At 39.8% G+C, this 72,089-nt stretch overlaps 1 protein-coding gene across 1 annotated transcript; it reads right to left on the bottom strand.

Annotated features, from left to right (window-relative positions):
• Positions 1 to 41,001: 41,001 nt before the first annotated feature.
• Positions 41,002 to 65,609, bottom strand: LOC307160460 (uncharacterized protein C14orf93 homolog). The gene is made up of 13 exons (XM_079874593.1): positions 64,772 to 65,609; positions 57,675 to 57,886; positions 56,653 to 57,348; positions 56,382 to 56,568; positions 44,448 to 44,600; positions 43,952 to 43,992; positions 43,790 to 43,821; positions 43,642 to 43,689; positions 43,278 to 43,395; positions 43,051 to 43,112; positions 42,851 to 42,942; positions 42,647 to 42,762; positions 41,002 to 42,542 (listed from the first exon to the last, which is right to left on the bottom strand). Exons 9-13 carry the CDS (start codon positions 43,341 to 43,343, stop codon positions 42,300 to 42,302), a joined length of 579 nt encoding a protein of 192 aa, XP_079730719.1. The 5' UTR covers positions 43,344 to 43,395; positions 43,642 to 43,689; positions 43,790 to 43,821; positions 43,952 to 43,992; positions 44,448 to 44,600; positions 56,382 to 56,568; positions 56,653 to 57,348; positions 57,675 to 57,886; positions 64,772 to 65,609; the 3' UTR covers positions 41,002 to 42,299.
• Positions 65,610 to 72,089: the final 6,480 nt, after the last annotated feature.

Here is a 72,089-nt window from a genome sequence, read left to right as displayed (position 1 = left end):
CGTGATTACAGAGCCATAAAACTCGTTAGCGCCAACTAGTGGCCGATTTCTTTCAAAATTCTTACAGACCTCTAGGGCTATGAGTCGAACATGCCCACCGAGTTTCGTTCCGATCGGCCTCCGTTAACCTTGTCTAATAGGTGCTCAACTTCATTGGCCAATGGCGGCCATGTTTTTTGAGATACACCAATGTCCTCATAGACATACATGGCACCTTGGACCAAGACACTGCATACCAATTTTCAAGTCAATCGGACTAACGGTCAGGTGGTTATAGCCTGTTTTATGTTTTTTTCATGTTATAGCGCCACCATGTGGCCAATCGCCGCGATTTTTTTACCGTGACCTCAGATTGACCTCTTACACATGTGTACCAAGTTTGGTTAAAATACCTCTTTTACTTCTGGAGTTATAGCCATTTTAGTAAAATAGGCTCCTCCCACAACGTTAATTTTGCACCCCCTAGCGACCGTGAATCGAAATTTCAACTTTTTTTCGATAATTATTGAACTTCAGACTCCAGAGAACAATTCTGCACTGGTTTGGTTCCGATCGGGCGAAAAACCAGGGACTAGTTCGCAAAAGTAGATTTTCGACAAAATTCAAAATGGCGGAAAATCTATCATGGCGGAAATAAAATCGGAGATATACGTTTTGTTCGTCAGGCGTCCAGCTTTCCAATGATATAAGACACTTGAGTCTACGACATACGGTCTAGGAGTTATGAGCAGTTTCGCGCTTTTGGTTGCTATAGCGCCACCTATGGGCCAATCGGGGTCATAATTTGATAACCTCTCCTCGATTTTTGTACTACCATATGGCAAAGTTTCAAAGCTCTAGCCCTTACGGTTTGGGCTGCACGATGCGTTTTACGGCGGAATAATAATAATAATAATAATAATTAAAGCTGCAAGCAGCATTTATCGGGGTTCAAGCATTTAAGGCCTTTAAGGCATTTAACCCTCTGGGGTCTGAGCTGTTTTCTGGGCCCTGGAGGTGTTCTGACATGCTCTGACATTTGTGCTTATTTCTGTTACTTGTGACATTTTCATGGCTAAAGTCTAATTACACTGTATTCAGCACAAACTCTGCTACAATAATATATCAGCAGCATGTATGTAAAAGTTTGTAGTTTTGAGATAATGACATTTATGCGTGGTTTGTGAAAATACAAAAATAAATTCTCACTGAAATAAGGTCATGAAACCCCTACTGATTATTTCTTCACAAGACTTTTGAAAATTGTATGACGTAGCCTAGAATATTTGCTCTAAAACTATGTGAGAATCACCCTGACTGCTCATTCAGAGAAGACAATATATTGATTTAAAAAATTTACGACGTGTTTTGTGTTAGAAAGCAATATGCGAAGGGGCGGATCATCTCATTAATATGAAAGCTTTCCACACCTGAGAAAGACAAAGAACCTCCCTAATGGCCCTATTAGGAGCTTATCAGGGCCCATCATTCTGACCACCCTTGCACAAAGAATGAGGAGATTTAAAAAAGAATGGCTTTTAAAATTGTTTGGATTTATTTACAACACAACATAATCCAAAGATACACAACAAAAAAGCACTTATTGAAGAAAGAGACCTTTGTGCCATTCCTAAAAACATTGTACATACCTTTCATTTTCTAAGGTGTTTGATTTTCACTTTACCATGTTCATGTACAGAGACATGTACTGTGAATGTTGAAGTCAGCAGGACTCAGTGGCATCTGGGCCCTGAAAAAAAAAAAAAAAAGTGCACATACTGATATCAAGAGAAAGGCCTGCACGATTTTGGGAATACATTTTAGATTTTTCTTGTTAAAATTGCTTTTTAAAATTCACAGAATACACACACACACTCACACAAATGTTTCCAACAATATATAATGAACACCAGGTTTGTTGTGCCTTGTAGGTATAGGCTATGCGCAGTGCTGCATAAAATAATAACAATATAGCAGCCTATATATATTTTCAAAAAGATTTCAGTAACAACTAAGCTAGAGAAAAATATATTGATTATCATGTTACTTCAAATGTTTCCATTCGTTATGATGATATGAAATGAGATAATAGTAAAAACATGAAGCCGTTTGGAGCGTTTTGCTTTTCCAAAATATGATACATTCAAACGCGATCGCGATCAAAAATATGATACATTAAAACGCGATCGCGATCAAAAATATGATACATTAAAACGCGATCGCGATCAAATATAAAACATTATGGTTAGGCCTACCATATACATATCTACGTTTGAGCAGATATCCACAAACACAGTAACAGTAAACACGGGTCTAAATATTATAATGTTCACCATATATCTAGCAACAGTTCAACTGCAATGTGAAATGTATGCAACAATAGCAAACTAATATGTAAGAATTTCTTACCTTATCTTTCTTGTCTTCAAATATCGTTCTTCTTCTTCTGATGTAAATCCAATGTAAGCTCAGGCACGTCTTTCAAACTCGACGAAAAGTGAAGTGAAGTGTTTTGTTGTTGAGGTAATGAGGGCGATCGCGTTCCATGTGGAGATTTGCATGTGAATATCTTTTGCGCGAGTGGGTGTGGCCGAATTAAAAATAATTAGGAAGCGTTTGAGAAGCTGGACATCTTGTTGGTTTTATACAAATTACTTAAACAGAGAATATTTGTTTTCGTTTTGAATCCGATCATTTAAAAGTACACACTTAAATGTTTATAAAGGTGTATGGCTCATAAATGTGTGACAAGTATTCGCTGAGTTTTGTTTCAGTTTATAGACGTGCTCAAGAAAAAAAAGTTCACCGCGACGGAGAGGCAGAACGCACACACTGTTTATTTTCTTTATTTTACAAAAGCACAATGTTTTGATTTGATTGGAAGTGGACACATACAAAAGTAGAAATACCACAGATTCTTTTTTTATATTTCTTTTTTCTGTATGACCATAAATGACGGAGAAATTTAAGTTTATAGTGCTACAATGTGGAGAAAATCCAGCAAAACGCGCCGGCGCGTTTGTCGACCTCAGAGGGTTAAGCATTCAAGACATTAAGATTTATTTAGAAAGCTTTTAACCACTGAAATAATAGATTGAAAAGTCCATTTACAGCCAATACAGGCAATTTACCATTGCTTTTTAACAGTTATAGCGCCAACTATCATCCGATCTACATACAATTTTGCATGCTTATTTAGAATGTTATGGCACATATGCTCACCAATTTTCGTGATGTTCTGAGTTTTTGTTTAGGATTTATAGGCTTTTGTTTGCATTTTGCCACGCCCATTTTCTTTATGACCCAATTATACCCATGCGAAAAATGCAAAAGTTCAACTTTTTTTGATAATTATTGATCTAAAGAGTCCAGAGAATTGTCCTAGACTCGTTTGGTTCCGATCGGGCAAAAAACCAGGGACTAGTTCGCAAAAGTAGGTTTTTAACATATTCGTGAATAATTAATAAACTGTTTGATTGACAGCAATGGTTCTAGAGGCAAAGTTGTTCAGCATGAGCAGGTCTATCAAATGATATGCATTTTGTGATGATAAGTGTAACACCACGTGATTACAGAGCCATAAAACTCGTTAGCGCCAACTAGTGGCCGATTTCTTTCAAAATTGTTACAGACCTCTAGGGCCATGAGTCGAACATGCCCACCGAGTTTTGTTCCGATCGGCCTCCGTTAACCTTGTCTAATAGGTGCTCAAACTTCATTGGCCGATGGCGGCCATGTTTTTTGAGATACACCAATGTCCTCATAGATATACATGACAGCTTGGACCAAGACACTGCATACCAATTTTCAAGTCAATCGGACTAACGGTCAGGTGGTTACAGCCTGATTTATGTTTTTTTCATGTTATAGCGCCACCATGTGGCCAATCGCCGCAATCTTTTTACTATGACCTCAGATTGACCTCTTACACAGGTGTACCGAGTTTGGTGAATATACCTCATTTACTTCTGGAGTTATAGCTATTTTAGTAAAATAGGCTCCGCCTTCTTCAAACATTTTGGCGCCCCTTAGCGACCGTCAATCGAAATTTCAACTTTTTTTCGATAATTATTGATATTCTGACTCCAGAGAACATTTCTGCACTGGTTTGGTTCCGATCGGACACAAAACCAGGGACTAGTTCGCAAAAGTAGGTTTTGGACATAATTCAAAATGGCGGAAAATTTGCATACCGGAAATGAAATCCTTGAGGCCTTTTTTGTTCGGCTTGACCCAAGGATTCCAATGATATAAGACACTTGAGTCTGTGACAAACGGTTAATGAGATTTAAGCAAAAATATGATTTTTTTTTGTTTTTTGCACTGTAGCGCCACCTATGGGCCAATCGGGGTCATATTTTGATAACCTCTCCTCGATTTTTGTACTACCATCTGGCAAAGTTTCAAGTCTCTAGCACTTACGGTTTGGGCTGCACGATGCGTTTTACGGCAGAAGAAAAATAATAATAATAAAAATCAGTACAATTACAATAGGGTTTCAGCACTTCGTGCTTGAACCCCTAATAATTAAAGCTGCAAGCAGCATTTATCGGGGTTCAAGCATTTAAGGCCTTTAAGCACATAAGCATTTAAGACATTACGTTTTATTTAACAAGCTTTTAACCACTGAAATTATAGATGGAAAAATCCATTTACAGCCAATATAGGCAATTTACCATAGGAAATATGTAGTTTTCAAACCTTTTTGCCAGTTATAGCGCCACCTATGGTCCGATCTACATGAAATTTTGCATGCTTGTTTAGAATGTTATGGCACATATGCTCACCCATTTTCGTGAAGTTCTGAGTTTTCGTTTAGGATTTATAGGCTTCTGAGTGCATTTTGCCACGCCCATTTTCTTTATGACCCAATTATACCCATGCGAAAAATGCAAAAGTTCAACTTTTTTTCGATAATTATTGATCTAGAGAGTCCAGAGAATTGTCCTAGACTGGTCTGGTTCTGATCGGGCGAAAAACCAGGGACTAGTTCGCAAAAGTAGGTTTTTAACATATTCATGAATATTTAATGAACAGTTTGATTGACAGTGATGGTTCTTGAGGCAAAGTTGTTCAGCATGAGCAGATCTATCAGATGATATGCATTTTGTGATGATAAGTGTAACACCACGTGATTACAGAGCCTTAAAACTCGTTAGCGCCAACTAGTGGCCGATTTCTTTCAAAATTCTTACAGACCTCTAGGGGCTTGAGCCGAACATGCCCATCGAGTTTCGCTCCGATCGGACTTCGTTAACGGTGCTCAAACCTCATTGGCCAATGGCGGCCATGTTTTTCGAGATACGCCAATATCCTTTTAGACATACATGGCCCCTTGGGCCAAGACACTGCATACCAAATTTCAAGTCATTCGGAAAAACGGTCAGTTGTCTATATGTTTTTATTTGTTTTATAGCGCCACCATGTGGCCAATCGACGCAATTTTTTTACTGTGACCTCAGATTGACCTCTTACACATGTGTACCAAGTTTGGTGAAGTTTACTTAATTACTTCTTGAGTTATAGCCATTTTAGTAAAATAGGCTCCTCCCACAACGTTAATTTTGCACCCCCTAGCGACCATTAATCGAAATTTCAACTTTTTTTCGATAATTATTGATCTTCAGACTCCAGAGAACAATTCCGCACTGGTTTGGTTCCGATCGGGCGAAAAACCAGGGACTAGTTCGCAAAAGTAGGTTTTTGACAAAATTCAAAATGGCGAAAAATCTATCATGGCGGAAATGAAATCGGAGATATACGTTTTTTTCTTCAGGAGCTCTGGATTTCAATGATATAAGACACTTGAAGCTATGCCTTACGGTCTGGGAGTTCTGAGCAGTTTTGCGCTTTTGATTGCTATAGCGCCACCTATGGGCCGATTGGGCTGAGTCCGTGTATCTGAGTAGCGAGCAATAGTACTACCATCTGGCAAAGTTTCAAGTCTCTAGGTCTTACGGTTTGGGCTGCACGATGCGTTTTATGGCGGAAAAATAATAATAATAATTAAAGCTGCAAGCAGCATTTATCGGGGTTCAAGCAGTTAAGGCCTTTAAGGCATTTAAGCACAAAAGCATCAAAAGTTATTAAGATTTATTTAGCAAGCATGTAACCACGGACATAATAGATGGAAAAGACCATTTACAGCCAATACAGGCAGTTTACCATGGGATATATATGGTTTTAAAGCTTTTGAACAGTTATAGCGCCACCTATGGTCCGATCTCCATAAAAATGTTTACTGTGACCTCAAATTGAACCCATACACATGTGTACTGAGTTTGGTGAAGATATCTCATTTACTTCTTGAGTTATAGCCATTTTAGTAAAATAGGCTCCTCCCACAACAATTTACCACATTCTAGTATTATTTACTATGATTCTAGCATGATTTGCCATATTCTAGCATGATTTACCATGATATACTACATTCTAGTATGATTTACCATTGTTTACTGTGATTCTAGCATGGTTTACCATAGTTTATCATGATTTATCATAGTTTACCATGATTTATCATAGTTTACCATGGTTTACCCTGTTCTAGCATAGTTTACCATGATTTACCATGTTCTAGCATGATTTACCATGATATACCACATTCTAGTATTATTTATTATGATTTACCATGTTTTTAGCGTGATTTACCATGATTTACCACATTGCTAGCAATTATGTGAAGTATCAGTACAAATGAAGTGATAAACTCTGACAAAATATGATTGTGCTACAATAGTAATTGTTATGTAAGTTATTTTTTAGTGTCTTATTGTTATATAAGTGATTTTTAGTGTCTAATGAATGCAAAAGCATATGTGAGTAGACTTCATTAATAAGTAGAATGACCAGCAGAGGGCAGTAGAAGACCACTTATTGGCTCACTTTCACTTTAAACTTCATGATTTTCACCATTTGTCTGCACTAAAGCAAACCAGTTTTTCCATTTTAACTCCATAATGCATGTTTACACACACACACACACACACACACACACAAAGACAAATGTTGTTGTTTTTTCAATGCTATTGGAATGTGTCATTATGAAAATATATTTGAATGGTCTATAAACATTTCACAAAGTCTTTGTAAGCTATTAATCAGATTATTCAGAATTTATTCAGAAACCTAAGACTACACACACACATTATGTTGTAGATACAGATATTTGATATATATGATGTGATCAAACTGTCAATACTAATACTTTAACAGATGGGTTTTGACTAAATGTAATTGTAAATGTTCAAATAGGGATTTTATAAAGTCTCAATATAAATTATAGAACAATATGACAAAATGACTATTTTAAACAGCAGGGGGCAGTAAAATACCACTTATTGGCTTAATATGCCATTATATTCATATCATTTTCACCTTTTTAACTGTTATAGAGGCAAATTTTGTCCGATCTGTCTGAAAATTTTCATGCATGTTCAGAGTGATATTTCACATGTTCTGACTTGTTTTTAAGAAGGTTTGAACATTCATTAAAGAGATATAGGCTTTCGGGGACACTTGGTAAAGGCCACATTTTGAAGTGAACCTATTATAGCTATCCAAATGAAGTAGTTCAACTTTTTCTGACAATTATTGTTCTAGTGAGTCCAGAGAATTGTATTGCACTAGTTTTTAACATTATGATATAAAAAAAAATTATATGATCAGAGATGGAAAAGTCCATTTACAGCCAATACAGGCAGTTTACCATAGGAAATATATGGTTTTAAAGCCTTTTAACAGTTATAGCGCCAACTATTGTCCGATCTCCATAAAATTTGGCATGCTTCTTAATGATGTTATGTCACATATGCTCACCAATTTTTGTGATGTTGTGTTTTTTCATTTAGGATTTATAGGCTTTTTAGTGTATTTTGCCACGCCCCTTTTCTTTATGACCCAATTATAGCCATATGAAAAATTCAAAAGTTAAACTTTTTTTTGATAATTATTGATCTAGAGAGTCTAGAGAATTGTCCTAGACTGGTCTGGTTCCGATCGGGCGAAAAACCTAGGACTAGTTCGCAAAAGTAGGTTTTTAACATGTTCGCGAATATTTAATGAACGGTTTGATTGACAGCAATGGTTCTTGAGGCAAAGTTTTTCAGCATGAGCAGATCTATCAAATGATATGCATTTTGTTACGATAAGTGTAACACCACGTGATTACAGAGCCATAAAACTCGTTAGTGCCAACTAGTGGCTGATTTCTTTCAAAATTCTTACAGACCTCTAGGGCCATGAGTCGAACATGCCCACTGAGTTTCGTTCCGATCGGCCTCCGTTAACCTTGTCTAATAGGTGCTCAAACTTCATTGGCCGATGGCGGCCATGTTTTTTGAGATACACCAATGTCCTCATAGACATACATGACACCTTGGACCAAGACACTGCATACCAATTTTCAAGTCAATCGGACTAATGGTCAGGTGGTTATAGCCAGTTTTATGTTTTTTTCATGTTATAGCGTCACCATGTGGCCAATCGCCACGATTTTTTTACTGTGACCTCAGATTGACCTCTTAAATAATTGTACCGAGTTTGGTGAAGATACCTCATTTACTTCTGGAGTTATGGCCGTTTTAGTAAAATAGGCTCCTCCCACAACATACAATTTGGCGCCCCTTAGCGACCGTGAATCGAAATTTCAACTTTTTTTCGATAATTATTGATATTCAAACTCCAGAGAACATTTCTGCACTGGTTTGGTTCCGATCGGGCAAAAAACCTAGGACTAGTTCGCAAAAGTAGGTTTTTGACAAAATTCAAAATGGCGGAAAAATTTGCATACCGGAAATGAAATCGGAGATATACGTTTTGTTTGCCATGAGGTCTTGATTACATTGATATAAGACACTTGAGTCTACGACATACAGTCTAGGAGTTATGAGCAGTTTCGCGCTTTTGGTCGCTGTAGCGCCACCTATGGGCCAATTTGGCTAAGTCCGTGTATCTGAGTAGCGAGCAATACTACTACCATTTGACCAAGTATCACGTCTCTAGGCCTTACGGTTTTGGCTGCACGATGCGTTTTAGGGAAGAATAATAATAATAATAAAAATCAGGGCAATTACAATAGGGTTTCAGCACTTCGTGCTTGAACCCCTAAAAATCAGGACGATTACAATAGGGTTTCAGCACTTCGTGCTTGAACCCCTAATCAGCACTTCGTGCTTGAACCCCTAATAAAAATCAGTACAATTACAATAGGGTTTCAGCACTTCGTGCTTGAACCCCTAATAATAACTAGATTAAAAAGTTCGTCGAGACAAACTTTAAGTTGGCTTGAGAAAGTTTGGACCATAAAGTTTGAAAAAGTTTAAAGTAGTTTAAAGTTTAATTTAGTTTAAAGTGTAAATTAGTTTAAAGTTTAAAATAGTTTGAAGTTTAATTTAGTTTAAAGTTTAAATTAGTTGAAAGTTTAAAATAGTTTGAAGTTTAATTTAGTTTAAAGTTTAAAATAGTTGAAAGTTTAAAGTAGTTTGAAGTTTAATTTAGTTTAAAGTTTAAATTAGTTGAAAGTTTAAAATAGTTTGAAGTTTAATTTAGTTTAGTTTAGGGTGTTCTGGGTGGTTGCTATGGTGTTGCTAGGCGGTTGCTAGGGTATTCTGGGTGGTTGCTAGGGTGTTGCTAAGCGGTTGCTAGGGTATTTTGGGTGGTTGCTAGGGTTTTGCTAGGCGGTTGCTAAGGTATTTTGGGTGGTTGCTAGGGTGTTCTGGGTGGTTGCTAGGCGGTTGCTAGGGTGTTTTAGTGGTTGCTATGGTGTTGCTAGGCGGTTGCTAGGGTGTTCTGGGTGGTTGCTAGGGTGTTGCTAGGCGGTTGCTAGGGTATTCTGGGTGGTTGCTAGGCGGTTGCTAGGGTGTTCTGGGTGGTTGCTATGCTGTTGCTAGACGGTTGCTAGGGTATTCTGGGTGGTTGCTAGGCAGTTGCTAGGGTGTTCTGAGTGGTTGCTATGCTGTTGCTAAGGTGTTCTGGGTGGTTGCTAGGCGGTTGCTAGGGTGTTCTGGGTGGTTGCTATGGTGTTTCTAGGTGGTTGCTAGGGTATTCTGGGTGGTTGCTAGGCGGTTGCTAGGGTGTTCTGGGTGGTTGCTATGGTGTTGCTAGGCGGTTGCTAGGGTGTTCTGGGTGGTTGCTATGATGTTGCTAGGCGGTTGCTAAGGTATTCTGGGCGGTTGCTAGGCAGTTGCTAGGGTGTTCTGGGCGGTTGCTATGGTGTTGCTAGGTGGTTGGTAGTTGTCACAGATGGTTACTATGGAGTTTTTATAGAGTCCTTAGCATGATCTTGGTATGATTTAGCACTTAACTAATTGATATTAGCATGTAGCTATTCACTGCTAGCATGTGTAGCATGTTGGAAGTGCTGTTTGCTAGCATGAGTCAAAAGAGCCAAACCTCATCTCTATACGATGTTCTGATACTGAGATATAGGTCTTGCAAAACGGTTGCTAGGGTACTCAAGTTTGGTTGCTATGGAGTTGCTTGGGAGCTTGAAGCTTTAAACTTAAGAAGTTTAAAGTGGTTTGAAGTTTAAAGTAGTTTACGAGTTTTGAGTTTACAAGTTTAAATGAGTTTAGAGTTTAAGTTTAAATGAGTTTAGTGTGTGTGTGTGTGTGTGTGTGTGTGTGTGTGTGTGTGTGTGTGTGTGTTCACACACACACACACACACACACTCAGAGCTTATGAGTTTAGAGTTTATAAGTGTATAAATTGATGAGTTTATAAGTGTTAGAGTTTTTGAGTTTAGAGTTTATTAGTTTTAATGAGTTTAGAGTTTATAAGTTTAAATGAGTTTAAGAGTTCAGAGTTTATTAATTTATGAGTTAAAGAGTTAATAAGTCTATGAATTCATGAGTTTATAAGTTAATTAGTTTATAAGTGTATGAGTTTAGAGTTTATTAGTTTAAATTAGTCTCATTGGCTCATATAGTATATAGAACGGCAGTTTGGTTTAGTCTTCAAGGTGTTTAGATTTGAATTTTCGTCGGTTGGTGAGTTTGAATGTAAATTTGAATTTTTTAGAACTCCCCAATGTAAGTCAATGGGAGTTTTTCCGAGTTTTGATCGGCATTTTTAGGAAAACCGTAAGTTCGATCAGTCTGAAAAGATATAGCAACTAACTTCAGATCAGTTTGAGTGTCTGAGCCGAGTTTGGAGTATGTAGTGTTAAAGCTCTAGGACGAGTTTGAGTCAACAGTTTTTAACAGAAGAATAATAATAATAACTAGATGCAAAAGTTCGTCGAGACAAACTTTAAGTTGGCTTGAGAAAGTTTGGACCAGAACGTTTTTTGCTAGGCGGTTGCTAGGGTGTTCTGGGTGGTTGCTATGGTGTTGCTAGGCGGTTGCTAAGGTATTTTGGGTGGTTGCTAGGCGGTTGCTAGGGTGTTCTGGGTGGTTGCTAGGGTGTTGCTAGGCGGTTGCTAGGGTGTTCTGGGTGGTTGCTAGGTGGTTGCTAGGGTGTTTTGGGTGGTTGCTAGGCGGTTGCTAGGGTATTCTGGGTGGTTGCTATGGTGTTGCTATGCGGTTGCTAAGGTATTCTGGGTGGTTGCTAGGTGGTTGCTAGGGTGTTCTGGGTGGTTGCTATGCTGTTGCTAGGTGGTTGCTAGGGTATTCTGGGTGGTTGCTAGGGTGTTCTGGGTGGTTGCTATGGTGTTGCTATGCGGTTGCTAAGGTATTCTGGGTGGTTGCTAGGCGGTTGCTAGGGTGTTCTGGGTGGTTGCTATGCTGTTGCTAGGTGGTTGCTAGGGTATTCTGGTTGGTTGCTAGGGTGTTTTGGGTGGTTGCTAGGTGGTTGCTAGGGTGTTCTGGGTGGTTGCTATGGTGTTGCTAGGCGGTTGCTAGGGTGTTCTGGGTGGTTGCTAGGCGGTTGCTAGGGTGTTCTGGGTGGTTGCTATGGTGTTGCTAGGCGGTTGCTAGGGTGTTCTGGGTGGTTGCTAGGTGGTTGCTAAGGTATTCAGGGCGGTTGATATGGTGTTACTAGGTGGTTGGTAGTTGTCACAGATGGTTACTCTGGAGTTTTTATAGAGTTCTTAGAATGATTTAACACTTAACTAATCGCTATTAGCATGTAGCTATTCACTGCTAGCATGTGTAGCATGTTGGAAGTGCTGTTTGCTAGCATGAGTCAAAAGAGCCAAACCTCATCTCTATACGATGTTCTGATGCAGAGATATAGGTCTTGCAAAACGGTTGCTAGGGTACTCAAGTTTGGTTGCTATGGAGTTGCTTGGGAGCTGGAAGTTTTAAACTTAATAAGTTTAAAGTGGTTTGAAGTTTAAAGTAGTTTACGAGTTTTTGAGTTTTGAGTTTATAAGTTTAAATGAGTTTAGAGTGTGTGTGTGTGTGTGTGTGTGTGTACACACACACACACACTCAGAGTTTATGAGTTTAGAGTTTATAAGTGTATAAATGGATGAGTTTATAAGTGTACAAGTTTTTGAGTTTAGTTTATAAGTTTAAATGAGTTTAGAGTTTATAAATTTAAATGAGTTTAAGAGTTCAGAGTTTATTAATTTATGAGTTTTAGAGTTCATAAGTCTATGAATTCATGAGTTTATAAGTTAATTACTTTAAAAGTGTATGAGTTTAGAGTGCATTAGTTTAAATGAGTCTCAATGGCTCATATAGTATATAGAACGGCAGTTTGGTTTAGTCTTCAAGGTGTTTTGATTTGAATTTTCGTCGGTTGGTCAGTTTGAATCTAAATTTGAATTTTTTAGAACTCCCTAATGTAAGTCAATGGGAGTTTTTCCGAGTTTTGATCAGCATTTTTAGGAAAACCGTAAGTCCGATCAGTCTGAAAAGATATAGCAACTAACTTCAGATCAGTTTGAGTGTCTGAGCCGAGTTTGGAGTATGTAGAGTTAAAGCTCTAGGACGAGTTTGAGTCAACAGTTTTTAACAGAAGATTAATAATAATAACTAGATGCAAAAGTTCGTCGAGACAAACTTTAAGTTGGCTTGAGAAAGTTTGGACCAGAACGCTTTTTGCTAGGCGGTTGCTAGGGTCTTTTGGGTGGTTGCTATGCTGTTTCTAGGCGGTTGCTAGGGTATTCTGGGTGGTTGCTAGGCGGTTGCTAGGGTGTTTTGGGTGGTTGCTAGGCGGTTGCTAGGGTGTTCTGGGTGGTTGCTATGGTGTTGCTAGGTGGTTGCTAGGGTGTTTTGGGTGGTTGCTAGGCGGTTGCTAGGGTGTTCTGGGTGGTTGCTATGGTGTTGCTAGGCGGTTGCTAGGGTGTTTTGGGCGGTTGCTAGGCGGTTGCTAGGGTGTTCTGGGTGGTTGCTATGGTGTTGCTAGGCGGTTGCTAGGGTGTTCTGGGTGGTTGCTATGGTGTTGCTAGGCGGTTGCTAGGGTGTTCTGGGTGGTTGCTAGGCGGTTGCTAGGGTGTTCTGGGTGGTTGCTATGGTGTTGATAGGCGGTTGCTAAGGTATTTTGGGTGGTTGCTAGGATGTTGCTAGGCGGTTGCTAGGGTGTTCTGGGTGGTTGCTATGGTGTTGCTAGGCGGTTGCCTGGGTATTCTGGGTGGTTGCTAGGCGGTTGCTAGGGTGTTCTGGGTGGTTGCTATGGTGTTGCTAGGGTATTCTGGGTGGTTGCTAGGCGGTTGCTAGGCGGTTGCTAGGGTGTTCTGGGTGGTTGCTATGGTATTTTGGGTGGTTGCTAGGGTGTTCTGGATGGTTGCTAGGGTGTTCTGGGTGGTTGCTAGGCGGTTGCTAGGGTGTTTTAGTGGTTGCTATGGTGTTGCTAGGCGGTTGCTAGGGTGTTCTGGGTGGTTGCTAGGGTGTTGCTAGGCGGTTGCTAGGGTATTCTGGGTGGTTGCTAGGCGGTTGCTATGGTGTTCTGGGTGGTTGCTATGCTGTTGCTAGATGGTTGCTAGGGTATTCTGGGTGGTTGCTATGGTGTTGCTAGGGTGTTTTGGGTGGTTGCTAGGCGGTTGTTAGGGTGTTCTGGGTGGTTGCTATGGTGTTGCTAGGCGGTTGCTAAGGTATTCTGGGTGGTTGCTAGGCAGTTGCTAGGGTGTTCTGAGTGGTTGCTATGCTGTTGCTAAGGTGTTCTGGGTGGTTGCTAGGCGGTTGCTAGGGTGTTCTGGGTGGTTGCTATGGTGTTTCTAGGCGGTTGCTAGGGTATTCTGGGTGGTTGCTAGGCGGTTGCTAGGGTGTTCTGGGTGGTTGCTATGGTGTTGCTAGGCGGTTGCTAGGGTGTTCTGGGTGGTTGCTATGATGTTGCTAGGCGGTTGCTAAGGTATTCTGGGCGGTTGCTAGGCAGTTGCTAGGGTGTTCTGGGCGGTTGCTATGGTGTTGCTAGGTGGTTGGTAGTTGTCACAGATGGTTACTATGGAGTTTTTATAGAGTCCTTAGCATGATCTTGGTATGATTTAGCACTTAACTAATTGATATTAGCATGTAGCTATTCACTGCTAGCATGTGTAGCATGTTGGAAGTGCTGTTTGCTAGCATGAGTCAAAAGAGCCAAACCTCATCTCTATACGATGTTCTGATACTGAGATATAGGTCTTGCAAAACGGTTGCTAGGGTACTCAAGTTTGGTTGCTATGGAGTTGCTTGGGAGCTTGAAGCTTTAAACTTAAGAAGTTTAAAGTGGTTTGAAGTTTAAAGTAGTTTACAAGTTTTGAGTTTACAAGTTTAAATGAGTTTAGAGTTTAAGTTTAAATGAGTTTAGTGTGTGTGTGTGTGTGTGTGTGTTCACACACACACACACACACACACACACTCAGAGCTTATGAGTTTAGAGTTTATAAGTGTATAAATTGATGAGTTTATAAGTGTTAGAGTTTTTGAATTTAGAGTTTATAAGTTTTAAATGAGTTTAGAGTTTATAAGTTTTAATGAGTTTAGAGTTTATAAGTTTAAATGAGTTTAAGAGTTCAGAGTTTATTAATTTATGAGTTAAAGAGTTAATAAGTCTATGAATTCATGAGTTTATAAGTTAATTAGTTTATAAGTGTATGAGTTTAGAGTTTATTAGTTTAAATTAGTCTCATTGGCTAATATAGTATATAGAACGGCAGTTTGGTTTAGTCTTCAAGGTGTTTAGATTTGAATTTTCGTCGGTTGGTGAGTTTGAATGTAAATTTGAATTTTTTAGAACTCCCCAATGTAAGTCAATGGGAGTTTTTCCGAGTTTTGATCGGCATTTTCAGGAAAACCGTAAGTCCGATCAGTCTGAAAAGATATAGCAACTAACTTCAGATCAGTTTGAGTGTCTGAGCCGAGTTTGGAGTATGTAGTGTTAAAGCTCTAGGACGAGTTTGAGTCAACAGTTTTTAACAGAAGAATAATAATAATAATAATAAGTTTAAATAGGATTTCAGTAAGTTGGCTCTCTCAAGCCAACTTAATAATAAGTTTAAATAGGATTTCAGTAAGTTGGCTCTCTCAAGCCAACTTAATAATAAGTTTAAATAGGATTTCAATATGTTGGCTCTCTCAAGCCAACTTAATAATAATAAGTTTAAATAGGATTTCAGTAAGTTGGCTCTCTCAAGCCAACTTAATAAAAAACAGTACAATTACAATAGGGTTTCAGCACTTCGTGCTTGAACCCCTAATTAAAGCTGCAAGCAGCATTTATCGGAGTTCAAGCAGTTAAGGCCTTTAAGGCATTTAAGCACAAAAGCATCAAAAGTTATTAAGATTTATTTAATAAGCATGTAACCACTGACATAATAGATGGAAAAGACCATTTACAGCCAATACAGGCAATTTACCATGTTATATATATGGTTTTAAAGCTTTTTAACAGTTATAGCGCCACCTATGGTCCGATCTCCATAGAATTGTTTACTGTGACCTCAAATTGAACCCATACACATGTGTACTGAGTTTGGTGAAGATATCTCATTTACTTCTTGAGTTATAGCCATTTTAGTAAAATAGGCTCCTCCCACAACAATTTAGCATATTCTAGCATTATTTACTATGATTCTAGCATGATTTGCCATATTCTAGCATAATTTACCATGATATACTACATTCTAGTATGATTTACCATTGTTTACTGTGATTCTAGCATGGATTACCATAGTTTATCATGATTTATCATAGTTTACCATGATTTATCATAGTTTACCATGATTTACCCTGTTCTAGCATAGTTTACCATGATTTACCATGTTCTAGAATGATGTACCAGGATTGTAGTATGATTTACCTTGATACACCACATTCTAGTATTATTTATTATGATTTACCATGTTTTTAGTGTGATTTACCATGATTTACCACATTGCTAGCAATTATGTGAAGTATCAGTAAAAATGAAGTGATAAACTCTGACAAAATATGATTGTGCTACAATAGTAATTGTTATATAAGTGATTTTTTAGTGTTTTATTGTTATATAAGTGATTTTTAGTGTCTAATTAATGCAAAAGCATGTGAGTAGACTTCATTAATAAGTAGAATGGCCAGCAGAGGGCAGTAGAAGACCACATATTGGCTCACTTTCACTTTAAACTTCTTGATTTTCACCATTTTTCTGCACTAAAGCAAACCAGTTTTTCCATTTTAACTCCATAATGCATGTTTACACACACACACACACACACACACACACAAAGACAAATGTTGTTGTTGTTTTTTCAATGCTATTGGGATATGTCATTATGAAAATATATTTGAATGGTCTATAAACATTTCACAAAGTCTTTGCAAGCTATTAATCAGATGATTCAGAATTTATTCAGAAACCTAAGACTACACACACACATTATGTTGTAGATGCAGACATTTGAAATGTATGATGTGATCAAACTGTCAATACTAATACTTTAACAGATGGATTTTGACTAAATGTAATTGTAAATGTTAAAATAGTGATTTTATAAAGTCTAAATATAAATTATAGAACAATATGACAAAATGACTATTTTGAACAGCAGGGGGCAGTAAAATACCACTTATTGGCTTAACATGCCATTATAATCATATCATTTTCACCTTTTTAACTGTTATAGAGGCAAATTTTGTCTGATCTGTCTGAAAATTTTCATGCATGTTCAGAGTGATATTTCACATGTTCTGACTTGTTTTTAAGAAGGTCTGAGTCATTCATTAAAGAGATATAGGCTTTCGGGGACACTTGGTAAAGGCTACATTTTGAAGTGACCCTATTATAGCTATCCAAATGAAGTAGTTCAACTTTTTCTGACAATTATTGATCTAGTGAGTCCAGAGAATTGTATTGCACTAGTTTTGAACATTATGATATGAAAATTATATGATCAGAGATGGAAAAGACCATTTACAGCCAATACAGGCAACATACCATAGGAAATATATGGTTTTAAAGCTTTTTAACAGTTATAGCGCCACCTATCGTCCGATCTCCATAAAATTTTGCATGCTTGTTAATGATGTTATGACACATAGGCTGACCAATTTTTGTGAAGTTCTGAGTTTTCATTTAGGATTTATAGGCTTTTGAGTGTATTTTGCCACACCCATTTTATAAATGACCCTATTACAGCCATACAAATGCAAAAGTTCAACTTTTTTTTGATAATTATTGATCTAGAGAGTCCAGAGAATTGTCCTAGACTGGTCTGGTTCCGATCGGGCGAAAAACCTAGGACTAGTTCGCAAAAGTAGGTTTTAGACATATTCGTGAATATTTAATGAACAGTTTGATTGACAGCAATGGTTCTTGAGGCAAAGTTGTTCAGCATGAGCAGATCTATCAAATGATATGCATATTGTGTGGATGAGTGTAACACCACGTGATTACAGAGCCATAAAACTCGTTAGCGCCAAATAGTGGCCGATTTATTTCAAAATTGTTACAGACCTCTAGGGCCATGAGACGAACATGCCCATCGAGTTTCGTTCCGATCGGCCTCCGTTAACCTTGTCTAATCGGTGCTCAAACTTCATTGGCCGATGGCGGCCATGTTTTTTGAGATACGCCAATGTCCTCATAGACATACATGGCACCTTGGACCAAGACACTGCATACCAATTTTCAAGTCAATCGGACTAACGGTCAGGTGGTTATAGCCTGTTTTATGTTTTTTTCATGTTATAGCGCCACCATGTGGCCAATCGCCGCGATTTTTTTACCGTGACCTTAGATTGACCTCTTACACATGTGTACCAAGTTTGGTTAAAATACCTCTTTTACTTCTGGAGTTATAGCCATTTTAGTAAAATAGGCTCCTCCCACAACGTTAATTTTGCACCCCCTAGCGACCGTGAATCGAAATTTCAACTTTTTTTCGATAATTATTGATCTTCAGACTCCAGTGAACAATTCTGCACTGGTTTGGTTCCGATCGGGCGAAAAACCAGGGACTAGTTCGCAAAAGTAGATTTTCGACAAAATTCAAAATGGCGGAAAATCTATCATGGCGGAAATAAAATCGGAGATATACGTTTTGTTCGTCAGGCGTCCAGCTTTCCAATGATATAAGACACTTGAGTCTAGGACTTACGGTCTAGGAGTTATGAGCAGTTTCGCGCTTTTGGTTGCTATAGCGCCACCTATGGGCCAATCGGGGTCATAATTTGATAACCTCTCCTCGATTTTTGTACTACCATATGGCAAAGTTTCAAAGCTCTAGCCCTTACGGTTTGGGCTGCACGATGCGTTTTACGGCGGAATAATAATAATAATAATAATAATAATAATAATAAAAATCAGCACAATTACAATAGGGTTTCAGCACTTCGTGCTTGAACCCCTAATAATAATAATAATAATAATAATAATAATAATAATAATAAAAATCAGCACAATTACAATAGGGTTTCAGCACTTCGTGCTTGAACCCCTAAAAATCAGTACAATTACAATAGGGTTTCAGCACTTCGTGCTTGAACCCCTAAAAATCAGTACAATTACAATAGGGTTTCAGCACTTCGTGCTTGAACCCCTAATAATAATAATAATAATAATAATAAAAATCAGCACAATTACAATAGGGTTTCAGCACTTCGTGCTTGAACCCCTAAAAATCAGGACAATTACAATAGGTGTTCAGCACTTCATGCTTGAACCCCTAAAAATCAGTACAATTACAATAGGGTTTCAGCACTTCGTGCTTGAACCCCTAAAAATCAGCACAATTACAATAGGGTTTCAGCACTTCGTGCTTGAACCCCTAAAAATCAGCACAATTACAATAGGGTTTCAGCACTTCGTGCTTGAACCCCTAATCAGTACAATTACAATAGGGTTTCAGCATTTCATGCTTGAACCCCTAATTAAAGCTGCAAGCAGCATTTATCGGGGTTCAAGCAGTTAAGGCCTTTAAGCACAAAAGCATCAAAAGACATCAAGTTTTATTTAGCAAGCATGTAACCACTGACATCATAGATGGAAAAGACCATGTTCTAGCATGATTTACCATGATATAACACATTCTAGCAATATTTACCATAGTTTATCATGATTTATCATGGTTTACCATGATTTACCCTGTTCTAGCATAGTTTACCATGATTTTATATTAGTTTACCTTTATTTACCATGTTCTAGCATGATTTACCATGATATACCACATTCTAACATGATTAACCATAGTTTATCATGATTTATCATGGTTTACCATGATTTACCCTGTTCTAGCATAGTTTACCATGATTTACCATGTTCTAGCATGATTTACCATGATATACCACGTTCTAGATTGATTTACTAGGATTCTAGCATGATTTACCTTGATACACCACACTCTAGTATTATTTACTATGATTTATCATGTTTCTAGCGTGATTTACCATGATTTACCACATTACTAGCAATTATGTGAAGTGTCAGTGCAAATGAAGTGATAAACACTGACAAAATAATGATTGTGTTATAATAGTTATTGTAATATAAGTGATTTTTAGTGTCTAATTATGAATGACTCACAAGTCTGAATCACAAGAATGAATCACAAGTCTTTTCACATGTGAAAAGACTTCATTAATAAGTAGAATGGCCGAAAGAGGGCACTAGAAGACCACTTATTGGCTCACTTTCACTTTAAACTTCATGATTTTCACCAGTTTTCTGCACTAAAGCAAACCAGTTTTTCCATGTTAACTCAATAATGGATTCTTACACACACACACACACACACAAAGACAAATATGTTTTCAATGTCTTTAGGATGTGTTATTGTGAAAAAAAAAAACGTTTAATGGTCTAACCATTTCACTTATTTCATTGTGATCTATATTATCAGTCCAAAAATAATAAATAAATAAAAAATAGCTTTAAGCATTTGTTTGTTGGCCAAAGCTGAAAGCTTATAAAAAGATTAATACTATGTCTAATACTGCTGCTCCCTCTAGTTGACAACAGTGGAATTACAGCCTCCATCTTACAGTTGAAGTGTTTGAGTGAATGAATGGGAATTTAGTTTTTCACTTATATCTCGGGAACCAGAAGGCGAAAAATTTTGAAACTCAGAGCATAGATAGTGCTTGAGGAGTCCTGTTGAATGAGACCATCGCAGTGTTTTTGGGCGATTGGGCCCGGGAGTTATGACAGTTCAAAGGCATATATTTTTGGGCTTTTATCTCTGGAATGCCCAGGGCAAATTACACCACATTTGCTCCCGAGGCCCGCGACCATACGTTTCGATCAAGAGCCCGGAGAGGTCCTTACCATCAAAATTTGAGCGCGCAGCAACTTTCCGTTTTCGAGTTATGAGTGAATTTGTACTGGGGGGGCGTGGCCTAAATGGCGGCCTCTATTTTTACTTTCGTTTTCAATTCCATTCCTTAATTTGACACAATTGTCAATAGTAATACTTCAATAGATGAGTTTTGACAAAATGTGATTGTAAATGTTAAAATAATGATTTTATAAAGTCTAAATATGAATTATATAACAATATTAGGGAGTAGTATGATGAAATGACAGCAGGGGGCAGTACAATACCACTTATTGACTTAATATGCCATGTTATATCATTTTTACCATTTTAACTGTTATAGAGGCAAATTTTGTCCGATCTGTCTGAAATTTTTCATGGTTCTTAAGAGTCACATGTTCTGACTTGTTTTTATTAAAGAGATAAAGGCTTTTGGAGACACTTGGTCAAGGCTACATATTGAAGTGACACTATTATAGCCATCCAAATGAAGAAGTTATACTTTTTCTGATAATTATTGATCTAGAGAGTCCAGAGAATTGCACTGCACTGGTTTTGAACATTATTATATGAACATTATATGATTTTAGATGGAAAAGATCATTTACAGCCAATACAGGCAATTTACCATATAATATATGGTTTTAAAGTGTTTTAACAATTATACCGCCACCTATTGTCCGATCTCCATGAAATGTTGCATGCTTGTTAAGGATGTTATGTCACATATGCTCACCAATTTTTGTGAAGTTCTGAGTTTTTATTTAGGATTAATAGACTTTTTAGTGTATTTTGCCACGCCCATTTTATAAATGACCCTATTACAGCCATTCAAATGCAAAAGTTCAACTTTTTTTTGAAAATTATTGATCTAGAGAGTCCAGAGAATTGTCCTAGACTGGTCTGGTTCCGATCGGGCGAAAAACCTAGGACTAGTTCGCAAAAGTAGGTTTTTAACATGTTCGCGAATATTTAATGAACGGTTTGATTGACAGCAATGGTTCTTGAGGCAAAGTTGTTCAGCATGAGCAGATCTATCAAATGATATGCATTTTGTGGCAATAAGTGTAACACCATGTGATTACAGAGCCATAAAACTCGTTAGCGCCAACTAGTGGCCGATTTCTATAATTTTTTTTACAGACCTCTAGGGCCATGAGTCGAACATGCCAATCGAGTTTCGTTCCAATCAGCCTCCGTTAACCTTGTCTAATAGGTGCTCGACTTCATTGGCCAATGGCGGCCAAGTTTTTTGAGATACGTCAATGTCCTCATAGACATACATAGCACCTTGGACCAAGACACTGCATACCAATTTTCAAGTCAACCAGACTAACAGTCAGGTGGTTATAGCCCTTTTCATGTTTTTTTCATGTTATAGCGCCACCTAGTGTTCAATCGTCGCGATTTTTTTACTGTGACCCCAGATTGAACTCCTACATATGTGTACCAAGTTTGGTGAAGCTATCTCATTTAGTTTTTGAGTTATAGACATTTTAGTGAAATAGGCTCCTCCCACAACGTTCATTTTGAGCCCCCTAGCGACTTTGAATCGAAATATCGACGTTTTTTTGATAATTATTGATCTTCAGACTCCAGAGAACATTTCTGCACTGATTTGGTTCCGATCGGGCGAAAAACCTAGGACTAATTTGCAAAAGTAGGTTTTTGACAAAATTCAAAATGGCGGAAAAATTTGCATACCGGAAATGAAATCGGAGATATACGTTTTGTTCGCCATGAGGTCTGGATTCCATTGATATAAGACACTTGAGTCTAGGACATACGGTCTAGGAGTTATGACCAGTTTCGCGCTTTTGGTCGCTATAGCGCCACCTATGGGCCAATCGGGGTCATACTCTCTGAACCTTTCCTCGATTTTTGTACTACCATCTGACAAAGTTTCAAGTCTCCAGCACTTACGGTTTGGGCTGCACGATGCGTTTTAGCGGAGAATAATAATAATAATAATTAAAGCTGCAAGCAGCATTTATCGGGGTTCAAGCAATTAAGGCCTTTAAGGCCTTAAAGCACAAAAGCATCAAAAGCTATTAAGTTTTATTTATCAAGCATGTAACCACTGACATAATTGATGGAAAAGACCATTTACAGCCAATACAGGCAATGTACCATAGGAAACACATGGTTCTAAAGCTTTTTAACAGTTATAGCGCCACCTATTGTCCGATCTCCATGAAATTTGTCATGCTTATTAATGATGTTATTTTACATATGCTCACCAATTTTTGTGAAGTTCTGAGTTTTCATTTAGGATTTATAGGCTTTTTAGTGTATTTTGCCACGCCCATTTTATAAATGACCCTATTACAGCCATCCAAATGCAAAAGTTCAACTTTTTTTTGATAATTATTGATCTAGAGAGTCCATAGAATTGTCCTAGACTCGTTTGGTTCCGATCAGGCAAAAAACCTAGGACTAGTTCGCAAAAGTAGGTTTTTAACATAATTACGAATATTTAATGAACGGTTTGATTGACAGCAATGGTTCTTGAGGCAAAGTTGTTCAACATGAGCAGATCTATCAAACGATATGCATTTTGTGACAATAAGTGTAACACCACGTGATTACAGAGACGTAAAACTCGTTAGCGCCAACTAGTGGCCGATTTCTTTCAAAATTCTTACAGACCTCTAGGGCCATGAGTCGAACATGCCCAGCGAGTTTCGTTCCGATCGGTCTCCGTTAACCTTGTCTAATAGGTGCTCAAACTTCATTGGCCAATGGCGGCCATGTTTTTCGAGATACACCAATGTCCTCATAGACATACATGACCCCTTGGACCAAGACACTGCATACCAAATTTCAAGTCATTCGGAAAAACGGTCAGGTGTCTATACGTCTTTTTTGTTTTATAGCGCCACCATGTGGCCAATCAACGCATTTTTTTTACTGTGACCTCAGATTGACCTCCTACATATGTGTACCAAGTTTGGTGAAGTTTACTAAATTACTTCTTGAGTTATAGCCATTTTAGTAAAATAGGCTCCTCCCACAGCGATAATTTTGCACCCCCTAGCGACCGTGAATGGAAATTTCCACTTTTTTTCGATAATTATTACTTTTCAGACTCCAAAGAACATTTCTGCACTGGTTTGGTTCCGATCGGGCGAAAAACCACAGACTAGTTCGCAAAAGTAGGTTTTTGACAAAATTAAAAATGGCGGGAAAATTTGCATACCGGAAATGAAATTGGAGATATACATTTTGTCCGTCTTGACCCAAGGATTACAGTGATATAAGACACTTGAGTCTACGACAAACCGTCTAGGAGTTATTAGCGATATAATACTTTTGCTTACTATAGCGCCACCTATTGGCCAATCGGGGTCATAATTTGATAACCTCTCCTCGATTTTTGTACTACCATCTGGCAAAGTTTCAAGTCTCCAGCACTTACGGTTTGGGCTGCACGATGCGTTTAACGGCGGAAGAATAATAATAAAAATCAGGACAGTTACAATAGGGTTTCAGCACTTCGTGCTTGAACCCCTAAAAATCAGGACAGTTACAATGGGGTTCAAGCAATTAAGGCCTTTAAGGCCTTAAAGCACAAAAGCATCAAAAGCTATTAAGTTTTATTTAGCAAGCATGTAACCACTGACATAATTGATGGAAAAGACCATTTACAGCCAATACAGGCAACATACCATAGGAAATATATGGTTTTAAAGCTTTTTAACAGTTATAGCGCCACCTATCGTCCGATCTCCATAAAATTTTGCATGCTTGTTAATGATGTTATGACACATAGGCTGACCAATTTTTGTGAAGTTCTGAGTTTTCATTTAGGATTTATAGGCTTTTGAGTGTATTTTGCCACACCCATTTTATAAATGACCCTATTACAGCCATACAAATGCAAAAGTTCAACTTTTTTTGATAATTATTGATCTAGAGAGTCCAGAGAATTGTCCTAGACTGGTCTGGTTCCGATCGGGCGAAAAACCTAGGACTAGTTCGCAAAAGTAGGTTTTAGACATATTCGTGAATATTTAATGAACGGTTTGATTGACAGCAATGGTTCTTGAGGCAAAGTTGTTCAGCATGAGCAGATCTATCAAATGATATGCATATTGTGTGAATGAGTGTAACACCACGTGATTACAGAGCCATAAAACTCGTTAGCGCCAACTAGTGGCCGATTTCTTTCAAAATTCTTACAGACCTCTAGGGCCATGAGACGAACATGCCCATCGAATTTCGTTCCGATCGGCCTCCGTTAACCTTGTCTAATCGGTGCTCAAACTTCATTGGCCGATGGCGGCCATGTTTTTTGAGATACGCCAATGTCCTCATAGACATACATGGCACCTTGGACCAAGACACTGCATACCAATTTTCAAGTCAATCGGACTAACGGTCAGGTGGTTATAGCCTGTTTTATGTTTTTTTCATGTTATAGCGCCACCATGTGGCCAATCGCCGCGATTTTTTTACCGTGACCTCAGATTGACCTCTTACACATGTGTACCAAGTTTGGTTAAAATACCTCTTTTACTTCTGGAGTTATAGCCATTTTAGTAAAATAGGCTCCTCCCACAACGTTAATTTTGCACCCCCTAGCGACCGTGAATCGAAATTTCAACTTTTTTTCGATAATTATTGATCTTCAGACTCCAGAGAACAATTCTGCACTGGTTTGGTTCCGATCGGGCGAAAAACCAGGGACTAGTTCGCAAAAGTAGATTTTCGACAAAATTCAAAATGGCGGAAAATCTATCATGGCGGAAATAAAATCGGAGATATACGTTTTGTTCGTCAGGCGTCCAGCTTTCCAATGATATAAGACACTTGAGTCTAGGACTTACGGTCTAGGAGTTATGAGCAGTTTCGCGCTTTTGGTTGCTATAGCGCCACCTATGGGCCAATCGGGGTCATAATTTGATAACCTCTCCTCGATTTTTGTACTACCATATGGCAAAGTTTCAAAGCTCTAGCCCTTACGGTTTGGGCTGCACGATGCGTTTTACGGCGGAATAATAATAATAATAATAATAATAATAATAATAATAATAATAATAATAAAAATCAGCACAATTACAATAGGGTTTCAGCACTTCGTGCTTGAACCCCTAAAAATCAGTACAATTACAATAGGGTTTCAGCACTTCGTGCTTGAACCCCTAAAAATCAGTACAATTACAATAGGGTTTCAGCACTTCGTGCTTGAACCCCTAATAATAATAATAATAATAATAATAAAAATCAGCACAATTACAATAGGGTTTCAGCACTTCGTGCTTGAACCCCTAAAAATCAGGACAATTACAATAGGTGTTCAGCACTTCGTGCTTGAACCCCTAAAAATCAGTACAATTACAATAGGGTTTCAGCACTTCGTGCTTGAACCCCTAAAAATCAGCACAATTACAATAGGGTTTCAGCACTTCGTGCTTGAACCCCTAAAAATCAGCACAATTACAATAGGGTTTCAGCACTTCGTGCTTGAACCCCTAATCAGTACAATTACAATAGGGTTTCAGCATTTCATGCTTGAACCCCTAATTAAAGCTGCAAGCAGCATTTATCGGGGTTCAAGCAGTTAAGGCCTTTAAGCACAAAAGCATCAAAAGACATCAAGTTTTATTTAGCAAGCATGTAACCACTGACATCATAGATGGAAAAGACCATGTTCTAGCATGATTTACCATGATATAACACATTCTAGCAATATTTACCATAGTTTATCATGATTTATCATGGTTTACCATGATTTACCCTGTTCTAGCATAGTTTACCATGATTTTATATTAGTTTACCTTTATTTACCATGTTCTAGCATGATTTACCATGATATACCACATTCTAACATGATTAACCATAGTTTATCATGATTTATCATGGTTTACCATGATTTACCCTGTTCTAGCATAGTTTACCATGATTTACCATGTTCTAGCATGATTTACCATGATATACCACGTTCTAGATTGATTTACTAGGATTCTAGCATGATTTACCTTGATACACCACACTCTAGTATTATTTACTATGATTTATCATGTTTCTAGCGTGATTTACCATGATTTACCACATTACTAGCAATTATGTGAAGTGTCAGTGCAAATGAAGTGATAAACACTGACAAAATAATGATTGTGTTATAATAGTTATTGTAATATAAGTGATTTTTAGTGTCTAATTATGAATGACTCACAAGTCTGAATCACAAGAATGAATCACAAGTCTTTTCACATGTGAAAAGACTTCATTAATAAGTAGAATGGCCGAAAGAGGGCACTAGAAGACCACTTATTGGCTCACTTTCACTTTAAACTTCATGATTTTCACCAGTTTTCTGCACTAAAGCAAACCAGTTTTTCCATGTTAACTCAATAATGGATTCTTACACACACACACACACACACAAAGACAAATATGTTTTCAATGTCTTTAGGATGTGTTATTGTGAAGAAAAAAAACGTTTAATGGTCTAACCATTTCACTTATTTCATTGTGATCTATATTATCAGTCCAAAAATAATAAATAAATAAAAAATAGCTTTAAGCATTTGTTTGTTGGCCAAAGCTGAAAGCTTATAAAAAGATTAATACTATGTCTAATACTGCTGCTCCCTCTAGTTGACAACAGTGGAATTACAGCCTCCATCTTACAGTTGAAGTGTTTGAGTGAATGAATGGGAATTTAGTTTTTCACTTATATCTCGGGAACCAGAAGGCGAAAAATTTTGAAACTCAGAGCATAGATAGTGCTTGAGGAGTCCTGTTGAATGAGACCATCGCAGTGTTTTTGGGCGATTGGGCCCGGGAGTTATGACAGTTCAAAGGCATATATTTTTGGGCTTTTATCTCTGGAATGCCCAGGGCAAATTACACCACATTTGCTCCCGAGGCCCGCGACCATACGTTTCGATCAAGAGCCCGGAGAGGTCCTTACCATCAAAATTTGAGCGCGCAGCAACTTTCCGTTTTCGAGTTATGAGTGAATTTGTACTGGGGGGGCGTGGCCTAAATGGCGGCCTCTATTTTTACTTTCGTTTTCAATTCCATTCCTTAATTTGACACAATTGTCAATAGTAATACTTCAATAGATGAGTTTTGACAAAATGTGATTGTAAATGTTAAAATAATGATTTTATAAAGTCTAAATATGAATTATATAACAATATTAGGGAGTAGTATGATGAAATGACAGCAGGGGGCAGTACAATACCACTTATTGACTTAATATGCCATGTTATATCATTTTTACCATTTTAACTGTTATAGAGGCAAATTTTGTCCGATCTGTCTGAAATTTTTCATGGTTCTTAAGAGTCACATGTTCTGACTTGTTTTTATTAAAGAGATAAAGGCTTTTGGAGACACTTGGTCAAGGCTACATATTGAAGTGACACTATTATAGCCATCCAAATGAAGAAGTTATACTTTTTCTGATAATTATTGATCTAGAGAGTCCAGAGAATTGCACTGCACTGGTTTTGAACATTATTATATGAACATTATATGATTTTAGATGGAAAAGATCATTTACAGCCAATACAGGCAATTTACCATATAATATATGGTTTTAAAGTGTTTTAACAATTATACCGCCACCTATTGTCCGATCTCCATGAAATGTTGCATGCTTGTTAAGGATGTTATGTCACATATGCTCACCAATTTTTGTGAAGTTCTGAGTTTTTATTTAGGATTAATAGACTTTTTAGTGTATTTTGCCACGCCCATTTTATAAATGACCCTATTACAGCCATTCAAATGCAAAAGTTCAACTTTTTTTTGAAAATTATTGATCTAGAGAGTCCAGAGAATTGTCCTAGACTGGTCTGGTTCCGATCGGGCGAAAAACCTAGGACTAGTTCGCAAAAGTAGGTTTTTAACATGTTCGCGAATATTTAATGAACGGTTTGATTGACAGCAATGGTTCTTGAGGCAAAGTTGTTCAGCATGAGCAGATCTATCAAATGATATGCATTTTGTGGCAATAAGTGTAACACCATGTGATTACAGAGCCATAAAACTCGTTAGCGCCAACTAGTGGCCGATTTCTATAATTTTTTTTACAGACCTCTAGGGCCATGAGTCGAACATGCCAATCGAGTTTCGTTCCAATCAGCCTCCGTTAACCTTGTCTAATAGGTGCTCGACTTCATTGGCCAATGGCGGCCAAGTTTTTTGAGATACGTCAATGTCCTCATAGACATACATAGCACCTTGGACCAAGACACTGCATACCAATTTTCAAGTCAACCAGACTAACAGTCAGGTGGTTATAGCCCTTTTCATGTTTTTTTCATGTTATAGCGCCACCTAGTGTTCAATCGTCGCGATTTTTTTACTGTGACCCCAGATTGAACTCCTACATATGTGTACCAAGTTTGGTGAAGCTATCTCATTTAGTTTTTGAGTTATAGACATTTTAGTGAAATAGGCTCCTCCCACAACGTTCATTTTGAGCCCCCTAGCGACTTTGAATCGAAATATCGACGTTTTTTTGATAATTATTGATCTTCAGTCTCCAGAGAACATTTCTGCACTGATTTGGTTCCGATCGGGCGAAAAACCTAGGACTAATTTGCAAAAGTAGGTTTTTGACAAAATTCAAAATGGCGGAAAAATTTGCATACCGGAAATGAAATCGGAGATATACGTTTTGTTCGCCATGAGGTCTGGATTCCATTGATATAAGACACTTGAGTCTAGGACATACGGTCTAGGAGTTATGACCAGTTTCGCGCTTTTGGTCGCTATAGCGCCACCTATGGGCCAATCGGGGTCATACTCTCTGAACCTTTCCTCGATTTTTGTACTACCATCTGACAAAGTTTCAAGTCTCCAGCACTTACGGTTTGGGCTGCACGATGCGTTTTAGCGGAGAATAATAATAATAATAATTAAAGCTGCAAGCAGCATTTATCGGGGTTCAAGCAATTAAGGCCTTTAAGGCCTTAAAGCACAAAAGCATCAAAAGCTATTAAGTTTTATTTATCAAGCATGTAACCACTGACATAATTGATGGAAAAGACCATTTACAGCCAATACAGGCAATGTACCATAGGAAACACATGGTTCTAAAGCTTTTTAACAGTTATAGCGCCACCTATTGTCCGATCTCCATGAAATTTGTCATGCTTATTAATGATGTTATTTTACATATGCTCACCAATTTTTGTGAAGTTCTGAGTTTTCATTTAGGATTTATAGGCTTTTTAGTGTATTTTGCCACGCCCATTTTATAAATGACCCTATTACAGCCATCCAAATGCAAAAGTTCAACTTTTTTTTGATAATTATTGATCTAGAGAGTCCATAGAATTGTCCTAGACTCGTTTGGTTCCGATCAGGCGAAAAACCTAGGACTAGTTCGCAAAAGTAGGTTTTTAACATAATTACGAATATTTAATGAACGGTTTGATTGACAGCAATGGTTCTTGAGGCAAAGTTGTTCAACATGAGCAGATCTATCAAACGATATGCATTTTGTGACAATAAGTGTAACACCACGTGATTACAGAGACGTAAAACTCGTTAGCGCCAACTAGTGGCCGATTTCTTTCAAAATTCTTACAGACCTCTAGGGCCATGAGTCGAACATGCCCAGCGAGTTTCGTTCCGATCGGTCTCCGTTAACCTTGTCTAATAGGTGCTCAAACTTCATTGGCCAATGGCGGCCATGTTTTTCGAGATACACCAATGTCCTCATAGACATACATGACCCCTTGGACCAAGACACTGCATACCAAATTTCAAGTCATTCGGAAAAACGGTCAGGTGTCTATACGTCTTTTTTGTTTTATAGCGCCACCATGTGGCCAATCAACGCATTTTTTTTACTGTGACCTCAGATTGACCTCCTACATATGTGTACCAAGTTTGGTGAAGTTTACTAAATTACTTCTTGAGTTATAGCCATTTTAGTAAAATAGGCTCCTCCCACAGCGATAATTTTGCACCCCCTAGCGACCGTGAATGGAAATTTCCACTTTTTTTCGATAATTATTACTTTTCAGACTCCAAAGAACATTTCTGCACTGGTTTGGTTCCGATCGGGCGAAAAACCACAGACTAGTTCGCAAAAGTAGGTTTTTGACAAAATTAAAAATGGCGGGAAAATTTGCATACCGGAAATGAAATTGGAGATATACATTTTGTCCGTCTTGACCCAAGGATTACAGTGATATAAGACACTTGAGTCTACGACAAACCGTCTAGGAGTTATTAGCGATATAATACTTTTGCTTACTATAGCGCCACCTATTGGCCAATCGGGGTCATAATTTGATAACCTCTCCTCGATTTTTGTACTACCATCTGGCAAAGTTTCAAGTCTCCAGCACTTACGGTTTGGGCTGCACGATGCGTTTAACGGCGGAAGAATAATAATAAAAATTAAAGCTGCAAGCAGCATTTATCGGGGTTCAAGCATTTAAGGCCTTTAAGGCATTTAAGCATTCAAGACATTAAGATTTATTTAGAAAGCTTTTAACCACTGAAATAATAGATTGAAAAGTCCATTTACAGCCAATACAGGCAATTTACCATTGCTTTTTAACAGTTATAGCGCCAACTATCATCCGATCTACATACAATTTTGCATGCTTATTTAGAATGTTATGGCACATATGCTCACCAATTTTCGTGATGTTCTGAGTTTTTGTTTAGGATTTATAGGCTTTTGTTTGCATTTTGCCACGCCCATTTTCTTTATGACCCAATTATACCCATGCGAAAAATGCAAAAGTTCAACTTTTTTTGATAATTATTGATCTAAAGAGTCCAGAGAATTGTCCTAGACTCGTTTGGTTCCGATCGGGCAAAAAAACAGGGACTAGTTCGCAAAAGTAGGTTTTTAACATATTCGTGAATAATTAATAAACTGTTTGATTGACAGCAATGGTTCTAGAGGCAAAGTTGTTCAGCATGAGCAGGTCTATCAAATGATATGCATTTTGTGATGATAAGTGTAACACCACGTGATTACAGAGCCATAAAACTCGTTAGCGCCAACTAGTGGCCGATTTCTTTCAAAATTGTTACAGACCTCTAGGGCCATGAGTCGAACATGCCCACCGAGTTTTGTTCCGATCGGCCTCCGTTAACCTTGTCTAATAGGTGCTCAAACTTCATTGGCCGATGGCGGCCATGTTTTTTGAGATACACCAATGTCCTCATAGATATACATGACAGCTTGGACCAAGACACTGCATACCAATTTTCAAGTCAATCGGACTAACGGTCAGGTGGTTACAGCCTGATTTATGTTTTTTTCATGTTATAGCGCCACCATGTGGCCAATCGCCGCAATCTTTTTACTATGACCTCAGATTGACCTCTTACACAGGTGTACCGAGTTTGGTGAATATACCTCATTTACTTCTGGAGTTATAGCCATTTTAGTAAAATAGGCTCCGCCTTCTTCAAACATTTTGGCGCCCCTTAGCGACCGTCAATCGAAATTTCAACTTTTTTTCGATAATTATTGATATTCTGACTCCAGAGAACATTTCTGCACTGGTTTGGTTCCGATCGGACACAAAACCAGGGACTAGTTCGCAAAAGTAGGTTTTGGACATAATTCAAAATTGCGGAAAATTTGCATACCGGAAATGAAATCCTTGAGGCCTTTTTTGTTCGGCTTGACCCAAGGATTCCAATGATATAAGACACTTGAGTCTGTGACAAACGGTTAATGAGATTTAAGCAAAAATATGATTTTTTTTTGTTTTTTGCACTGTAGCGCCACCTATGGGCCAATCGGGGTCATATTTTGATAACCTCTCCTCGATTTTTGTACTACCATCTGGCAAAGTTTCAAGTCTCTAGCACTTACGGTTTGGGCTGCACGATGCGTTTTACGGCAGAAGAAAAATAATAATAATAAAAATCAGTACAATTACAATAGGGTTTCAGCACTTCGTGCTTGAACCCCTAATCAGGACAGTTACAATAGGGTTTCAGCACTTCGTGCTTGAACCCCTAAAAATCAGGACAGTTACAATGGGGTTCAAGCAATTAAGGCCTTTAAGGCCTTAAAGCACAAAAGCATCAAAAGCTATTAAGTTTTATTTAGCAAGCATGTAACCACTGACATAATTGATGGAAAAGACCATTTACAGCCAATACAGGCAATGTACCATAGGAAATACATGGTTCTAAAGCTTTTTAACAGTTATAGCGCCACCTATTGTCCGATCTCCATGAAATTTTGCATGCTTGTTAATGATGTTATTTTACATATGCTCACCAATTTTTGTGAAGTTCTGAGTTTTCATTTAGGATTTATAGGCTTTTTAGTGTATTTTGCCATGCCCATTTTATAAATGACCCTATTACAGCCATCCAAATGCAAAAGTTCTACTTTTTTTTGATAATTATTGATCTAGAGAGTCCATAGAATTGTCCTAGACTCGTTTGGTTCCGATCAGGCGAAAAACCTAGGACTAGTTCGCAAAAGTAGGTTTTTAACATAATTACAAATATTTAATGAACGGTTTGATTGAAAGCAATGGTTCTTGAGGCAAAGTTGTTCAGCATGAGCAGATCTATCAAATGATATGCATTTCGTGACAATAAGTGTAACACCACGTGATTACAGAGACGTAAAACTCGTTAGCGCCAACTAGTGGCCGATTTCTTTAAAAATTCTTACAGACCTCTGGGGCCATGAGTCGAACATGCCCAGCGAGTTTCGTTCCGATCGGTCTCCGTTAACCTTGTCTAATAGGTGCTCAAATTTCATTGGCCAATGGCGGCCATGTTTTTCGAGATACACCAATGTCCTCATAGACATACATGACCCCTTGGACCAAGACACTGCCTACCACATTTCAAGTCATTCGGAAAAACGGTCAGGTGTCTATACGTCTTTTTTGTTTTATAGCGCCACCATGTGGCCAATCGACGCATTTTTTTACTGTGACCTCAGATTGACCTCCTACATATGTGTACCAAGTTTGGTGAAGTTTACTAAATTACTTCTTGAGTTATAGCCATTTTAGTAAAATAGGCTCCTCCCACAGCGATAATTTTGCACCCCCTAGCGACCGTGAATGGAAATTTCCACTTTTTTTCGATAATTATTACTTTTCAGACTCCAAATAACATTTCTGCACTGGTTTGGTTCCGATCGGGCGAAAAACCACAGACTAGTTCGCAAAAGTAGGTTTTTGACAAAATTAAAAATGGCGGAAAAATTTGCATACCGGAAATGAAATCGGAGATATACATTTTGTCCGTCTTGACCCAAGGATTACAGTGATATAAGACTCTTGAGTCTACGACAAACCGTCTAGGAGTTATTAGCGATTTCATACTTTTGCTTACTATAGCGCCACCTATTGGCCAATCGGGGTCATAATTTGATAACCTCTCCTCGATTTTTGTACTACCATCTGGCAAAGTTTCAAGTCTCCAGCACTTACGGTTTGGGCTGCACGATGCGTTTTACGGCGGAAGAATAATAATAAAAATCAGGACAGTTACAATAGGGTTTCAGCACTTCGTGCTTGAACCCCTAATAATAAAAATCAGTACAATTACAATAGGTGTTCAGCACTTCGTGCTTGAACCCCTAATAAAAATCAGTACAATTACAATAGGGTTTCAGAACTTCGTGATTGAACCCCTAATAATAAAAATCAGTACAATTACAATAGGGTTTCAGCACTTCGTGCTTGAACCCCTAATAATCCTAACGAAAACAATAGGGCCTTCGCCCTTTCAGGGCTTGGGCCCTAATAAATAATCCTACCGAAAACAATAGGGCCTTCGCCCTTTTAGGGCTTGGGCCCTAATAAATAATCCTAACGAAAACAATAGGGCCTTCGCCCTTTCAGGGCTTGGGCCCTAATAATCCTAACGAAAACAATAGGGCCTTCGCCCTTTCAGGGCTTGGGCCCTAATAATAAATAATCCTACCGAAAACAATAGGGCCTTTGCCCTTTCAGGGCTTGGGCCCTAATAATAAATCATCCTACCGAAAACAGTAGGGCCTTCGCCCTTTCAGGGCTTGGGCCCTAATAATCCTACCGAAAACAATAGGGCCTTCGCCCTTTCAGGGCTTGGGCCCTAATAAATAATCCTACCGAAAACAATAGGGCCTTCGCCCTTTCAGGGCTTGGGCCCTAATAATAAATAATCCTACCGAAAGCAATAGGGCCTTTGCCCTTTCAGGGCTTGGGCCCTAATAAATAATCCTACCGAAAACAATAGGGCCTTCGCCCTTTTAGGGCTTGGGCCCTAATAAATAATCCTAACGAAAACAATAGGGCCTTCGCCCTTTCAGGGCTTGGGCCCTAATAATCCTAACGAAAACAATAGGGCCTTCGCCCTTTCAGGGCTTGGGCCCTAATAATAAATAATCCTACCGAAAACAATAGGGCCTTTGCCCTTTCAGGGCTTGGGCCCTAATAATAAATCATCCTACCGAAAACAGTAGGGCCTTCGCCCTTTCAGGGCTTGGGCCCTAATAATCCTACCGAAAACAATAGGGCCTTCGCCCTTTCAGGGCTTGGGCCCTAATAAATAATCCTACCGAAAACAATAGGGCCTTCGCCCTTTCAGGGCTTGGGCCCTAATAATAAATAATCCTACCGAAAGCAATAGGGCCTTTGCCCTTTCAGGGCTTGGGCCCTAATAATAAATCATCCTACCGAAAACAGTAGGGCCTTCGCCCTTTCAGGGCTTGGGCCCTAATAATCCTACCGAAAACAATAGGGCCTTCGCCCTTTCAGGGCTTGGGCCCTAATAAATAATCCTACCGAAAACAATAGGGCCTTCGCCCTTTCAGGGCTTGGGCCCTAATAATAGAAAAAAATAATCCTACCGAAAACAATAGGGCCTTCACCCTTTCAGGGCTTGGGCCCTAATAAAGTGCTTAGATTATCACAAATAAACAAAAGATTTTGATGCACGTCATTCATATTAAATCGTATATTCCACCCCATACCCGCTACAATTGAGAAACACTTTAAGCATGCAGACGCAGTTAAGACAATTTGATGTATTCCACTTAATACACAATAAAACAATATACAATAAGATTTGTTAACAACGTACCTCCTGGTGTTCTTCTAAAATGAGGGTGAGTCACAAATCCGTGAGTACAGTTTACAAACCCGTGGGAACGGATTGCGAAAGCGTGGGCACAGTTTATGAATTTGTGGGTACAGACTGCAAAAACTGAAGGCACGGTTTACAAATCTGAGAGCACGGATTAGAAACTCGTGGGTACAGTTTATTAATCCGTGGGCACGATTTGTTAAACCGAAGGAACAGTTTGAGAATTTGTGAGTACGGTTTATAAATGTGTCACGGATTTGTGACACAGATTGTTTGTTTTTTTTCTCCCACAGGTGACTTCCCGGGCTCCGTATTATCGTCATTTGGCTCAGCATCGTTCTCGTTGCCGAACTGGTACTTTTAACATTGTGTCTTGGGAGGCCTGAAATTATACACCCAGCAAGGTATTGTGAGTTAGTCTGTAATGGTTATGATATTTATGATGTATTAGAGGCCTTGTATACCAGCCCAGTTTTGTGTTACTAAAAATGAATTTGTTCAGTCATACTGTATGTCTAAGCCAGAGATTATGTATCGATCATGTGCTGACATCTCTATGGTTGACATCTCAAACATGTCAGGTAAGAAACAGTATGGTAATAGGAGAGCTTTGCGTTTTGGAATATTTTTAGGTCTTACCAGCTGCTGTTGTTGCCTGTTCACACTGTGTAGTGTGGTTTTCATTGTGGTCCATAATGGCCAACATTGTGCGTGCCTGCATCGATGAATATTAAAAGTGTAGACGCTTTGTACAGTATTTAAGCAGGGCATTATGAGATGTCCTGGTAAAACAGGAAAAAAATGAGAGAACTGAAACAATAACCTGTATGAAAATTTGTGTGCATGATCTGTGCAGCACTGACATTGCGTTAGGACTGAGGTCAATCCAATATTTGTGTCTTTTGAAGCAATTCAATGGACCATTCCCATACTTATACTTTTTAAATCACTTTCACAGACACTTCCCACTGAAATTAAAATTTAGTTGGCCATTACACTACCTGGACACTTTTTCATAAACATACCTGTGTGTTTGAACAGCGTCATTTGCTCCAGGACTTTCAGTCGACGTGTATCCACCACTATTTCAACCAGGGCTTTGTAGGCAGGGGATTCCACGGACAACCATTTCTTCATCATTTGCTGGTCTCTTGTCAGCTCTTTATGGTAGCATTTGTCAGAGGTGAGGGACTCGAGTCACATGACTTGACTCGAGTCGGACTTAAGTCGCAAATTTTAGGACTTGAGACTTGCTTGACAAATATTTATAAAAAACTTGACTTGACTTTGACTTTATATTCATGACTTGAGACTTGACTCGGACTTGAGTTAAATGACTCGAAATAACTTGTATTCTGTTTAATAAATATCTGTTTTTGAACGCACCGCAACCTAACCACGAGACGCAGCAGGCAAGCAGAGAGTGCTACAGGCTTGTTTGACTTGAACTGGCGCTGCACAGACTAAAGGGGTGAAACGGTACATGTATTCGTATTGAACCAAAACGGTACGGGCATCACGGTTGGTGCATGAATTTACACGGTATAAAAATAAATAACACTCACATGCAAATTAATGAATGTAATGCGGAACTACTGTTAGATATGCGGGTTCTTAACGATCACCTAATCTGTCCCGCCTTAGCTCTGTGGCTATAATGAACAGGCTGCAAGTGCGATGTCAAGATTGCAATGCTGAAATATGTTGCGTGTGTGTGTGTGTGTGTGTGGGTGTGTGTGAGAGAGAGGCGTGGGCGCGATCGAACAGTGGAAACATAAAAACATACTCTGTCATTTAGTTCATAGTACAGGACATCATTCAAACTGCAAAGTGTTTACTTATATTTGTGTACACTCACAATAAAACACAACCTTGTGCTTTTGTCAAACCGTAAACTTTTTTTTTTTTGCAATTGTACACTGTCTAATAATTGGGCTTCAGTGTTAGACTTTGAGTGAAAAGCCTATGGATAGTTTTTGAGGATGCACATAAAAGATTGTATACACCTTCACACACACAAATAAAAAAATCATACAGACTTGCGAACCCAACCATGCATCCACAAATAAACAAAACAAACAACAAATTAATAAAACCCTCAAACTTGCAAGCACAACCATGCACATGCAAACAAACAATACACTCTTCACTCATACAGATGCACACACATTCACTCACATTCACTCACTTTAATCATACTAAATCAAATAACCTCTCTTTCTCTTTCCTTTTTTTTTTAAAAAAAACTTGAGGATATATATGTTCATGTTCCATAAAGGGGATGCTTGTTTGAAAAATGCCATTTGGTGACATAGAAACCATTATACTTGCATTGATTAATACTTTTTAATGGTCTTCTGCAATGTTTGAGGCATATTTAGGTACAGCAGCTGTTTCAATATTTTACATGCTTTTATGTTGACCTAATTTCAGTTACATTTTAGGCTATGTAGTTTTACTTTTTTTTTTTTTAGATAATCTTTTGTATCTTCAATATGAATCAATTTATATTTACTACTGTACCTGAAAAACCTAAGTTAATTTAATGTATATATTTTTTTTCTACTGTATTTGTCCTATTTTATGTAATTTGCATCTTTGTTCCTATTTAAATATCAAAAATAAAATAAAATTGCCTTGTTTTATTGCAAAAGCCTGCCAGTCATGTGAATAGTGATTGCAGTCAGCTTAATAATAATGGTTTGACTAAAATGGGGAAAAAAAAAAAAAAATAATTTCAAGGTTCACATTTAATTCAGTGAAATTTCTTTGTCCAAAACTGTCTACAGCAGTCAAATAGGAAAAGTAAAACAAAACAGTAAACTAGAATCAAATCTATGCGTATCGAATCGAAAAATTGATTTCAATCGAATTGTGAGGTACCGAAAAATTCCCACCCCTACTGCCAAAGTTAACTAAATCTCACTTACTTTGATAAATAGCAGAGGTGGGGGACTCGAGTCACATGACATGCTTGTATGTTGGCCTAATTTCAGTTACATTTTAGGCTATGTAGTTTTACATTTTCTTTATTTTTTTATTTTTAGATTTTTATTGTATTAACAACTCAGCTGTATGTGGAGTCCTTTTGAGTAGAAATGCATATTGCAATTTTTTTGTTGCAAATAAAAATCCCATAGTCCGTAACTACTACAGTTTTAACTTATTTTAATATATAAATTCAGACAAATCGTCAAACATTTGTATGACTTGCCAGTGACTTGCTTAACCAAAGCTACGACCTGACTTGAATTGCTTAAGACTTGAAGGTTAAGACTTGAGACTTACTTGTGACTTGCACATGTGTGACTTACTCCCACCACTGGCATTTGTACTCCATGCCATTTTCCTCCCAGCAATGAACCCCTGAGATATGATGGAGTATTGATTTCCATCGTCTGTGCAATTCCTGACAGTAATATAAGAGCCCAGGGAGACAATTGCTTTAGTACTAACATTCATTCAAAGTATCTGGAAAACATTAACATTTTTGCATGCCATTAAGTTATTGTCCAAGATTTTGATAACCAGCAATGTCACTATGCATTACACTGCTATACAGCATGCATATGAGCAGTCAATTTGACTTTCATTTTGTGTGGAGTTGTGTGTGTATGCTTGTCTACCATTGCATCTCCCTTGGATGAGCAACAGCTCCACCACGTGGTTGCTCACACTCCTCGCCCAAGGAGCAAGTTCTTTGCAAATCCTCTGATTGGATGCAGAAACCAGCTTCTTTATTCCTGAATTACAAGGGTACATTATTATACTGTAAGAACTTCAGATAATGCACACACAAAAGGCTCGTTTCCTAACAGTTAGGGGTGTGAATCGAGAACCAGGTATCAAGTAGAACTGAGAATAGACACTTTTCACAGACTGTGATGGCACGTTTTAACGGTCATCAATATCATAAATCCTGCAAAAATTTTGTATATTTTCATTTTTTAAAAAACAAATGTGGGACTTCCGGTTTGGTGAGATGGCGTAGACTCGCGTTAAGTCTCGCTCCCACTTTTTTTTTTGTCTATAATAGTTTTAAAACCCTACTATTTCTTTTACTTCACTACCAAGTGGGCAAGTGAGCTAAAACTACAAAACAAAGCAAAAAGGATCAGAAAGCCGAGGCGAGTGGAGACGACGGCAAAGAGGTTAACATGGCAGCCATCGCTAGCCTTCTTTAGGAACACCGCATCGCTCTTTCTGCAGGGCATTATGTACTTTAATACTGCCGTTTCAACACTCGAGGTAAAGCTAGACCAAATTCAAACTGCCGTGACGGACCACGCCTCGAAGATTGCCTTGCTCGAGACACACGTAAATGCACAGGATGAGCGCATGCAAGCCTTGGAAATGACTTGTGCTATCCTAACAGAGAGCAACGCTAAATTGCTAGCCAAAGTCGTGGATCTCGAGTCCCGTAGCTGGCGCAATAACATAAGAATTATTGGACTACCTGAATCCATTGAAGGGCCCCGACCATCTATCTTCTTCTCAGAACTACTTGCGGAAGTATTTGGGGACGGAGTACTGGAATCTCCGCCGGAATGTGATAGAGCCCACCGGTCGCTGTCTGATAAACCGAAGCCGGGGCAGAAGCCCAGACCTGTTATCATTCGGCTACATAAATTCCAACTAAAGGAAAAGATCATCCGCGAGGCCAGAGTGAGGAGGGGAAAGCTTCACTACCGAGGCACACCTATCTCTATTTACGAAGACTATGCGCCAGAGGTGATGGAACAACGCTCCAAGTACAGAGAGGTGCTATCTGAACTGTACAATCTTGGCCTAAAACCAGCACTGTTGTTTCCGGCCAGGCTTACTATCGTAACGAAGGATGGTGAGAGGAGAAGATTTGCATCGGTCACTGAAGCCAAGGACTACATTGCATCTATTCGTCCTGCTGACTGAGATCTAAACTCGAAGTGATTTGTGGAGTAACTCATGACTGGATCGACTGACTCAAGAAGCGGTATTCGTTAAATGCTTGGATTCCATATTGACTTAGATGTGCGTATTATACATAACTTTACATATGAAAGTGGTTACTCTAGATCTATAATGTTAGATGTCTTTTATTTGGCATTATGGAGGTATTGTTTTGTATACACCCTTGTGTCCACTTAGTTCAGTGATTTAGTTCTAAATTTAGATCAATGTACACTTACAGGCGTACCAAATTATTATTATTACTTTTTCGATTTTAATTTTAATTTATTTATTATTATTTTTCTCTCTTCCCTCTCCTCCATTCGTTAGGCCTGGTGCTTGTGGTTATTATACACATTTTGTTGTAACAAATTTTTTTTGGTCAGTCCATTAGCCACAGACTAAGGTGTCTGTAAGGTTTTTTTTTTATTTGTTTTTTTATTTATTTTTATTTTAACACTTTTTAGCCACTACACACCCAGTGCCTGAGAGACTAGCTTTACAGCTGTAGTGCCTACAGTTTATGTGTGATGCACATTGTATGACAGGCAATACTTGGTTATTACACTTGTTTTCTTTTTATTAATTTTGTTTGGTTCTTAAGTCACAGGCTGGACAAAATACAAGTGTTATCCTAAATGGATTTGTGTTTTGCGCCTTCTATTGCACCACGCCTATTCTTCACTCGTAAAAATTTGCAGTGGTGCTTATAGTAGTGGTGCTTATAGTATGTGCCTATTTGAATATACATGAAAATGGTTATAAAGAGTATACAAATGATCGATTGCTCCTGTGCTGATCGATTGCTCCTGTCTGCCTCTCTGCCTGCTGTGAGTTTGTTTGCTTCGGTGCTAAGCTCCGTCTTAGCCTCGTATTTCTTTGTTTTGAACCATCATTCACTACAATTTGCACTGCATGAAAAGAGGTGTATCCGGACCAGTATACTCCTGTATACACTGCTGAAATTCGGAAGAATCCAGGAGTATACTGGCCGGATAGCTCAAATTCCATGGGTCTGTATATGTCCGTATACATCCGAAATGATACCAAATCGGATGTATGTTGTGGACGTATACTTCCGTGCTACAGCCATTTGTTGCCATGGCAAGTAATCCCTCAAAGGTTTTTTCAAGAGAACATTTTCACACCTTTGTGCACCTTTTGGCCTTCCCCCCCATTGGTCCTTTTCTTTTAAAACCACTCCCATTACCCAGACCACTATTGGAGGACAGGACACATTGAAAACCCAGGAAAGTGATTTGATTGGTTACTTTTAGAACATAACCCACCCTAGGCCTTATTGCACAGTGATTTGATTGGTTATAGGCCAGCTATGAAGATATTGCTCAGTATACACTAAACCCCCCTTACCCCAATTTTAATACATTCAAATATAATTTTAAAAACACACACAAAGAACAATGAGAAAGTCTGACATTTTTATTAAGGTAAATAAAACATTACAAAGAGCATTATAAACAAGCATTAAAAAGGAATGGGGGAACAAAAATATTTGAGGGGATGAAAATGTAAAGGAACAAAAACAAATATAACATGAACATTCCAAAGAACATTATAAACATACATTAAAATGAATGGGGAAAAAGAAATGTTAACAAAGGTGTAAAGGAATAAAATACAAAACGTGGAGATCAGCAACATGCACATCAAAAAGGAACAAATATACAAAGTATACAATATAAAACGAGATCAATAAATAAATATAGAAATTAAAGTGTATATATGTAAATATTCATTTTTTCAAACTGCCATGATGCACTGGTGGTGTGACGTAGCGTGGGTCAGCCTCTAGTCTGGTTTGTAGTACCTGGCAGAGAGCAGATAACTCTGTGGTTCTGTTTGGTGGAGACCTCAGCATCCACACTGGCCTTCCATCAACAATAGCATCTTCATCAGACATCAGTTCTATTGTTGCAGTCTTCCACAGTTCCCTTTCTGTGTTGGTTTGTACAACACTGGACATGGTCTCCAGCATCTGCAAACATGACAGTAATTTAACCACTAAAACACAGAGAGGAGGATAGTTACATTCTGAAGAACAAAAACTAAAAAAACTGCTTAACCAGTTTCTTAACTTACCTGTCTCTTTCTTTGACGGTTCTTTGCAGTGTTCTTCATAGTGTTTCTTTTCTGGGCCTTTTCAGGCTGAGCCAAAGAATACTTCCTCTGCAAAGTCTCAAAATACGTCTTGCAACCTGTTAAATAAATCATAAATAAATGTAATGCCAATAAAACTAAGTAAAACAGAGGACATTAAAATGATTACAACATCTTTAAGATTACCTTTTGCACATTCAGGGTCAACGTCTGTAAAAGTTGTCCTTAATTCTTCGAAGAGGTAAGTGGTCACAGCCAGGTTATGTGATGAATTTATTCTGGGGGGAAAAGTTGCAGGCATCATTAATGAAATTCAGTTTTAGTATTTCAAATCCATATAGTAGTAGATTAAACTAACATTTACAGTATACAATACGCAGTCTTACCCGGTTTGTGGATCGTATTTGTGTGGGTTGTTCTCTGAATTATGGAGGCGCTTTACGGATTCCTGTAAAGTTTGAAATTAAAAAGCGTTTAAATGGATTCACAATCTGCAAGAACCACAAAACTGAATTTTCAGTTTGAATAAGTTGGCCATCACAGTAAACATAAGAGACAAAACATATCAGTTCATAAGTCTTTAAGATGTCACTCAGCGCCTCTGATATCTTACCGGTTCGTGCCGCCTTCTGCCTATACAAGGCCACCAGTGCAGGTGTGTGTTGGTCAAGCACAGCATAGAACTGGTTCCGTATGTTGACGTTTGTGATGCGTTGGAACTCAGCACAAAGCTACAAAAACAAACAAAAATAATTATATAAAAAGACTAATACTCGATTTGCAACAGAAAACACATTTGTGATGCAACATGTTCCGTGAAAATACATTGTTGAGCAACATGGTCACATGCAAAGTGATAGTTCTTACACACAGTGAATAGTGGCATTTGCTGTTCCACTTGAATGTGATACATATAAAAAATTTGGCAGTGAAATATGTGTGAAGAGTGGCAGAAAAGAGAAGTGAGTCTGTTTTACCTGTGATTCAATCCGAAGAGCCGGCCATTTCCCCAAGAAGTCCTTCACCTGCACAGATAAAACAATCAATATGAAACCAGTCAAATTATGCAATCAACCTCTTTAATGACAAATTAATGATACAAAATTTCAAGTGAATGTAACTTACCGATAAAGTTGCTCTCTGGTGACAATGTAGGTCTGCACGCACACAAAAACAGACAGCAAGATATTTAATTTTTAAGAGACGTTTGATTGATGCTAATGAATTAGGCTCCAAATAAAAGAAATGGTGAAAAATAGTTACAGCCTAAATTAACATTTGAGTCACCTTGATTTTGGGGATGCTCACTGCACTCCTTCCACTTAAACCTATAATGAAAAGACGTTTGTAAAGGGTTTAATAAAAACTTGCATAGTTCATTCGGTAACTATTATGTCCATAACCTTAACTTTGTTTGAGTAAAAGTTAATGTAACTGCTAAACGTTAGCCACTAGCTCATTTGGGTGCATGTAGATAACATCGCATTGAACTTGCCAGAGCAGGGCGCTTAACACAAACAGCAGCAACACACTCAAAAACAGAAGGACTATCGCTTGCTGAAAAGAGTTATTGACTAACGTTAACATTATTGCCCTGCCACGACATTAACAGTACACAGGATATTATCTTCAACTAGCAGGCGGACTGACGGCAATCGCGCCTGCGGCACCGCGCTTGCAACTTAAAAATAGCCTCGTCTAACAGTCAAATATCACGTGTAATATAATATTCTTACAATATTACAACAAGCAAAGTAGTTTTGAAGTGTTTTGGTTTACTTACAAGTTGTTTCATTCTTGATACACGTCGCTCAAGAGGGTAGCCATCTTGGACAGATTTTTCAGGTAACGTCAGCTGCACGTCATGACGTCATATCACGTGATCGACAGTACACTTTAAAATAGTGAGTAAACCAGCGGTGTTCACTCAGAAATGCTGAGGCACACAAACATAAAAATACATATTTGTTCATAGACATTAATAGTTTAAAGGTGGATTAACTCAGCAAGAGATTTTAACTGTAGTGACCTCGGTCTTCAATTCAGTGGAGTAGAAAAGCTCAGGTTCCATCTACCTTTTTAATAAATATCAAGTCACCTTTATTTATACAGCGCTTTTTACAATACAGATTGTTTCAAAGTAGCTTTACAGAGATAACAGGAAAGTAATGCAAGACAGTTTGTTTCCAGAAGAAAATAGCTTCACAGTCCAGCTTAAGTCAGTTCAGTGGTGATTCATTTTGTTGTATAAATAAATAAATACATTTAAATGTGTATATATATAGCCACTTTGGAGAAAACCGTGATATCATCGTCCAGCTCAGTTCAGATCTCATATAATAGTGTCAACGCAGGCAGATCAATAATATTGTTGAATATTAAATTAAATGTCCCCAACTAAGCAAGCTAAAAGCCAATTGTAAAAAAGGTGACAATTGTTGTTGTCTGCAATTTGTAAAATTTCACAATATAATTTGAGATATTCTGAAATGTTTGGTTCATTTTTCTTTATTTGTTCCATTAAATTTATTGCTGGGAAAAAAATTAATCGCGATTAATCGCATCCAAAATAAAAGTTTGTGTTTGCATAATATATGTGCGTGTACTGTGTATAATTATTTTTTATATATAAATACACACATATGCATGTATATATTTAAGATTTTTTATTTTTTTTATTTTATTAAATTATTTATATTTATATATAATATCAATTATGTATAAATGTATATACAGTATATACATGCAAATATTTCTTAAATAAATACATGCATATGTGTGTATTTATACATACAGAATAATTATACACAGTACACACACATATATTATGCAAACACAAACTTTTATTTTGGATGCGATTAATTTTTTCCCAGCATTAATTAAATTCCTTTGTTTATTTCATTAAATATTCAGATGTTTTTGTGAACGTATATGTTCAGACTGGGTGTTTATTTTGTCCTGTTTTTATAAAAAATATTTGAATAAGAGACTTTTTTTCATGCAGTGGTTTTAAGGCCCTGACACAGGCGACGTGAGTCAACCCTAGAGTCGGCTTTAGTCATTGCTAGTTCTTTGACGTCGGTTTTGTGTTTCAGGTCCTTAAGAATTTATTTATTTTTCTGTACAAAAAGCTTGTTTGCTGTAGCCTATAGTAATCCAGAGATAATTCTCAACCCTGAAGTCCTCCCTGGCCACCCCTCCCTCTGAGAACAGCCAGCACCTTTAGTGTCAGTCATTAACATATGAAAGGTCTTCACACCTAACAGTTGTCAGTCCTCTCACACCCAGCAGTGTTTCAGCTGTATATGTCCGTGAAATTTCACGGATTCCTGTATATGTCCGCATATGTGAGGTTTCCGGGTTTATCTGGAAATATACTGTTCCATGTTACTCTGATCCGCTTTTTCCCGCATACATCCGGCAAACATCAAATTACACAGGAGTTTACCATGCCCGTATTTTGCCGGATTTGAGTCTTTTCATGCAGTGTTGTAGTTTATACTAAATACTATACTTATACTAAATACAGCTTACCCAACATCTCAGACTGACATCGCTAGCTTCCGTTACTACTAGCACAACACGCTAATTCGCTACTGCTAGCCTGTTAACGCGCCACCCGTGCGCTCAGCTATTTTATTTATTTATTTTTCGCTCGCGCCTTTGAGTTAATAAAAGCTCAGGTAAGTAATAATCAGTCAACAAACACGGTGAGTAATGTCTTGTCCTGTTATTGTCACCTGCACTTCATGTCACATGTTTAGCATAGGCTTCTCTGCTGGCAATATAGGATTTATATGTGATAAATGCAAGGAGTCAGTTAGGCTGACAGAGAAGATTTCAGAATTAGAGACACGCATCCAAACCTTAATTGAGGATAGTAAGAGTGCTAGAGCTTTAGATACTATTTTGGATGCGCCTAGCGTGAACTCTTTACATGATGCGGTTCCAGCTGAAGTAGAGCCTGTGCAGCCAGGCAAATGGGTGACGGTGAGGGATCGCTCTAGTCGCGGATCTAAAAACCACTCTTCCGTTCCGATTACCATAACAAATCGATTTGCCCCGCTCAGTGAAACACCCACTGAGAATTCTGTTGATTGTGCCCTAGTAATTGGTGATTCGATCACACGGAACGTGAAAATAGAGACACCAGCGACCATAGTCACATGTTTGCCGGGAGCCAGAGCGCCTGACATCAAAGCAAATTTAAAAGTGCTGGCTAATGCTAATCGTAAATTCTCTAAGATCATTATTCATGTCGGCACTAATGATGTTCGACTCCGCCAGTCGGAGATCACCAAAATTAATATTAAAGAGGTGTGTGAACTTGCAAGTACGATGTCAAGGACTGTAATCTGCTCTGGCCCCCTTCCTGTTCGCAGGAGTGATGAGATAGTCAGTAGATTGTGTTCACTGAATCGCTGGCTGTCTGAGTGGTGTCCGTGTAATAATATAGAATTCATAGACAATTGGAAAAGTTTTTGGGGCAAACCTGACCTGTTGAAAATAGATGGTATTCATCCCTCCTGGGATGGTGCTGCTCTTCTCTCTAGTAATATGGCTCATAGTCTTAGAGCTCAAACATAACAAATTGGGCACCAGGTCAGGAAGCAGACAGACTGGCTAAACCGACCGTCTGCTAGCGGCCTCGCGTCACCCAGGTCAGATAAATCCCATCACATAGAGCCTCTTTCACCTAGATATCATCATATAGAGACTGTGTCTGTTCCCCGAATTTGGAAATCCAAAAAATGTTTAAACCTATCTAAGGTTAAAAATTTAATTGATGTTCAACAAATAAAAAACAGCTATAATACAGATGAGCAAATGCTAAATCTTGGGTTACTGAATATTCGATCGCTTACTTCAAAAGCACTCATTGTTAATGATATGATTTCAGATAATAACCTAGATGTGCTGTGTTTGACAGAAACCTGGCTAAAACCAAACGATTACATTACTTTAAATGAGTCCACCCCGCAAGATTACTGTTATAAACATGAGCCTCGTCTTAAACGCAAAGGGGGTGGTGTTGCTGTAATTTATAGTAATATTTTCAAAACCACTAAGAAATCAAGTTTCGAATATAATTCTTTTGAAGTGTTAGTGCTTAATGTAAAAATATATAGTATAAATGATAAATCGCGTTTGAGATTTGTGCTGGCTACTGTATACAGGCCACCAGGGCACCATACAGACTTTATCAAAGAATTTGCGGACTTTCTATCAGAGTTAGTATTGGCTGCAGATAAAGTACTAATTGTTGGTGATTTTAATATACACATCGATAATGAAAAAGATGCATTGGGTTTGGCATTTAAAGACATTGTAAACTCAATTGGAGTTAGACAACACGTGTCAGGACCTACTCATTGTCGTAATCATACTCTAGATCTAATATTATCACACGGAATAGATGTGGATGCCGTTGAAATTCTGCAGCAGAGCGATGACATCTCAGATCATTATCTAGTCTCGTGTAAATTACATTTAGCCAAGGCTGCAAAGCCGACTCCGTGTTACAAATATGTTAGACCTATCACTTCTGCCACTAAAGATTGCTTTATTAATAATCTTCCTGATCAGTTTCATCATTTTAGCATCCCGGATAGCTTAGAAAAACTTGATATTGCAACAGAAATTTTTAACTCTCTCTTTTCCAGCACTTTAGACACTGTTGCTCCTTTGCGCTTAAAGAAGATTAAAGAAAATAATCCAACGCCGTGGTACAACGAGCACACTCAGGCCCTTAAGAGAGCAGCCAGAAAAATGGAACGAAACTGGAAGAAAACAAAACTAGAGGTATTTCACATTTCATGGAAAGAGAGCTCGATTGCATACAGAGAGGCTTTAAAAGCTGCTAGATCTGCTTATTTTTCAACCCTATTAGAAGAAAATAAACATAATCCTAGGTATTTATTTGAAACAGTGGCTAAACTAACGAAAAAGAAAGCTTCAAACACAGAAGTTTCCAAGCAGCACAGCAGTAATGACTTTATGAACTTCTTCACTTATAAGATTGATAATATCAGGGAGAAAATTATAACTATGCAACTGTCTACTACAGTATCGCATCAGGCAGTGCATTGTAGTCTCCCTGAGGAAAAATTTGATTCATTCGTTGCTATAGGAGAGGAAGAATTTACTAAACTCGTTAAATCATCTAAATCGACAACATATATGTTAGACCCTATACCGACTAAGCTACTGAAAGAGATGCTTCCAGAGGTCATAGATCCTCTTCTTAATATCATTAATTCGTCTTTGTCTCTAGGATACGTACCAAAAAACTTTAAGCTGGCTATGATTAAACCGCTTGTTAAAAAAACGCAACTTGATCCTTCAGAATTAGTCAATTACAGGCCGATCTCGAATCTACCTTTTCTGTCAAAGATACTAGAAAAGGCAGTATCTTCACAACTGTGTTCCTTTCTAGAAAGAAATGATATCTGCGAGGATTTTCAGTCCGGATTTAGACCATACCATAGTACTGAGACTGCACTCGTTAGAGTCACAAATGATTTGCTCTTATCATCCGATCGTGGTTGTATCTCGCTATTAGTGTTACTCGATCTTAGTGCTGCGTTTGACACCATCGACCACAACATTCTTTTAAATAGACTAGAAAACTATGTTGGCATTAGTGGAATTGCACTAGCATGGTTTAAATCATACTTATCTGACCGTTATCAGTTTGTAGCAGTAAATGAAGAGATGTCTCATCGATCACAAGTTCAGTATGGCGTACCACAAGGCTCAGCACTAGGACCGCTGCTGTTCACTCTGTACATGCTACCATTAGGAGATATCATTAGGAAACATGGAATTAGCTTCCACTGTTATGCCGACGATACTCAGCTCTATATTTCTTCAAAACCTAACGAAACTTACCAATTCACTAAATTAACAGAATGCATAGCTGATATAAAAAATTGGATGACTCGTAATTTCCTACTTCTAAATTCTGAAAAAACAGAGATTCTAATTATTGGACAAAAAACGTCCTCACGTAATAACCTAGAATACTGTCTAACACTTGATGGCTGCTCTGTTAAGTCTTCGTCGTCAGTTAGGAACCTGGGTGTGCTCTTTGATACCAATCTTTCATTTGAAAGTCACGTGTCTAGTATCTGTAAAACCGCATTTTTCCATCTTAAAAATATATCTAAATTACGTCATATGCTCTCATTGACAAATGCGGAACAATTAGTTCATGCTTTCATGACATCAAGGCTAGATTATTGTAATGCTCTACTGGGTGGTTGCCCTGCACGCTTAATAAACAAACTACAGCTAGTTCAAAACGCAGCAGCTCGAGTTCTTACTAGAACCAGGAAGTATGACCATATTAGCCCAGTTCTGTCAAAACTGCACTGGCTCCCTATTAAACATCGCATCAATTTTAAAATATTGCTGATTACTTACAAAGCACTAAATGGTTTAGCTCCGCAGTACTTGAGCGAGCTCTTAACGCATTATACTCCTTCACGTCTATTGCGATCTCAAAATTCCGGCCAGTTGATAATACCTAGAATATCAAAATCGACTGCTGGCGGTAGATCCTTCTCCTATTTAGCACCAAAACTTTGGAACAGTCTTCCTAACATTGTCCGGGAAGCAGACACACTCTGTCAGTTCAAATCTAGATTAAAGACACATCTCTTTGACCTAGCGTTCACATAATACATTATAGACTTCTATAATTCAATATTAGGCTGCATAGATTAGGTCAGCTGGAACCGGGAACACTTCCCATAAATCCTGATGTACTTGTTACATCATGAGAAGAATGGCATCTACGCTAATTTTAGTGTCTGTGTTTATCCCGAGGTTTTCCCGCAGCCTGCCGGATCCAGGCCGTTTCCAGATCTGACGAAGGCCCTTCGCCTGGACCCGATGACAACGCAGTGCTGAAGTGCCAACTAGTCTCTCCCTATGGAGGATCCCTTTCCCACTCTACAGATAAAGCGTCGTCGGGAAAACTCAATTTGCGTATCTACCCCGAATTGATAAATTAAAATAAAATTCTGAATTAAAACTATAAGGAAACACCAGTAATTTGTTTAGGCTTGGTTTGTAGGGAATTCCAAACCTGCACACATATATTCAAATGCACATAACTATTGAACCCGTTCTTAATGCGCATCTGAACGCCATCAGCGTTTCTCACAGGATCGCGTTTAAAGTTTGTGTAGAGAGAATGGTGTTGTCTTGGCGGCCCCTAATTTAATAACAAATGGTCGTTGCGACGGAAGCGAATCAATCAAAACCAACTTTAGCTGGAAAATAACTTTATTAAAGAACCGCTATAAAGCCAAAACAATCTTACGTTAAATTATACATTTATCTCTGTAAAGCTGCTTTGAGACAATCTACATTGTTAAAAGCGCTATATAAATGAAGATGACTTGACTTGACTTGACTTGACAAATATATTTGTTTTCCTCTCTTGGCAAATGTACATTAATTTTTGTTGTTTACTTATATTATATACCAGTATTATGTATGTGTATATATATATATATATATATATATATATATATATATATATATATATATATATATATATATACATATATATACATATATAAATATATGTGTATATATATGGTATATATTTTTGTTTGTTTATGGTTTTTGTTTGTCATCTTTTTTTTTTTTTTTTTTTTTCTCAGGACTGGGTTGGACCATGATCCATTCGTTGTTCACTTGAAATTTTCATTACAAAAGGGGGGGTTGACGTTCAAAGATGGTGGGAATGAGACGTTGGAAGTCTTGTATCGCTGTAAAGCGTTGAGACGTGCCCATTGCAGAAGGCCATGCAGTTCCAGTTACAACATTATGCATCGTTCTAGATGGCTGTTGATACGTCAAGGATGAGTAAAGGTGTGCGCCTGATTTCATGGAATACCAAAGGAATGAATAAGGCCATTAAGATTGGTAAGGTAATGACACAGCTGCAACATTTGAAAGGGGATATTATATTTCTACAGGAAACACATCTTAAAACATCAGATATCCAACAAATCAAAAAGCCTTGGATGAGTCATGTGTTTCACTCGAAATTCTCGGCCAAAGCTAGAGGGGCTGCTATTATTATTACCAAGAATATATTGTTTGAGCCAACACATATTATTTAGAATGTCAATGGCCGTTATGTCATAGTATCGGGCCTGTTACAGAACCTTTCAGTAGTCCTAGTCTCTATCTATGCTCCCAACTGGGACGATGAGCAATTCTTCATCAATCTCTTTGCTAAAATCCCAAATAGCGACAATCATCATATACTGATAGGAGGCGACTTTAACCTAGTGCAAGACACAATTCTCGACAGGTCGTCTTCCAAGCAAATTAATCTATCTAATTCTGCTAAAGTAGTGTTTAATTGCTCATCTCATCTAGGAATTTCGGACCCCTGGAGGTTTAAAAACCCCCAGAGTAAAGTTTTCTCTTTTTTCTCCGCCACACCAAACCTTTTCCCGGATTGACTTTTTCCTGATTGATAATAAATTGTTGCATCTGGTTACCACTAGATGGATACCCCATAGTTGTTTCGGACCATGCCCCCACCTCGCTTGATATTAATCTTCCTCTTAGTGTTATCTCCCCACCACTTTGGAAATTTAGTTCTCATTTATTAGCGCATCATGAGTTTGAGAACTTTGTGGCCACTCAAATTAGTAAATACATTGAATTCAATGATACCCCTGAGGTCAACAGTGGATTCTTATGGGAAGCCCTTAAAGCCTTTGTTCAAGGTCAGATTATTTCCTTCACTTCGTACATATGCGTAAGGCTGAAAGGACTAAAAGGCAGGATAACCTAGACAAACTCCTCAAACTTGATGAAACTTACGCCGTCTCTCCCTCACCTGTCCTTTACAAAAAACGACTTCTGCTACAATCAGAATATGATTTCCTGATGACTCATATTGTAGAGAGACAACTGCAGCAATCTAAGCAACGTTTTTTTTTTAACATGGCGATAAGGCGGGTAGACTTCTAGCCCAACAGGCCAGTGCGGCCAATGCCTCTAGATTAATTCCAAGAGTTATGTCCCCTAGTGGTAATCTTACTGCAGACCCATCTGAAATCAACAGAGTTTTTTTAGACTTTTACATTAACCTCTATACCACTGAGCAGTCTTCAGCTTCGATAATGTTCCCCAGTCCCTTAGATTCTTTAATATTTCCTAGAATTGATGAAGATTTGGCTAAGGAATTGGGCAGCCCCATTTCCCCCCAAGAAGTCAAAGAAGCAAATAACTCAATGCAAAATAAGAAATCCCTAGGCCCCGATGGGTTTACAGTTGAATTCTACAAGGCATATTCTACTTTATTAGTCCCAATTTTAGTGAGGATGTACAATAATTAATTTAAAAAAGGCCGACTCCCACCGACGCTGTATATGGCTTCTATATCCTTGCTTTTGAAGAAAGACAGGGATCCCACTTCCTGCGGTAACTACAGACCGATTTCTCTGTTAAATGTAGACTACTTTAAGATTAAGATTACTAGATTACTAATTAAGATACTAGCCAAAATTCTGTCTCTCCGCCTGCAAAATGTAATGCCATCCATAATTTCATTAGATCAAACAGGCTTTACATTGGATAGGCATTTTTTCTTCAATACTCGGAGATTACCTGACATTATTTTCTCTCTCTCATCTAATACCCCTGAAGTCATAGTTTCATTGGACGCGGAGAAAGCTTTCGATTAGGTCGAGTGGGAATACCTGTTCTTTGTGTTTGGAAAATTCGGGTTTGAATTTTGAATCCAAACTCATTTCTTGGATACGGCTTTTGTACGCTTTCCCATCTGCATCGGTATATACCAACGGTGTTCGATCGCCACCCTTTTTCCTTCAACGGGGGCCTTTGTTATTTAATATAGTTATTGAGCCCCTGGCCATCTGGCTTCGAAGTCACGATGCATTTAAAGGCATCACACGTCATGGCTTGGTCCATAAATTTTCCCTTTATGCAGACGATTTGTTATTATAAGTCTCCGACCCCATAGCTTCTTTCCCCCTATACTATCCGTTCTAGAACAGTTTGGCTGCCTATCAGGGTACAAGTTAAACTTTCAAAAAAGCGAGTTATTTTTTGTTAACCAACTGGCTAAATCTCTCCCTCATTCTTCATTCCCCTTTAAGTTAGCCTTGGATGGGTTTAAATATCTGGGGATATTTATCACCGGTTCGCTTAAAGACTTGTTTTTTTAAGAACTTTACACCACTTTTGGAAAAATGCAAGTCAGATATTGCTAGGTGGAGTTCCCTTTCCCTTTCTGAAATAGGTCGTCCAAACCTTATTAAAATGGTTATTCTGCCTAAGTTTTTGTATCTTTTCCAGCATCTTCCAGTCTGCATTAATTAATAAATCCTTTTTCGCTAATTTAGATCAGCAATTGAATGGATTAATTTGGAATAACAAACCAGCTCGCATCAGGAAGTCAGTTCTTCAGCTTCCCAAATCTGAAGGGGGTTTAGCACTGCCAAATTTTCGATACTACTATTGGGCATGTAACATCCATAAATTACTATATTGGGTTGGCCTTAAAAGTTGTGCCTCTAGTCCGCCCTGGGTGCATATAGAGATATCTTACTCTCGTTTTTTACTTTCTAATATCTGCTCCCAGCTTCCCCTTGGGGTACACAAAATCTCGAGCAATCCAATAGTTATTAATACTATTAAGATTTGGCATCAATTCAGAAAACAATTTGATCTACATAGAGCATCGATTCATATGCCAATTTCAAATAATCACTTATTTTCCCCGTCCCTTTCAGACAGCTTCTTTGATATTTGGCCAGCTAAGGGTCTCTCTACTCTAAACGACCTGTATGAAAACGAAGTCTTCTCCTCTTTCTCTTCTTTATCAGCTAAATTTAACCTTCCTAATAGTCATCTTTTTCGTTTTTTTCAAGTGAGGCACTTTATTCAAAAGCTATTTCCCCATTTTCCCAATCGTCCACCCGAATCAGAAATTGATTCAATTCTCACCTTCGACTCTGGTCAAAGACGACTGATTTCAACCATTTATGGTAAAATAATCTCCTTAACCCCTTCTCCGATTGACTCCCTTAAGCTAACCTGGAAGCATGATTTGGGCATTGACATTTCCGATGACCAGTGGAAAAACATTCTCAGTTTAGTTCACTCTTCATCTATTTGTGCTAGACATGCCCTAATACAATGTAAAGTGCTTCATAGAGCTCATTTCACTAATGCCAGACTGGCTAAATTGTTTCCTAACAGAAGTGATGCCTGTAACAGATGCAGACAATCCCCAGCCGATCATCTTCACATGTTCTGGGCATGCCCGGTGCTATCAGATTATTGGTCAGACATTTTCAGAACCCTCTCACAGGCCCTCAATTACACTATTGTCCCTAATTCTTTGACTGTCCTGTTCGGCCTTTCCCCAATCACATGTATACCAGCTACAGCGCACTGCGTCATTGCCTTTAATACTTTGCTGGCCAGGCATGCCATCCTCCTTAAATGGAATCATGCTTCTCCTCCATCACATGACGATTGGATAAGAGAGGTATTGCAATGCATCCACCTTGAAAAAATTAGACATTCTCTTAAAGGTTCGCTGAGATCATTTCATAAAACTTGGAGCCCTGTACTGACTACTATTGAAGGCCTTATCGGGATGTCAAGACCTCCTGATTAGACTTCTGTGGGGAGGGGGGAGACAGTCTTATTATTATTATTATTATATATATATATATATTTTTTTTTTGTTTACATACTTTCTCGTCTATGTATTTACTAGTTTATTTATTTCGTTTTTTATTATCTACTTGTGAGTGCTACGGGTGGCCTTAGGGGCAGGGTGGAGGGGTTGATGGGCGGGGGTCTATATTGCTGTGTGGAACTGTTCTGTTGATTTTCTTTTTCTTTTAGACACCTTGTTTCATTTTACATCTGTAGTAACACCCTTTATATGTCTGCAGAAAACTTAATAAAAAAAAAAAAAAAAAAATGAATGTACATTTATGCCACTATACTTAGTTTAATATTACCTCTGCATCAAATTACAAAAAAATAGTTAACGCTGTTGTGAGGGTGTTTCTAATACAGCGGCTATGGGAGTGACGGTAAAAATTACATATTTTTCTCTTCTGACTGCTGTTCAAATCAATTGCTCTCTATTTTTTTCCTGTTTTTGAAAGTTGTGAAAACACTGTTGTGGAGTATTTCATTTGCTATTTGAGCAAATGGAAACACAAAAAATATATTTAATGTATTCTCTCATTCACCGCTATAGATTTTTACCCAACTATGACGACTTCTGCTTCTGAGAAACCCGGAAATGTGAAAAGGGTCCATCGAATCCTTCAATCTACTGAAATATTACGCATCTGACCTTGATTCCTCCCATCAATGCTGGCATGTTTTTTAAATGGGCATTGATATGGGCAATTGGTCGGTTTGAAAGTAGATTTGAAATAGACAGCACAGTCCTACACTGTCTACCTTATTCTAATATGCCATTATGGCCATCGTAGTAACATAGGCTACATTATGTGTTGATATTGAAAACCTGTGTAGACTACCTTCACTACTGAAAGGATTTGATAAGAGAATTGATAGAGAATAAGACCGATAAAGTAGGATCGACAATTGCATCAATATTGTTAAAATCCTATACATTCCCACAATAAGTATCAACAGGTTGTGCTCTACTGCCCAATAGACAAACCTTTTGCCACATGCCATGGATCAAACTGATGTATGATGTTAGGATACTCCTCTCTCATCAATTTTCTGATGGATGGATGTCTATCAGTTGTAACCACTTTGATGTCAATGCCTTCATCCAAGAGCCTCTCCAGCACTTTCCTTAAGCCCATTGGTTCCATTGCTATGAAACTCATGGCCTGGGACACCTAGAGGGAACAAGTTTAGAGATTATGAAATTTTAGACAAAACTTTTTAGTAAATTGATTCAAGTGTTGTGTCCATTTTTTTACCTGAATCAGATCAAAAACAACTATCTGACTGGACGAGTCATTCATGAAGGAATAGGTTGTATATTTGCATGAATGGCCTGGGCTGTCACTCCTCCCAACTCCGTAGAGCTGCACTCCCTCACCATCCTGAGTCTGGCAGATTAGTCGTGCTTTTATGATGTATTCCTGCTTTTTGTATGCTGCTTCAATCACCGGAATGAGGTAGCTTGCCTGTATGTTGTAGTATATTGTTTTTTGGGGCAGCTGCAAGTTCAAGAGCCCAGCCCTGTCAGCAATGTCTGTAAACATTGCACCAGTGAAAAGTGTGGCAGCTGCTGCTAGTAGGTTGTTTTCCGGGATTCCACGTGTGTTTGGACATGATTCCCAATGTCCAGTATGACCGTTGTTGCATTTCCAGCTCACAATGATTCTGCTACCAATTGTTGTTATGGTCCGGTATGCCTCGGAGATCAAAGCTCCACAAGTGGAGCATTTCTGGAAGAGCTCCATGAGTTTTGACTCATTCACAATCCACTTTCTCTCCGTCCATCCTCTGGGATGTTCAGAGCTGCTTGAAGTGCTTCCTGTGGAAGAGGTGGAGCGGCTTGTGAATGGAACTAAACTGGTATCAGCAGGATCGGCAGCAGGCTCTGAACACATGCTGATGTCCAAGGCTGATGTTGAACTGATGTCCATTACAGATGATGTGTGTGTATCCTGTTATTGACAATTCAACATCGAAATATTTAGTTTTTCCTCTCAAATTTGCAAGCCAGTATTGGTGTTCTCACATGAAAATGATTTGAATAAACAATTATCTGACTTTTCTATGATTGCATTTCATAATACTATAGATAAGTGTCAGCAGAACGATGAAAAAACTACTAATATTTTCATCATGGATTATAGATAGCAGACATATAACTTGGCCACTCACATCAAAGATTAAACTTTTCCCTGGACTGCACACAGCCATGACACTGGACGAAGATGCGGTGTCCTATAAATTATAGAGATTTCAAATAAAAGTTTATTTGTCCTACCAGTTGTGTCCATGTGGGTGCCAGGGCAGAAAATGGCTTTGTGCACGTCACTGTCTGTGCAGGACTAGTCAGCTGCAACGTAACGGAACTTTGAACTCCGCTGGAAGTTCTTTTACAGGTCTGGATTTCTGAGGGGTTGACTGTGGTACACCGGCAAAAAGGCTGAAGGAATCTTCATGTTCAGGTAGATCCTGCTGTACATCAAGCTCACCCTGATTGATAATTGACAGAAAAAAAAGGTTATTCCATGGTGGCAATACCTTTGAGATGCAAGCTAAAAAAAACAGTTCCAACACCCTTTTCTTTCAATAGCATAGGTAATATGATATTACATACAATTACATTTTGGGAAAAGGCTGCTTGCAAGGCTAATTCTGAAACCAGGGACAGAGCACTGATTCAAGAGCTCCTCCCCCCTTCTAAGTAAATGTAGCATATAATATAACATAATGGTGTAATAAACGTTTTGGCTTGAAATGAATGTGGCTATCAAATGTATGTAAAGCAAGTCTTTGCTCATAATAGGCAGGAGGGGCAATATTATTAGTCTAAAATTGCAAAGTGGCTGAGTTAAACAGGGGCGGCACTGGGAATTTACAAGATTCGAACCGCTTCCTGAACTAGTCATGCCAAACAAGGCTTTGGACGTCATCAATGAGATGATTTTTCGACACACACTCCGAAGCCTCGGTACAGAACGTAACATCACTAGTATTTTGTACCACAGAAACTGTAGATAAACAATAGTTCCCTTTCGTGGTCACTCCGAGTTACGTCGGATGACGACGATTGGGGGTTTCGCTTAGAAGCCTATCACCTTCGAGTGTATAAAACGAGCCAATGGCAATGAAATGCCATGGGTCTGCGGAATTTGCATAGCGTATCTCCGCCCACCGCAGGGGGTATATAAGGAAGTACGCTGCAATATGCAGATATGTTTTCGCTTCGGAGCCGAGAACTTCTCCACTCCTGCAAGCCAAAATTCTGAGTTATTCTTCTCAAATCCTTCGAGACGAGCGAGCTCTCCGGTGTTGGTGTGAAGGCGATTTCAGCGAGTGCACACTACCCTGCTGATCTGTTCAGTGATCTGACAGTTAAGTGTGATTTCTCCCTGTTCGCTTCAACATCCGCGGAGTTTCCTCTCACAAAAAGAGCATTGCACGCGGCACGTCTTTTTAAAGATGCCTCGCCCGTGCACTTCTGGTTGTGGTTGCGATGTGTTCTTTGGTGATGGACACAATCTCTGCTTGGCGTGTTTGGGCGTTGATCACGCTAAAGCAGCGTTTGTGGATGACTCATGTTCTCATTGCGGGAACATGACCATCTCCATGCTGCGGTCGAGACACAATGAGCTCACTAGAGCGAGAGTCCCCCTACCCACACCCCGATCTACTGACTCCCCGGGAGCTAGTACTTCGGCTGGTGGCCGGGGTGACCTGAGGGTGACTGTGTGGGACATACCGCCGACACGTCCACGGTCCACACACCCCTCTTCAGCATCGGTACCCGCGAGCGTTCAGACTGAGACCGCTGGTCCCTCTACGGAGGCCCCGCGTGTTTCGTTTGGAGCTCCACAAGAGGATGCAATGTCGATCACTGCATCACAAGGTGGGCATGAGTCCTCGGGAAGTGAGGATTCGGCTGTGTTGCCGCCCTCGGGCGTGCCAGCATTGCCCGAGTCTGATCCCGAGCTGACTGCCATGCTTTCCCGGGCAGCCGCGGCCATTGGACTCGAGTGGTCCCCGCCGCCTGATCCAGTCCGCTCGCGGCTGGATGATTGGTTTTTGGGAGCGGCCGCTGACACTCGTCGCCACCCAACCCCAATACCATTCTTCCCGGAAGTGCATGAGGAAGTTGCACGGTCCTGGAAGGCCCCCCTGTCTTCCCGTGATCGTTCGTCAGCTTTCTCCGCCTTTCCTCCCCTCGATAAGGCTGATGCTTGTGGGTACACTGGGATTCCCCCGGTCGAACGTTCTGTCGCGATGCAGCTGTGTCCGACAAGCGCTTCATCGCGTGGTGATCCTAAGCACCCATCCAAGGCCTGTAGATTTTCGTCCACCATGGTGGCGAAATCTTACAGAGCGGCGGGACAGGCAGCTTCCTCCTTGCATGCCATGGCCATCTTGCAGGTCTATCAGGCCCAGATGCTTCGTGACATGCACGAGGGTAGGACAGACCCAGGGCTCTTTGATGAGCTGCGCGCCGCCACCGACCTCGCTCTCCGAGCGACGAAGGTGACCGCGCGCTCCCTGGGTCTGGTGATGTCCACAGCTGTGGTCCAGGAGCGACATCTCTGGCTGAACCTGGCCGATATGCGTGAGCCCGAGCGGACTCGTCTGCTTGACGCTCCCATATCCCAGGCCGGCCTTTTCGGCGGTGCAGTCGAGGACTTTGCCCAGCAGTTCTCGACCGCCCAGAAGCAGACTGAGGCGATTAAGCACATTCTGCCCCCACATTCATCCTCAGCCTGCTCGCCGCCGAGGGCGCCCTCCCGCGGCTCCCGCCCCTCCCGCACGGCCCCAGCAGCAGCCTTCATCCGGGCCGCGTCGTGGAGGAAGCCGCAGGAAGGCGCCACAGCCCTCTCCGGCCCCGCGGCCCGCTAAACGCCAGGCCAAGCGGCGCACCTGAGACGGGCCGCTCAGGTTTGGCTTTCTTTTCTGTTCAGGAGCTGGTAGCAGGGCCACTCCTTCCCCCGGTGGAGGGCCGGGGGAGAATCTTTTGTTCTCCACTCCCCGCTGCTCGTCCAACGACGAGCAGTACCCTAATGTGGTTAAAGACAGAATTGAATCCCCCAATCCTGAGCCAACAGAGCCCGAGGGCCGCAGTGCACGCCACCCTCGGGTCCCGCCACTGCCGTCCTCCTCTGCTCCAGAGGTGCGGGATGACAGCACGCGCCGCCCACGGGCCACGCTCCTCTCATCCCCCTCTGTCGCCAGACCCCTGCCAGAGCACGCCCCGTGGGACGCGCGCCCTCCCCTGGCCTCCTCTGGCAGGACGCGGTTAATGACCGTGCCCCCGCACAGGGCCGCTATGCCACCCTCCTCGGTGCCAGTCATTCCGCCTCGCTGCCCCACCGACGGTACAACTGTGGTTCGTATGACCCCGCTGGTGCACTTTCTGGAGGCCTGGTTAGAGCTTCCCAGACTGTCCCGCTGGGTCGCGAGAACCATCAGGCTCGGCTACGCGATTCAGTTTGCGCGATCTCCTCCCCGCTTCAGCGGAGTCCGCTTCACTATGGTCGGTGGCAATGCCCCTGTCATGAGAGCGGAGGTCGCCACCCTACTGGCGAAGGGTGCGATCGAGATTGTCCCTCCAGCCGAGATGAAGTCCGGCTTCTACAGCCCTTACTTCATTGTGCCCAAGAAGTCCGGTGGGTTACGGCCAATCCTCGACCTGCGCGACTTGAACCGCTCCCTTCACAGGCTGCCGTTCAAGATGCTAACGGCCAAACACATCCTCCAGTGTGTGCGGCCGCAGGATTGGTTTGCAGCGATCGACCTGAAGGACGCCTACTTTCATGTCTCCATTTTACCTCGACACAGACCGTTTCTTCGGTTTGCTTTCGAGGGGAGGGCATACCAGTATGCGGTTCTCCCTTTCGGGCTAGCCCTGTCTCCTCGCGTCTTTACGAAGGTCGTCGAGGCAGCCCTTGTTCCCCTCCGGGAACACGGGGTTCGCAACCTTGAACTATCTCGACGACTGGCTGATCCTAGCTCACTCTCGAGACCAGGTTTGCGAACACAGGGACCTAGTGCTCCGGCACCTAGCTCGTCTGGGCCTTCGGGTCAACTGGGAGAAGAGCAAACTCTGCCCCGTGCAGAGGATCTCTTTTCTCGGTATGGAGATCGACTCGGTCGCCATGTGTGCGCAGCTTACGAGCGAGCGCGCGCAGTCACTGCTGACTTGTCTTCGTCAGTTCGAGGGCAAGAGTGCGGTTCCACTGAAACTTTCTCAGAGGCTCCTGGGGCATATGGCATCCGCAGCCGCAGTAACGCCGCTGGGATTGCTTCATATGAGGCCGCTTCAGCTTTGGCTTCGCGACCGAGTCCCGAGGTGGGCATGGCAACACGGCACGCTCCGAGTCCCAGTGACTCCAGTCTGCCGTCAGACCTTCTCCCCGTGGACGAACCTCAATTTTCTACGGGCCGGAGTGCCCTTAGAACGAGTTTCCCGGCATGTTGTTGTATCAACAGATGCCTCCACCACGGGCTGGGGCGGCATGTGCAATGGACATGCGGCCGCGGGCTCCTGGACAGGACCCCAGCGCCTTTGACATGTCAATTGCCTCGAGTTGCTGGCTGTACGTCTCGCCCTGCACCGCTTTCATGCGCTGCTCAAGGATCAGCACGTACTAGTCTGATCAGACAATACCGCGACAGTAGCGTACATCAACCATCAGGGTGGTCTACGCTCCCGCCGTATGTCGCAACTCGCTCGCCACCTCCTCATATGGAGTCAGAAGCATCTGAGGTCGCTTCGAGCCATTTATATCCCGGGAGACCTGAACCAGGCAGCCGACGAGCTGTCTCGGCTCCGGCCTCTCGCTGGAGAATGGAGACTCCATCCCCAGTCGGTCCGGCTGATTTGGGATCAGTTCGGGGACGCACAGGTAGACCTGTTTGCCTACCACGACTCGTCCCACTGCGACCTGTATTATTCCCTGACCGAGGGCACGCTCGGCATGGATGCACTGGCACACAGCTGGCCGCGGGGCCTACGCAAGTATGCGTTTCCCCCAGTGAGCCTTCTTGCGCAGACCTTGCGCAAGATCAGGGAGGACGAGGAGCAGGTCATTTTGGTTGCCCCGTATTGGCACAACCGGACCTGGTTCTCCGAACTAGTACTCCTCGTGACAGCACCTCCCTGGCCAATTCCCCTGAGGAAGGACCTCCTTTCTCAGGGACGGGGCACCCTTTGGCACCCCCGTCCCGATCTTTGGAACCTCCACGTGTGGCTCCTGGACGGGACGAGGCAGGTTTGAGTACCCTACCACCAGCAGTGGTGGCTACCATCACTTCCGCTAGAGCATCGTCCACGAGACATGCCTATGCGTTGAAGTGGAACCTCTTCGTCAACTGGTGTTCTTCTAAACATCAAGAACCCACGAAATGCCTGATCAGTGTCGTGCTTTCCTTCCTGTAAGATGGGTTGGAGCGAAGGCTGTCTCCCTCCACCCTGAAAGTGTATGTTGCCGCCATTGCCGCACATCACGATGCGGTTGATGGTAAGTCTCTGGGAAGGCACGACCTGATCATCAGGTTCCTGAGGGGAGCGAGGAGGCTGAATCCTCCTCGTCCTCCCCTCGTACCCTCTTGGGACCTCTCAGTGGTTCTAACTGCCCTGCAGAGTGCTCCATTTGAGCCTTTGCAATCAGTAGAGCTTAAGTTCCTGTCTATGAAGACAGCGCTCCTGGTTGCATTGGCCTCCATCAAGAGGGTAGGGGACCTGCAGGCATTTTCGGTTGACGAAGCGTGCCTGGAATTCGGGCCGGCTAACTCTCACGTGATCCTGAAACCCCGGCCTGGATACGTGCCCAAGGTTCCTACCACACCCTTTCGAGACCAAGTAGTGAACCTGCAAGCGCTGCCCTTGGAGGAGGCAGACCCAGCCTTGGCACTGCTCTGCCCAGTACGCGCCCTTCGTGCTTACGTAGACAGAACGCGGTGTTTCAGGACCTCAGACCAGCTCTTTGTCTGTTATGGTGGGAAGCTGAAGGGAAAGGCTCTCTCTAAGCAAAGGTTGTCTCACTGGATAATGGACGCCATCGCTTTGGCATACCAGCAGCAAGGTCGTCAATGCCCCCTTGGTGTGAAAGCCCACTCCACTCGTAGTGTGGCTTCCTCTTGGGCTCTAGCGCATGGCGCCTCGCTATCAGACATTTGTAGAGCTGCAGGCTGGGCGACACCCAACACATTCGCGAGATTCTATAATCTCCGAGTAGAGCCAGTTTCTTCCCATGTACTCGCTTCAACCAGCCAGTACTAGATTCTGCTCAGGTGTCTTCGCTTGCTCGCCATTCCTCTCCACGGACGGGATACGTGCGATTATCTTCTCAGGTGAGTCTGATAAGCTCTGAGTTTCCTCCAGCACTGGTTACGTCAACGCCTGAGTTATGCCAATCTGCCATAACGCAGCTTTTGCGCTTGACTAGGTGCCTCCATGTGCATGGTCCCCCCTCTGGGCGACCCCCACATGTGTATTCCACTGTAAGTCTCTTTTGAGCGTGTGTCTTTCCCTTGGCAAGCCACCTTGCCACCCCTGGGGTTTAAATATTCCACCTGCGGCTGGACACCTCAGTGATCCTCCATATGCATCCCTCTGGATCATATGTGTCTCTCAAGTCCCCCCCTTAATGGTTGGGCGTAATTGCATATTTCTCCTGAGATATGCTTCCCAGTGTACTTGGTATTCCTGTGTTAGGTAGGACTCCTTCGTTCGTGCTAGTCTCACAACAGGGAGCTCAGACTTACGCAGGGAACTGGATGACAGCCGAGGTGGCGTGATTAGACTGGAACCCCAATCGTCGTCATCCGACGTAACTCGGAGTGACCACGAAAGGGAACGTCTCGGTTACGGATGTAACCCTCGTTCCCTGAGTAGGGAACGGAGACGTTACGTCTTCCTGCCACTTCCGCTGTATCGCTGAAAAACGCCTGGGTCCAGTTTCGACTCCTCAGCGAAGACATATCTGCATATTGCAGCGTACTTCCTTATATACCCCCTGCAGTGGGCGGAGATACGCTATGCAAATTCTGCAGACCCATGGCATTTCATTGCCATTGGCTTGTTTTATACACTCGAAGGTGATAGGCTTCTAAGCGAAACCCCCAATCGTCGTCATCCGACGTAACGTCTCCGTTCCCTACTCAGGGAACGAGGGTTACATCCGTAACCGAGACGTTTCTTTTAATCAAACTATACACTACCTCACCAGAACTCTACTACAAAACTACTAACATTATATACTGTATAAGCCAAATGGTAGAGCAAACCTAGCCCTCAGTGATTGCATTTCACAGGTAGCTAAAGACAACAGCAGTGTTTTTTTTTTCAATCTGGTCATTCAAGCTAATTAAAAATAATAATGTTATACTTACAGCCATGGGTGATGATGATACACTTGGACCTGTCTGTACTCTGAAGATTGTTGGGATGGCCATATCCTTTAGACGCCGTACCATACTGTCCATGTTTTCCAAATTCATCTGGTCCAAAATGCTTTGAGCAAACACGCCATTTCTTGATTGATTCTACCAGTGTTTTGAGATCTATGTTCAGAGCAGCCAACCATTGATTGTTTCGTTCCTTGTTTTCCATTGGTATTCTGTGAAACATGATGGAAGAGTACACCTTCGACTTACTGTCACAGCCTTTTACAACACACTAAACCATTACTAATCGCACAGGTAAATCTACTACCTAATTTGCAGGCTGCAACTACACAAACTTAGTGTCACATTGGAAGTTACCTAGCTGGGGACTATTTTCAGGCGCTGTGTAATATCATTAGTATTTACTATGCTGGTGCTTATGTCAAAATGATTAATGGCTTTGACCTTTGACCTTTTGACAAGTTGAACTTCCGGTATAGGGGTCAGGGATTAACCTTTGCCCTTCCTACCCATCGATCATGTGGTTTTGACAGTTAGTTTGACCTTTTAACCTTCCTAACCCTAGATCATGTGGTTTTGACAGTTAGTTTGATCTTTTAACCTTCCTAACCCTAGAGGTTTGGGTTTTTGAAGTTGGTATAATATGTCATGGTTTTGACAGAAGGTTTGGGTTTTTGAAGTTGGTATAATTATTTGTGGTATTGACAGAAGGTTTGGGGTTTTGAAGCTGGTATAATACGTCTTGGTTTTGACAGAAGGTTTGGCCTTTTGAAGTTGGTGTCACAGGATCCCCCCTCCATATTCCTGAGCGTATCCGGGGCTGCTGTGAAAGTGATAAGAAAAAACTGTGGAAGTGTATCTCACTCAAGCGTTGAAAAAAAACATTCTGTTCTTTAAAAGAATATAAATGATTATTAAAATAAATAATATAAATGAAAATCTACCTCACAAAAAGTTGAAATAAATGTAGAACTATCCGCTGAACCAAGTATTTCAGTTTAAATAAAATGGAGTCACAAAAAAATTGCAATGAGTTTAAAGTTGTAATACAAAAGATCACAGAGTGTTTACTGAAGCGCCTCTCAAAGCACCGTCTCTCAACCAGAGGCCCCTGCTCGTGTGTGTCAGCAGGCCGATGGGCGCGCGCGCGTGTGTGTGTGTGTGTTTTTGTCTGTGCGCGCCCTCCACATTTGAGCTCTGACATCTGAAACATGATCCCCCTCCACATTCCTGAGGTGAGAAACAGTGAGAAAGGGGTTTCATAATAATGTTGTATATTTCATACAAAAGTTGAAAAACCATTCAGTTCTTTATAAGTATATAAATTATATAATATAAAATAATTATCTTGATAATTAAACTAAATTTGAAAACATACTGTTTTTAAAAGTATATCAATTATATAATATAAGATAAATATCTTGATAATTTAACTAAAGTTGAAAAACATTCTATTCTTTAAAAGTGTATAAATGAAATGTTTATAAAATAAATATCTTGCTAATTTAAAGTTGAAAAACAAAAAAGTAAAAGTATATAAACTTTCTTTAAAAGTATATAAATAATTGCTTATAATATAAAATATATCATATAAAATCACAGACTGGTTCTCTCTCTCTCTCTCTCTCTCTCTCTCTCTCTCTCTCTCTCAGCTCCGTCTGTCGGTCTCTGACTCAGAGGGGCCCTCACACCCTCCGCATTCCTGAGCGCATTGGGGGCTGCTCGGGCACTGTGATTAAACAACGTCACACAAAAACATCAAATCCTTTCAAATAAATATCTTACTAAATCTACTTAACCAATTATTTTAGTTTTAGATAAACAAAAATAAAAATAAAATCATCTTACATTTTTAGAGAGTCACAAAAGTCATCTCACACCTGTGAAATGTTCAATAATTCCTTAAGTTGTATCTGTGAGAAAATGACCACATAGGCTTATCTTCAGAGAGAGAGAGCAACAATGAAAACATTTAGAAACTGTGAACCCTCAGGCTGTCTTATTGATAGGCTGCTTATAAGGTCCTTCCGATCAGTGCTGCGTCTTCTGAGGAAGAAGTTAATTGTTAGCTTCAGGATATCGGGTGACAGACCAGATGAGCCTCTGTGCATCGTGTCACAGCGTATGTAATGTTAGTCTGCTAACGCCTTTCCAGAGCCAAAGTTTTGTTCATACTAAATTTATTTCAAAGCATAATCGTAAAAGTTTAAATATGATCTTTTAAAATGAAAGATTGTTTAAATGAAATCTTTAAAGTTTGAATACAGTCATATCTTCTATTTATCTTTTAGAAGATTGCTGTAATGATTTTGTCTAACGGTGACCTAAAGTATAATTGTTATTAAACAATGTCTGTTCAAAAACTTTAGATTGTAGAAAAACTGTACTTAGTTGTCTTAAATGTCATTTATATGAAAAGATTCAATAAGCCTTTTTTTTTTTTTTTTTTTTGTCCGTAACTGGATATTCTATCCCGTACACCTAAACACGACCATCACAGAAAACTACATTTGTACATTTTCAAAAATTAATTAAATAAATAAATAATTTAATATCATTTCTAAGCTGTTTTGCGCGCGCACACACACACACACACACACACACACATACGGTTCTAAAAAAATAACTAATCTCTATTTTAAATTAAATTATTATTAATAAAACATATAACCAATGAATAATAACATATGTTACTAAAATGTAAACAAAGTTTTAGCTAAATAAATATATAAATAAAAACACCTTACATTTCCAGAGAGGTGAAGTAGTTCTTTATGCAACGATAAAAAACAATCCAAAAAGCAAATAGTTTAGGTTGTCATAAACAAAACAGCCCCAGATCCTTCAGGGATAAACTACAGTGTGTTTAGCTTCAGACCCGTACAGAGACGAGAGGAGTCACAGACCAGATAAGCCTCGTGGGATAATGTCAAAGTAAATCTAGTCTGCGTTCCAGAGTACATCCAGAGTTTTATACTAAATTCATTTAAAAGCATAACCTTAAAAGTTTAAATTAGATATTTTAAAATTAAAAGACTGTTTAAATCAAATCTTTAAAGTTTTATTAAAATCATATCTTCTTTTTATCTTCTTAGAAGACTTATGTATGATATAAATGATTTTGCTTACATTTAACATTAGGTATTATTTTTAATAAACAGCGTCTGTTCAAAAACTTTAGATTTAAAAAAATAAATAAAATAAAAATAAAAGCAAAAAGTATGCTTAGGCATCTTAGATCTTATTTATACAAAAATATTTCAAACAGTATTTTTTGTCCATACAACATGTTGTCAAAGTTTGTCACAATATTTTGTTGTTATGTTGTTTTTAAGAAATCCGAGGACTCCACATTGCTCTTATTTAGACTAAGTTGTATCATTTGGAAAATCACCACACAATTTGAGAGACGCGATGTGTGATAAGTAAAGTTGGTCTTGAGCGAATATTTAATTTTACTTGTCTTAATTCAAAGCATGATCTTACTGGTAGCTATGATCTATTACACGTATAAGATGTATAAGATCATTTTTACTTGTATCTCCCGAACTATCCTTAATCAGTGTGGAAACACACAGGGTGAAACCCTTTTCTGAGAATATACTATCGGTTATCTACTCAAAATATATGTAGAAGTTTAAAATGTTAGCATTTGTTGATGCGACAGGCTGTCTGTCTGGTGGCCGCATGAACAGACTTTGGGGAGAGCTGATGAGGCTTTTTTTTGTTTTTTTTGTTAAAGACCCTACAAGTTAGTCCTTAAAGGTACGCTTTGTAGGAATTTCTCCCATCTAGCGGTGAAATTCTATTTTGCATTTAAACGAATAGTGCTCTCTAGCGCCTCGCTTTTTCAAATGCGTGTTGCAACTGCGGTAGCCGTTATGTGCCAAGAAGCTATGACAACATGTCTTCCAATAGCACTTCATCGAGTTTAATTGTACATGTTCTACTGTTATGCTGCCTATATAATGATTTACACAACCAAGCAATGAAAAAAGCTTGTAATTTAGACCGTAACTTTGACTTACCTGTCGAGAAGAAAGCAGGCAACTTCAGCATCCCTTTCAAAGTCTTTCTCCTTCATTAGCTCTTTCCACCTGGGAAAAGCTATCCTGATATTTACCCTCGTTTTGAATTCGCCGGTCACGTTTCCTTTTAAATGAAATTTTTGCTTTTTGGCGACGAGGATACCTTCTCCTGTGGCCCTGCATAACTATGATCCTGCATTTTACTGTACCGTGCAGTGCAGCCTTTCAAATGTGCCGGGGGCAGTGACAAGCGCCTCTCACTGACAAGCGCCTTGTCCACTTTAGCTGGTCTCAGGCAGCCGGCTCTGAACGAAAACGCGTTGATGACACGTGTTGAGGTAGGCTAGTGCTTTTTGTCCCTCTCCGCAATTATAGTTTTCAAGATGGCGGAACGATATGGAAGCCTCCTTGGACCTTGAACCTGTCCCATGTAAATAAAGATAAGAAATTCTTCGCTTACGAGGATAAGTCAGATCATTGGCAGAGGTCATTTTACACCAATGAGGACATATTTTATGAATACAGACAACGATTTTAGCTAATAAAATACATTTGAAAAACTACTGTACCTTTAATTTCAGATGTTTAAATTACAAAATACCATTTTTCAATCGAGTGAATCTGCACATGAGAGGCCTTCAGAAGTCATAACTTCAGGGGTCAACGGTTTAGGTCAGTTGGCGAAAACACTACATGTGTAAGGAAGTTTTCCAGATTTTCACCCAAAATCAAATACTGTATTACACTTTTCAAAAGATAATCTAGCTTTAAAGTTAGAATAAAAAGTTAAAAACCAAACATAACTTCATACCTGTTGTGTTCTGACACAAGGCCATTAACTTGTTCTTTTTGTTTTATAAATGTATTTTGCTTATTTCTACAAATATCATCCTGATAAATATGAACTTAATACACGATTAAACAAGATAATCATGCTACCAAATACGTCTGACCCAACATTTTAAGAAAAAACTGTGTTTTAAAATACAACTAAACCATGATAACGGATGATTTTTTGACAGTCCTACATAAATGCATGTTGATTACTATGTTTCAGGCATAGTGCAACCACACAATGTTTGCGAAATCTAATATTGGTGTAATCTTTGCGAGGTCTCACTCACAAAGCACAACTTTGTGTTGGGTGATCCAGGCATACCTTTACTAAAATAAAATATTATGGAAGTCATTGTACTGTAATTGTAAAATGTAATTATACCATATTTTATTTATTAATATTATGGCTTCATGTTGATTTAAAGTTTTTGTTTGTTTGTTATTAACCCTCTGGGGTCTGAGGTGTTTTCTGGGTCCTGGAGGTGTTCTGACATGCTCTGACATTTGTGCTTATTTCTGTTACTTGTGACATTTTCATGGCTAAAGTCTGATTGCACTGTATTCAGCACAAACTCTGCTACAATAATATGTCAGCAGCATGTATGTAAAAGTTTGTAGTTTTGAGATAATGACATTTATGCGCGGTTTGTGAAAATACAAAAAAAAATTGTCACTGAAATAAGGCCATGAAACCCCTACTGATTATTTCTTCACAAGACTTTTGAAAATTGTATCACGTAGCCTAGAATATTTGCTCCAAAACTATGTGAAAATCACCCTGACTGCTCATTCAGATAAGACAATATATTGATTTAAAAATTGTAAGACGTGTTTTGTGTGTGAAAGCTTTATGCGGGAGGCGTGATCACATCATTAACCCTCTGGGGTCTGAGGTGTTTTCTGGCCCTGGAGGTGTTCTGACATGCGCTGACATTTGTGCTTATTTCTGTTACTTGTGACATTTTCATGGCTAAAGTCTGATTTCACTGTATTCATCACAAACTCTGCTACAATAATATGTCAGATCCAAGATGGCACCGCTCAATGGCGACTCGGTACTACTCTCTGTTTTGTTTGTTTGTTTGGTGTTGTCCTGCACGTTCCTACGTTCTGAAAATACGTTCTGCGTATTTTCAAATGCACATAACTATAGAACCCATTCTAAATGCGCATGTGAACGCCATCAGCGTTTCTCACAGGTTCGCGTTTAAAGTCTGTGTAGAGGGAATGGTGTCGTCTTAGCGGCCCCTAATTTAATAACAAATTATCGTTGCGACGGAAGCAAATCAATCAAAACTAACTTTAGATGGAAAATAACTTAACTCTGCTATAAAGCCAAAACAATATCTGTTACCTTAAATTATACACTTATCTCTGTGAAGCTGCTTTGAAACAATCTACGTTGTTAAAAGCGCTATATAAATGAAGATGACTTGACTTGACTTGACGTTCCTAGAACCCAGCCTTGGTATTGTTCAGTATGATAGATCTGCATTACTTCATATTCGGGACAGCATGCCCGTTTTCCTGCCCGATCTACCGCCGGATTGCCAACTACATAAGGAGCGGCTTAAACAATGCTGGAAGACTCGGAAGCGGGGTGTGAGGGGTGGCGCTCTTGTCCGGCTTAGGAGTCGCATCTACCGCCCAGCTCTACCTAGCCTGATTCTTTCCAATGTCCGCTCCCTGGCAAACAAAATGGATGAACTTTCTATGCTCATTCGTACACAGAGAGACTTCAGGGACGCCGCCGCTATCTGCTTGTCTGAGACCTGGTTGGCTGAAAGTTTCCCGGACTCCATGTTACAACTAGCCGGCTTCTCTCTACACCGTGCAGACCGCACTGCGTGCTCACAAAAACTACATGGAGGTGGGGTTGGCTGCTACATCAATAGCAACTGGTGTTCGGACTGCAAAAACTTGTCACAAACCTGCTCTCCAGAGTTGGAGTCTCTCACTGTGATGTGTAAGCCCTTCTACTTGCCTCGTGAGTTTTCTTCTGTTGTCCTGATGGTTATTTATATTCCCCCGGACGCCTCTGCTCCGGCTGCTCTGCAGCAACTTGTGGATAATATCCCGGAGGTTGAAAACAACAATCCCGACGCTGCCATGTTTGTGCTGGGTGATTTCAACCATGTCTCCTTGAGGAAGGCACTCCCCAGATACAAACCCCAAATCCAGATCGCTACCAGGAAGGATAAAACACTGGATCAATGCTATTCTCCTATTCCTGAGGCATATCATGCTGTAGCCAGGGCCCCCTTGGGTGAGTCCGACCACAACACTATTTTTCTTATACCAAAATATCGCCAGAAACTTAAAGTGGCGAAACCAACTGTCAAACTTTTTAGGAAATGGTCCCCACAAGCCATAGACACATTACAGGACTGCTTAGACTCCACGGTATGGAGTAATTTTTGGTCTGATGGTCAGGATAT

Source organism: Squalius cephalus (assembly GCF_949319135.1).
Source record: "Squalius cephalus genome assembly, chromosome: 6".
Lineage (NCBI taxonomy): Eukaryota > Metazoa > Chordata > Actinopteri > Cypriniformes > Leuciscidae > Squalius > Squalius cephalus.
This window is presented reverse-complemented; position numbering and strand designations above follow the sequence as displayed.

What these genes read in the sequence shown, in the direction of transcription:
- LOC307160460 (XM_079874593.1), bottom strand. Translation starts at nt 43,343, where the DNA reads ATGCTGTGCTTGACCAACACACACCTGCACTGGTGGCCTTGTATAGGC. An exon ending in GCAGAAGGCGGCACGAACCG is followed by an intron (nt 43,113 to 43,277) that starts GTAAGATATCAG and finishes CAAACTTTACAG; the next exon opens with GAATCCGTAAAGCGCCTCCA. An exon ending in TGACCCTGAATGTGCAAAAG is followed by an intron (nt 42,763 to 42,850) that starts GTAATCTTAAAG and finishes TTTATTTAACAG; the next exon opens with GTTGCAAGACGTATTTTGAG.